This window comes from Equus asinus, chromosome 3 (genome assembly GCF_041296235.1).
Source record: "Equus asinus isolate D_3611 breed Donkey chromosome 3, EquAss-T2T_v2, whole genome shotgun sequence".
Lineage (NCBI taxonomy): Eukaryota > Metazoa > Chordata > Mammalia > Perissodactyla > Equidae > Equus > Equus asinus.
Window position 1 is genome coordinate 77057645 of NC_091792.1, and position 70269 is coordinate 77127913.

Genomic DNA, 70269 nt, shown 5'->3' on the forward strand with positions numbered 1-70269 from the left:
CCACCCTCTCCAACATCCAGTATTTGACAGACATGAGCAAGAGCTCAGCCACATTGAACTCCACTGAGAGAGGCCTGCAGCCCCTAATGAGACCCTGGTGTCAGCAGCTCCTGGCTGGATGAGTCCCAGCCAGCCACTCTCCACCTGCTGTCTCTCCTGCTCGTCGTCCTCCTGCCTCCTCCCCAGCTTGGATCCTTGTTCAAGAAGAGCAGCCTGGGCCCCTTGTCTTGGGCTGTAGACTGATCTCCCTCAGGGAAGTCCCTTTTCTGAGCATTTGAGAGTCATGAACACTTTCGGTGACCACCCCAGTTTTCACTCTTCCCACTGACTGCCAATTTGCTCCTCCCTCCCTCTAGCCCCCATTATCAGAGGATTCAGGACATCTCTCTAGAGTCCCCACATTCCTCTCTCCCCGGGCCTGTGGAGGAAGGGGCAGCCTCCAGCATGAAAGCTGTCTGCACCTACCACCCTGACCCCATGGCTCATGATGGAGAGTGTGACAGAGACCCCATGTGACAGAGAGCAGCATTCCTGGGTGCTGAACCAGCTGATCCACCCTGTCACCCCGAGAGGCCTCTACTCCCTGCTCAGGGACAGCCTTTTTGTCAGTGGTGAGTGCTCGTGCTGAGCTGGATTGACAGTGATCGTTACTTATGCCTGTTCTGCTTTATTTCCTCTCTAACACGTCAGCCCAGGTTCTGCGTGGGGGACACAGAAACCGTATATGTAAAAACTTTCAACTTACAAATGGAGACTATGTAAATGGATTTGTTGATCCCAATAAAAAAAAAAGTGAACTGTCTCACTATTAATTTTTATATAGATTGCCTGGACAAATGGTAATATCTTGGTTATAATGGGTTTACATATACCATTAAAAATTAGTTTCACTTGTTTATTTTTAGTTTTTTAAATGTCAGTATTTAAAAAAAGTTTAAATTTCATTAGATAGAGTGTGAAATTCTACTGTTGGACAGCACTGTTCAAGACGTGAAAATAAAGCCCAGAGAAAGTGGTTAGGGACAACTTTTCCAAGGAAAGGAGTCAATCTGACCCACGTGGCAAGATGCAGACAACAGTCTCATACACACATACATGCACACACACACACTTAGAAAGCAAGACCAACATCATCATAGAGTTGAACCACTACTTCTCAAGTGGCAAGAGCTTGCAGTCCTACATTGCTCTAAGTGGACGAACCTCAGGAAAGGAGCCAGGAGTCAAGAAAATTTACCAACCAGGAAGATCTAAAACCAGAGAGTAAAGGTCAGGATCTTTGGTGAAGTTCCCAGCGGTGGATTCTGTTAGAGACTCAATACGTTAGCGAGAACTTTGCAAGAAGGGTTGTTACAGAACTCACCTATCCTTTCCTATGTAAAAGTACACAAGTTTCGTAAAGAATACTAGCTCCTGCCAATCAACGAAAAGATGGTAGAACACGAATATCGCCCTTGTAAATCACTCCTGGATTAGTGAGCCAGTCAGGGAACAGATGACAGTGGATTGAGCTGGACCTCATTAGGCTGATTCTGACTTCATGACCATCCTGTGGATTGTCTCATGCCAGGAACTCTAAAACATGCTGTCCCCACCACTCTTTTGCCACCAAGGTCCACCAACCAGACCTTGCTGACAAATGCCCTGGCTGGGCCCCTTCTGACCACACCTGGAGGACTCTCCCCAAATCCTACTCCGTCACGGCGCTCTTCCACCTGCCACTGGCCAGGGAGGCATTTCCTCCAAGGCTGACACTCTGTGTGCCCAGCTCTGGGAATGACACGTCTCCCTCAAGTGAAGAAAAGGATCTGAGTTCAGAGCCTGTGGGCTGCAGCCATTAGGACAAGGCCTGGGGTTTGCTGTCAGACAGAAGAGAACCTGTGGTGGGTGTGGGTCCCAGGGTTCAAGAAGCCCCCGTGATTCCTGGATAGAATCCCAGAAGACGATGCAGGACGGAGGAGGGATGCTTGGGTGTGATTGTCCTTGGGAATGTCCATAGGGAGGCGGATTTGCCATTGGTAATGCCTTCAACAGGGTTGTTCATTCATCGATTCATCCTGTCTCAGGGAGTGCTGTCTACATCCTTCCAGCCCCTAGTCTCCCGTCTGGAGCAAACAGACAGCGTCAGAAGAACATTTACATTTCATTTGTAATGTATGCGTACAGGGCATGCAATGTGCTGGATGTTGCAAGTGTTTTGAAACATTAACTCCTTTAGCAGTCTCCATATCCTCACAAATTAGGTACGCTTATCCTTCTTGCCAACAACAGATGAAGAAACTGAGGCACCAATGAGGTAAGTACTTTGCCCTCTACCAATATCTAGGAAGTGATTGAGGTGGAATTTGAACATAAGTTGTGGCTCCATATTCTCTGCTCTTAACCATGTTCTTTGCTCCCTATGACTTCACACCATGAAGACGTTGGCTCAGTGTATCCATTTTCTTGTTACACCCGGTAGCCCCACTCTTTGATCTCTGTCTGAAAAAGATGCTATTCGCATCAAAACTGTTGCACATACACAGCCAAAATGACTTCTCCCCATATCCCATGTCCTGGAAAATACATAGAGAACATTTCAAAACATTTCTTGCCCAGGCTGGGAGTGCTTCTGGGAAATCCCACTGTTCCTGTAAGAAGCCAAGGGCAGGCTGGGAGCTGTGTCTTAGGGGAAAGGTGAGATCAGGAGATACTATGGGGTTACAAAATGGATGGGGGACCTCAGCAGGAATTGACTTCAGGATCTGGTGGTGTTTCAAGCTGGGTGCTAATTTTCTGGCTTTGGGTGTAGGGGCTGGTGCCGCATTCCAGGGAGAGGCCAGTCTCCCTGTGTTCTTGGGGAAACCAGACCCTTGAAAGCAAGGGAATGAGAATTTCCTTTCACGATGGACTTGGGAGGGGAAACATTCAGCCCAGAAGAGACAGTCATGATCCTGAGGAAACCAGAAGAAGCTGCCTCCTCGTCCGCCAAGCAGAAAGCCCTCCTTCATGGACTCACTTTATCCAGATGAGACCAAGAAGGAGGACATCATGAGATGCCCTTGCAGGTGGGAGACCTGTGACAGTGGAGCCTGTGCCTGGGAGGCTCTGAAAGGCATCATAGGGGTGACATTTGCTGTCAGCAGGGTGCCAGATGAGAGGCACGCCTGCTTGTGTCTGGGAACAGTTTGAGTGTCAGGGAGAAGGCACCGCTGGCGCAGAGGCTCACAGGAAGAAGTGGGTCTGACCAATGTCCGAAAGAGGGCAGTGTAGCTGGAAGGAGCCTGAGAAGAGAGAGGAGGGTAGATGGGGACAGGCAGGGCCAGAGGGCAGGAACTGGCAGACTGTGCTTTTCCCGTCGCTCTCTGATGACACTGCTCTAAGACATTGCACCTAGAAAATACAAATCCTTAACATCTCACAAATTCTGTGTGCCAGGAATGGGGCACATCTTAGCTGGGTGCCTCCGCCTCAAGGTCTCTGTGAAGCAGGGGCTGCGGCTATATTGCGGCTCGACTTGTGGAGGGTTTGCTCCCAAGTTCACTCACATGCATGTTGACGGGGTTTGTTTGGACTGAAAGTCTGAGTTCCTGCCTGTCTGTTGGCCAATCATTCCCTCCCTTCTCTCCTATGGAACATCTTCATAGGACAACTGAAAGCATGCACACTTGCTCCCCCAGTTCCAGAGATATAAGATGCAGAGAGAGAGAGAGATGGAAACAGAAGGAGGGAAAGACGGAGGGGACTAAAGCCAATGAGTAAGAAGGAAGGGCCAGGCTTTTTGTTCTTAACCCTGGGTTGCAGGCCATCCCATCACCTTGGCTGCATTCTATTCAGAAGGCAGCTCCTGACCACTTGTGGTTCCACAAGGACGTGCACAGCAGAAGACAGTGAGCACCAGGAGCCATAGTGGAGGCTGCCCACTACATAGGCCGACACGAGGCACTTGGGTCTGATTCTAAGTCAAACAGGAGACCTTGCAAGGTTTCATGCCAGTGAATGGAAGTATCTGAATTTCCCCTAATTTCCACCTCTTAAAGGTGCAGACCTGGAAATGAGGCCCAGAGGGGCAGTGACTTTCTCAAGGTCACAGAGCTGGAACCCAGTCCTGTTTTGAGGGGTACTCCACACTACATCCCACCCCTTCTTGTCATTCTTTCATCTCTAAGTGTGTGCATCAGACACATGCAAACCAGACCACAGGTGTTGTTGCTATTGTCTCTTCTACACCTGAGGACGTCCCGAGGGAGATATTTCTGGCCTCGTCCCCATTGTGCAGGTTGGGTGATTGAGGAGGCCCTGGGAGGCCCATTGGCATTTCCAGGACACAGAGCTTGTAGGAAAAAAAGAGGTCGGAACTCAGCTGCATGTCCTCAAGCTGGAACCCTGGTTCCATCTCAAGGTCCTGTGTTGGGATCTGTGCTGGCTATTTGTGTACAGTTCTGGAGGTGACATGGGCAAGGAGGGTGAGCAGCCAAGATCCCAGAGAGGTTTTCGGTGGGTGTGATTGAAGAAGGCGCCCAGGTAAGGGAACCTTGAGGAAGTGACCTCACTTCCTTGGAGACAGACCCCAACAGAACTTAGCACACTGGTCTCCAGGCGCCCACATTCTAGACATAGCATCCTATTGAGCCCACTTGAGTGGCGACACTGAAGACAAGAGGATGTTCTCCTGCTGTCTCCCGAGTTGTGGAGGCTCTGGCTTCAGGAAAGCCAAGAAAAAGAGCCTTTTCAGTCACTATAGACACTGGCTTGGCCCTCACCTGCACCGCCTCTGTCCAACTGGCAGGAGGAGCACTCAGGTAACACAGGGAAAGCCAACCGGGTTAGGCCACAACTGGATGCCACCCGCACAACAATTTGAGCCTCCTTGTGTGTCGGAGGGGAGTGAGAGATGGACGGCGGTGCTGAGCGGGGACCCACCCTGGGCAGGAGCCATTTGCTCGGTGTTGGAAGCCTGGCAGTGTGTCGTGTCCCCAGCCTAGGTGGTGGCTAGCAGGATGGGAGAGTGGGTGCTGGGAACCAAGCTCCTCTACCCATAGGTTAGTCCCGAGCCATCCAGGTGTCATCTCATTCCCTCCCTGGCTAGAGGTCTATGCAGATGCTGCTCGGTACCTGATCTGTGCTGGGGTTTCCTCCTGTGGCCAAGTCGAGGCAGGCCCCTCAGACCTCCCGGCCCGGCTCTCGGGCACTGTCTTTGCAGAGCTGCACGCAGGAGGTGGTGGAAGAGCTGACGGATGGCTTCGGGTACTCCATCTCCCTGGACAGGGACCAGCTGCACCGCGCCACCATCAATAACCAGGGCTGCTCTGAGGTGAGAGTGGGCACGGAGGGGTCTTCCCACCCAGGCCCCTGAGATGACCAGGGCCGGCCCAGAATCCAACCTCAAACTGCCGTTCTCCTGGGACCCTAACAGGGCTGTCCCCCATGAGTGTCCCACAGTCCCATTCCCAAAGGAATCTGGACTTCCGCTCCTCCCCACCAGCTGCATAGGAGGGTAGGAGGGCACTCTTTGCATTTTCCTAGGAAGATTAGAGAAAACGTTGATGTCGTTGTCACTTCCCAATAGGCCCTGAGTATCTTTGAATTTTGCCTTTTTTGGAAAATGAAACCTCGATAACAAGGGTCTCCAAACTCCCTTTAATGTAAAAGAAATAACCATCAGCGTGTTTGAAAGTCAAAGGGATTCTCAGAACGTGTCACTGCCCTGTACACTGTTTCCAGACCTGGGAGGGGTGAGGTGGCCACATAACATTTCCCTCCAGGTCAGGGTCTGATGAAGCCTCAGGCAGTTACAGGGGATGTCCCTCAGCCCTCACTTTGGGCGGTTCTCAGTTCTGAGCCACAGGACCTAGAGAAGCCACTTGGCATGCCTAAGCCTCTGTTCTCCTCTCTAGAGAGGGGTGTCTGTTGAGGATTCACTGGGCTGGTGCTCTGCACAGACGGAGGTCTGTTGTCCCTCAGCGAGCAAATGGCCTTGAGGGAGATCAATGTGGAATCCTTCGCAGGACCAAAGTCAGATTGTGCTTTGAGAGCCCAGAACTTTGCTGAGTTGGGACCCCTGTCTCTCCTGTCGCACACGTCTGGGAGGGGCTAGGAGTTCCTGGGTCAGCTGCAGACCCTGATAACGCTGGTGGTTGGCAGTGGTGACCCTGACTCTGTGTCCCTCCTCGTCCCACCCAGAGTGAAGATGAGTCCACTCTGTCTGTCACTGAGGCCTGCAGGATGCGTGCCCTCCGGGCAGGCATGATGCAGAGGCTCTCAGAGACTGTGCTGCCAGCCTTCCCCAGCAGAGTCCTCCGCAGTGTCATCACCTCCCTCTGCAGCTACTCAGGCTCCAGCACAGCCCACCAGGTGCTGGACCAGCTGTTTCCCAGGTGACTGCCCGCCTCCTCCTCAGCACAGTGGTGACTCTGCCCACTGCCAGCTGTGTGTCTTGCCTTGGGAATGTCACCGCATCTCTCTGAGCCTGAGTTGGCTCCTCTGAAACGTGGGGTGGGAGAGGATGAACTTGCTAGGCTTCTCCCAGGGATGAATGGGATCAGCCCTCCAGGTGCTGCCCTGGTGCCCGGCTCTGCAGAGAGGGTGGTGGGCCATGCTGTGGTTGCTGGTGGTGATTATTTCTCTGTCCCCCACGGAAAGTAGTCTTCCTCTCCCTTCACTGGCTTGTGGCTTTTTGAGTTTGGAAAAGCACCTGGAGAGCACCCTGTCAAGGAGTTTGAGATGCCATCCAGCTGGTCCTGGTGCTTGTCCTTGGTGTAGCCACTTAGGGATCTCTAGGGCCACAGAGGGGCCACAGGCCCACTCAGACACCCGGGGTGGTTCTGGTTGGAGGTCATTCAACAATGTCTATGAAGGACCTACTCTGAGCAGGACTTCTGGACACACTAAGTGTCACTCAGTGACTGAAGCAGACAGCCTCCCTGGCCCTCCCCTCTAATCTGAGAGTCAGACAGTCACACTTGACATCATTCACAGGTCCCATCTACCCTCCATCCCGGGCGATGCCCTCATCCCCTTTGGGACACATGGAGGCAGCTTGGCCCATTGCGTGCGGGATGCTGGAGGACAGGACCACCTCCCAAAGTGAGTGGTCTTTGGGTCGAGAAGGAGGGCCTCCTGTCTCTAGCAAACAGGGTGTGGGGAGAGGATGGAGGCTGTGGCCGGGTCAGGCCTGGGAGAACCCTGCATCTCACCCATCTTTTGATCCCCATGGGAGGGCTGAGTTCTGGTGGCTTCCACTCCGGCAGGACTGGACTCAAAGAGAGCTGTGCATGGGTCCCAGGCCCCTTGAGAATTGGAAGGGAGGCTGGGCTGCGTTGTCCCCAAGAGACCCACTCCCAGCAGAGTCCCAGCCCCTCCTGCCTCCCTTTCTCCACATCCACACCTTGTGAGCACCACCGCCAGGTCCATAGTAGGAGGTGTGTGAGCAAGCTGCTCCCAAGTCTGCTGGAGTCTTCATTCCAGTGGCCCACATTCATGCAGGGCTTGGGTGGGCTCTGTCCAGACCCTTGGGGAGGAGAGTATCGGTGGGAACAAGAGACTCTCACAGACTCTGTGTTCAGCCTGCTGGATGAGCAGGCCTGCCACAGCCAGGACAGCCAGCCAGGGCTCAGGGCTGGGATGGGGCCCTCCTCTGGAGGGGGAGGGTCTGGCAAAGGGGCGCAGATGCTAACAAGAGTGCCTTGGGAGGACGGTGTTTAAGGAAAGGCCAGGCCACTGACTCTCTGGCCCATCTGCCTCCACGCAGTGCTATCTATTTCCTGCTGGGAACTTGGCTGGGCCAAGGGCAGGATTGCAGGGAGCCCCTGCGGTTTCCCTCTTGGACCCTGCAGCTGGCCACTCTGCACGTCAGCTTTGGTGGCTCCCACGTGGAGGGCCATGCCTACCTTCTGCCAGGCCACCTGGAGCATCCCAAGGCCATTGAGGCCGAACGGAAAGGTGAGGGGACTGGAGTCTGGGAAGACTGTCTGTGTTGAGGTTCATGGGCTAGCGTTCCCTTAGAGGCAGTAGAGCCCTTCCTATCTTTGGAAAGGCACAGAAACTGTCAGGTGTGTGGGTGCAACTTTCTCTTTATCCTGCTCCAGAGCCAGCTCCAAAGCTCCTGCCACTTCCAGAGCCAGAGCCAGTGCCAGCCCCCGGGCTGGAGCCAGCTGCACCTCCAGTCTCACCACGTGTGGTAGAGCTGGAGCCAGCAGCCCCTGAGTCGGCCACTCCAGGACCAGAGCAAGGGCCACCATTAGAGGCAGCCCCAGAGCCCAGCTGCCCCCGGGCCGTGACCACCGAGGACCAGCTGCGGGAGGAGAAGCTGAACATCTTGGACTTCCCTCCCCAGCTGGTGGCAGAGCAGCTGACGAGGATGGCTGCGGTGAGCAGAGGAGCTCACGGGGCGGGTGGCCCCTGCCTTCCCGGTGCCATGAGCCGCCCCACACCTGCCATTCCCTGCTCGGGATTCCGATGATCTGGGTCCAAATCCCTGCTCCCTCCCTTATCAACACTGTGACCTGGGCAGCTTTCTTTCTCCCCAAGCCTTCGCTGTCCCCTAGAGAACAGGGGACAGTAGAGATGGACACTCAGAGCACCTGCTGTACAGGGTGGCTGTGCCGGTGAATGAGGTGGGAGAGAGTGGAAGGTGGGCAGAGTCTGGCCCTTTGGTGGGGGATGGGCACTCACTGAAGTGCTGCCAGGTCCTTGGGTGGATCCCCCATCTGTGCAGGTGGCCCGGACAGCCTCAGCACTTAGCAGGAAGGTGATGTGTATTGACTCCAGTGGAGACAGTCAAACAAAGCCGGGGGTTGTCCCTGCCTCAGGGGGAATGTGCATGGGAATGGGGAGTGGGACCCGAGGGGCACTGGGATGGGTGGATGATGGCCCTTCTGGTGGGCATGTGTGGGCTGCCTTCTGGAGCTTGGAGGAAGTGAGACGGGGCTGGGAGCAAATGTCCCCTCCCTTCCCCACAGTACTGTGTCCGGGGTCATCCTGGACTGGGTGCATTCAGTGGACACAGACAAAACCCAGGGACTCCCACAAGCCTCAGGCCACATGCTCTGCTTCCTGAGCTCCAGTTCTGATCTCACCCTGCTGGGCCTATGGGGGACTGTGGACGCCGAGCTGGGGTGCGGCAGGACCGGGTGACACTCCGAATCTTCTGCAGGAGCTGTTCAAGACGTTGGTGCCCGCCCACTGCCTCGGCTCCATCTGGTCCGAGTGCGACAACAGGGAACGAGAGTACCTGGCACCCACTGTCCGTGACAGTGTGATGCACGACAACACCGTGGCCAATTGCATCCTCGTCACCTGCCTTGGGGACCCCAGCATGACAGCGCGGGACAGGGCCAGGGTGGTTGAGCTGTGGATCAGGGTGGCTGAGGTAAGCCTTGGCACACTCTGTCTGGATGCGTGGGAATTGCCTCTTGTTTCTCAGCTCTCAGGATTGAAGTCTGGGGTCTTAGTCCCTGGACTGTCCCTTGACCCTCATGCCAGGGCCACGTTGACCTTGACTTGAGGTCCCAGTGGGGACAAGCTCACTTCCTCCCTTGTGTTGAGCTACAAATCCTTGTGCCTGGCAGTGTTACTCATCGGGTGGCAGGTGTGCCCTCCCTGGCTTCCCTGGGCATGTGTCTCCTCCAGGACAGGGGAAGTCCGTGAGGGGACAGAAACCAGAGGCAGCAGAGCTTCAGCTCCCCCTCACGGCTCCATCTCTTCGCTTCCCCAGGAGTGTCGAGGCCTCGGGAACTTCTGTTCCCTCCACACAATCCTTTCTGCCCTGCAGAGCCCTGACATTGCCCGTCTCCAAGACACCTGGGGACAAGTTTCCAGGTGGGTAGTGGGTGGTCTGCTCTCCAGCCAAGCACCATGAGGGTGAGGTGGCCCAGGCAGCCTGATTTGGGCCGGCATGTCCCCCAAAGTCAGCTGAGACCACCTGGGAGACAGCGAACGCCGGGCACAGGGACTGACCTGGGTGCTGGGTCTCTGAGTCTCTCAGCGCCCTTAAGCCAGCTGTTCCATCCCAGGGATTCATTTCCTTCCAGACCAGATCCTGGCTTGAGCCCAGGTGGAGATTCTCAGGTGTTTCCTTTGCAGCAACAGAAGCCTCTATGCAGCTGAAACCAACACTGTTCCAAAGAGATCTGTTTGGGACATCTGGGAATGGAGGCCCCAAGGGACAAGAGGAGAGGCCCCTCCGCAGTCCCATGGGGACCTTAGAGCTCAGAACACCCCAGTGAAATCCCTCATCCAGGCCCCAGGCAGTTTGGATCTGCTGGGTTCTCAAACAAATGGGATTTGCCTTCAAGCATCCCACAGTTTTTCTTGCTTGCTTGCTTTCTTTCTTTCCCCACCCCGCAGGGAGAGTTCTCGAACCTGGAAGAAGTGGGTCAGGAGAGAGAAACGCGTCAGCAGGGAGCTGCTAGTGCAGGTAACCTGGAGGCTGGAGATCTGGAAGGAGGCCAGAAGGAGAGGGGAGGGGAGCATCCTGAGGGGATCCTAGGAGGTGAGGCTATGGCAAGGCTTGGCCCAGGCTGGGGGTCAGAGAGCCCTGTGAGGGTGGGGCAGGCCGGGGCCACTCGGCCAGGTCCCCCAAGACACCCTGCCCTCCCCCTCCCTGTCTGTTCAGCTGGGGTCTGGACGCACCCCTGGAGTCCAGAGGTCGGGGCCTTGGTCAGATTTGGAGCCAGGGCTGGGGTGAAGGCAGCGGGGACAGGGCCTGTAGCTGGCACGGGGAGCAGCCTCTCCCAGTGGGTCCTTGAGCCAGTCACTGCCCCTCTGGGGGCCTCCGTCTCCTCCTCTGGGAAGTGGAGGGAACTGATCAGTGGTGCAGGCCTCCCAGCGAGGTGCTACCATCCAAGGGAGGACAGGAACGCAAGGAGATTTGTGCCGGCTCCTCCTCGAGAGGTGAGGGGAGAGCAGTGATGACACGCAGATGACTCTGAGTCCTCAGGAGACTCCTGGAAGCAGGTGACGTTCTCCTCACACTTTTCAGCTGAGGAAAGAGGGCCAGGGAGGCCTGGGCAGGCCCAAGGTCACACAGGGCTGAGTCCTGGAGCTGGGACTGGTCTAGAATCAGAGCACCCTGGAGGTGGGAGCAGCAGAGGCAGCAGGGGACTGGAGCCGATGGCCAGGGTCTGAGATCAGGGGCCTTGGGGGACATGCAGAGGGGAGTATGGGCGCACTGACCCTGTCCTCGGCCCCGACAGGAGGCGACCTCCGTGTTAAAGACTGCAGAGAGGGCCCGCCAGGGAGCCCAGGAGAGGCAGCGGCAGCAGGTGAGGGTGACTGTGGGGGAGGGGCCTAGGAGTCAGAGGAGAGGTCTCCCAGCTGGAGACCTCCCTCAGGAGAGGGGCCTTCCTCCTCAGGCGAATCTGCTGTGGCTGCCAAGCATGACGGGCCTGCAGTGGCAGTGAGCAGGAGGAGGCCTGGAAGGGCTGGCAGCAGGGCAGATTTGGGGTGGGGAAGGGCAGGGGCCACTGCCCCTGGGAGGGGCCAACAGCCAGCCCTGGGACTTGACTGATGGAGTTTGGTGTTCCTGGCGGGGAGCGGGGGAGGGAATTGTGTGTGTTGGGGTGTCCCGAGGATCCTAGGCTGCTCTGTGTGGGAGCGTGGGGTGGGCAGGAGGCTGGGCTGAGGGGTTTCAGGGGAAGGTTCATGGGGGCACCTGAGAGCGGGAGCTCATCGCCATGCCCATCCCGATGGCGGCACAGGGTGTCGTCCCCTCCCTGGTGACGTTCTTCCATTCCCTGGAGCTGCTGGACGCTACGATGGAGGATTATGTGGAGGTGAGTGAGCCCGGAGGTGGGTCCGGGGGCTCAGGCTCCTGAGGGTGGGGAGGAGAGAGTCCTGTCCTGAGCCCTGAGCTCTCTGCGTTTGGCAAAGGTCCTCTCAGCAGGGCCTCCAGCCTCGTGTGGGAGTTGGGGTGTCAGGCCCATCTCCCCAGTGGGTGATGCAGGCTCTGCATAAGCCACCGTCCAGGTTCCCTGGGCTGATGAGGCTCAGAGCTGCCTGACTGTGTGGCCGCAGGAGGTGGTGTCTGAGCTGGACTCAGCGTCTCCCTCTGGCCCTGCCAGTGAGGGAAGAGAAGTCGGGTCCCTCCCAGTCAGGAAGCACATCAGAGGCTGAGCTGTCCCTTCCTGCCTGAGGCCTGAGTCTCCCCACGTGTCATCAGAGAGGGTTGGGTCACAAGGTCTGTTGCCTCAGTTGCTCTGCGCCCCCTGCTCTGGAGCCCAGAGACTGGCCCAGGTCCAAGTCCGGGCTCTGGATGGGCCTGCCCACTGGCAGTAGTGCAACATTGCAAGAGGTGTGGACGGGGGCTAGTGCTGGCCCCAGGGGGCTGTTTCTGATGGACTGCGGCTGTCTGCTTTCCAGGGCAATGTGCTCAACTGTCGGAAATGGAATGAGGTAAGCGGCTGCGGCCTCCCGGTGGGGAGGGTGGGGGTTGGAAATCAGAGACCCCCCCGCAGTGGGCAGGACCCCCTCTGGCCCAATCCCCAGGGTGGAACATTTATTTGCACACTTCGATATACAGAGCTAGGGATCCTATGGCATTGGCGGGTGGGGGAAGGGCTGGCATCAAAGACTCCTTCCTGGAGGAGGAGCTATTTTGGGCCAAGTGTGAGAGCAGGCAAGCCCTGACTGGAATCGCAGGGAGGGAGGGCTCCCAAGTGGGCAAAGGCCCCAGACTGGCCCCTTGCCCCCTTCCTCACCCCCTCCACGAGCCCTGCAGGGTCCCCCACTCAGGCCCTGTGGGCATCCTGTGCTTGCTCTGTCCTAGCAATTCAAACTGATGGACGAGATCGAGCTGCTCCAGGAGGCTGCAAATCTGTACACCGTGCAGCCCGACGAGCACTTTGGGGCCTGGTTCCAGGCCGTGGAGCCCCTGAGCAAGGAGGAGAGGTGAGTCGGGTCAGGAGTTGGGGGAGGGCAGGGCAGCCTCTCTCTGCCGACCAGCTCCAGAGCCCATGGCCGTTGCTCCATGGTCAGCCCCTGATCTGACTGCATGGCGACCCCTGGGGCCCTTCGACCCCAGCTGCTGGCAGGCTCCAGGATGCACATGTGATGTGTGGCTCCTGAGAGCTCCCAGCTCCGCTCTGTCCTGTAGCTACAGCCTGTCCTGCCAGCTGGAGCCCCGATACCACTGGGTCAGAAAGATTCGACTCTTCTTCAAAGGCAAGAAGAACCGCTCAGGCCAGAGTGAGTGTCCAGACCGGCAGTGGCTGAAACCATGGGCTCAGGAAACATTCAGGCTGAGCGTGGGCCTGGGGAGGCAGACAGCTGGCCCTGGGTTCCAGCTCCACTGCTGAGCAGTCCCGTCCTGGGCGATTGCACTCACGTTTCTGGGACTGGTTTCCTCCTCTGTGAAGTGGGTGACGCTAAATATCAGCCCCTGTGTCAGGGACAGATGGGGTGCTGTTGGCTGACTGAGCACTGAGCACAGGGCTGGAGCACAGAGCGCAGTGGGGGCCAGGATGGGGTGTGCACTGTGGTTCCAGGGCAGGCCGCTCAGGAAATGCCTCTCTTTCTCCAGACACCAGACCCCCAACCAAGGGCCCAGTGGTGGTGGTCGATGACCCTCCTGAGACCAGCTGAGCTACAGCGGGGACACAGCGTTGATACTCAGGGTGCACAGGGCCACCTCCCCTGATTCTGATGAGGAGAACTTTGTGATCCGTTTCTTGGGGTCCCCTGTTGGCCACGAGGGAAGGCACCAACCCCTCTTCCCCCTCCCCCCTTTTGCCCAGCACCTATTTCCCTATTTGGCGGGGCCATATTTTGTTGTCAATGGTAAATGCTCCGTTTGAGTATTATATTAAATTGTTGCTTCTTTCTAATCCTGGGAGTGGAGGTGTGAGTCTTTCGCTCGCAGCGCTCATGGAAACCAGATCCAGAAACTCACATTCCTCCTCGAATTTAGAAATCTCCCAGAGTGAGCGGCTCAGTTTATGTGGAGAAGGGAGAAGTGCCAGTCCCCTCCCTGGCTACTGAAGGACGTGCCCAAGTGCCCCTCCCGCCGAGGACAGGATCATTGCAGTGTGGTTCACCCTGTCCAGGAGCAGAGATGGCCCCTCCGACCTCTTGGGACTAAGCGGTTGGAGGCGTTTTCTCAGGCAGAGCCACAACCACTAAGCTGGGCGTGTCTGTCAAACTAGCACGTGCCTGTCCCTAGCACACGTCCTGCCCAGGACAGTGGCTGCCTTTCGACACTCTGCCGGAAGAGGGAACATTTTCCCGGTTTCTCTTGCACACAGATTAGGACCTTGTTTTCTGATTCAGTCTCCGCAATGGCTTCAGCTCTAAGTGGGGAAAATACCGTCAAAAGCTCAAAACGTGCACATAGAGAGGACGAGGCCAGAGGAAGGTCCTGTGGACATGGACCATGGGCAGGCAGGACTCTTCCTTCTCGGGCCCACTAGGGGCTCCCTGTTCACCTCTGACCTAGACTGGATCCCCCTGGGCTTCTGGTCCCTGACTCCGAATACCATTTCCTGCTTGTTGCCTATCCAAGGGGAAAGCTGTGGGATGCAGCTTTTAGGGCCTCAGCCAGGTCTCCCTCCAGAAACCTAGTGCTCCCTGTGAGCTAGGATTTTCAGCATCTCTGCACTTCTGCATACAATTGTATCTTGGGTCAGAAATTCCCTAGATGCCCCCAGCCTTTCTCATCATCATCCTGACCAGGAATGACCCTACAGTCTCCCTGCTGCCAAGGGTGACTTCTGGGCCTGTGTGCTTCCCAGGCCCGTGGTGTCGGACAGTCCCAAATTTACACAATCTGGAGTATTTTTAGTGATTTTCCTAAAGTCGTTGCTTTGCCTGAGCCCAGCAAGTGTGCAGCCCCTCGGCTGGCTGTGTTCTTTCCACAGTCTTGTGCTGTGGTTCTGTCATGGGGATGTGTGCCTTTCCTGTTGGGAGCTTTGAAAGAGGAGGCCTAAGAAGGGTGTGAGTTGGGGGTCCCGCGGAGAATGTCAGCAACCTGATGATCTGTGGATGTGCGTGGACACAGCCTTACCAAGGGAAATGCTGAAATGCTTCCCATCTGGGTGCTAAACAGACACTGCTCTGAGCTCAACAGGAGCACCGGGTCCAGAAGCAGGAGCGAAAGCGTGACCACCCACCCTTTGCAATGTCGTCCCTTGGAAAGAGCCTGAAAGACAAGGGCAGGGTGAAGCGCTTGGCACTTCTGAGTTATCCCCTCCTTCCTGGTGGCTGCAAGTGTCACTCAGACACAGGCAGGCTTGGCTCTGCCAGGGAGGCTGTCTCAGCACAGCGGGAAGCTGAGGATCAATCCTGGTCCCCGGCAGCCCAGGTCTTTGCTGATGCGGCACAGCCACCCAGCAAAGAGACTTGCCAGAGGAAGGTGGGGAAGGCTGTCCAGTCCCTCGGAGGAGAAAGAGTTGTGGCAGGTCCCAGGGCTAGCCCAGGGCTGGGATGAAGGCATGGGTGTCCCAAGAGAGTCTCCTCCGGGACTGGGGTGCTCCTGAGAGCCGACCTGGCAGGTAGCAATATTTAGTTTGTTGTGAGAGTACAGCTGTGGACACAGGAGGCACCATTCATCCCATCTTTGGGTTTCCAAATTGGAAGTAGGTTGTGGAAGTCCACGAGGAAAGAAATTAGCAAATCTGGATGAAATGTTTCTTGTTCAAGGCACACAGAAGTTACCAAAACTGGCTTCCTAGGAGCTTAGGGGAAGAGAAAGTAACAATGTGAGTCCCTTGAAATGCCTCAGGTGAATATGGTGTTGGCAGGAAATGCTCAAAATGTTTGAGGAACTGGTAAGCTGGGTGCCATTTAAACTATTCCAGGTCTAAGGTGGGGATGGATGCTTGCATCTTGGCTTCCAGTGCAAGCGAAAACAAGGCCACTTTGGGATTCAACTCAGTCTTTCCAAAGTGGTCGATGAGACGGCGTTTGTACTCCTCACTCACGGACCTCGAGAACTTCTTGCTGTGTGGTCCATGCACAGATGCATCTTCCATTTATGGGAGCTAACAAAAAATCTGTCCAGTTGACAGCCATACCATCCAGCCTAATGCCGTCTCCCCCCACTCACAGTGCCCTGAACACCCGTCTTGCTGATTTGGACATGATTTGCCTCATCACAGTGAGAGAGCCATGCCAGGGGGTTCTAGAGCCCCGGGAACCATGTTCACACCCCCTCTATCTGCCAAAACAGGAGCATCTCTGGACGGGTAACCTGAGTCCAGAACCCTGCCTTTCTCTAGGCTTGGCTTAGGATTTGTCCCTGAATGGCATGACTCGACCATTCTCCTGAATGCTGCCCCCTGGCTTAGGTGTGTCTGGAAGAATTACCAGCATAGACTGGCCTTTCTTTCACCCTTGAGGAGACCAACGAGAACGCCCCTCGACTTGCCAACCTGCCCCTGGGTTTCGATGTCTACCAGGCCTGTCCCTGTGATGCCAAGACCTTGGAGAGCACACTGTTCTGGCTCTGTGGAGGGAATCGGACTCTCCCTAACTACAAGCGCCGGACTACAGCAAATCCGTGGCCACTGTTACAGGAACAACTTCAGCAGTGTCAGCCGAGGTCGGAACCCTTCTGGAGCTCTCCAGAAGCCCCCAGGTAAGAGGGTCTGAATGCTGGAGAGAGAGATTCTGGTCTTCCCCCATGCCTTTCTCTCAGCCAATCACAGAGAAAGGCAGAGCTCTACATAAGTCCTCCCAGGGACCTCCTCCCATGGGGAGTTTGTTAACTGGGTTGGGAAGGAAGACCACGGTGAAGGAGAAGTGCCGTTGAAACACTGAGACTCAGCCCAGACTCATGCTCAAGGCCAAGGCATCCACCCCACAGCTCCTGGGAATATTGGCTGAGGACAGCTCACAGCTCTTTCCCTCACAGGACATTCCCACAGCATAGGGAAGTGCCTAACCAGAGGATGCAGCCCTCTCCAGGGACAGCCAGGGGCCCATGTCTGGCAGATAAGAGAGTAAGAAGCCTGGTCCCCTTGTCTCAATTTGGGACAACACCAAAGGGCCATCCCAGCTCCAGAGATCCCTGAGGGTTGGCTGAGACCCAGTGGCAGCAGGCTTGGGCTTCAGCTTCTCCTGCGACCATCTCTGCTTTGCTACCTTCCCATAGGGATATCTCTCCAGAACACTTCCATACACTTTCCACATGCAATACTCCCCATCAGACTTAGAGTCTCTTGGCAGGGCCCTGATATGTGACAAGCAGCCGTCAGCAGACACGACTTCTGACCATAGCAATATGAGATTCGGGAAATTCTGCTTTGGGAGAATCACCCTTTAGACAATCTGAGAGGGTAGGTCATCGTAATCTTCAGGACAACCTTAGGTAATGCTCTGGTAAGAAATTAAATGCAATGATTAAGAAATCCATGACTCAAGATGTATTTCTCCTCAGATTTACATCAAACATTGGTCGCCGGGGTGAAGGGGACCCTGCTTCCCAAGTCTCGTTGGGCAAGGCTGATGGAGACCCTATGACCTTGTTGCTACACCATCTGAAACTCACGCCTTCTTCCATTGCCACTGAAGGACACAAAGAGCACCTGGGGCCTTACACACCCTCCTTTCTCCTTTGGCCTAAAAGTGATGCCTTGGGCAGAAGTAGCCGCACGTCCATTCGAAAACCAAGAGGGCTAGGAAACCTAGTCTTCTGTGTGCCAGAATGAAAGGAGAACTGGATGCAGTCTGCCACGCTCTTTCTCTACACCAAAGCAGACAGTCGCTCTCCCTGTCACATACAGTGTTCCCTCGCCCTGTTTCCCCAGGAGGACATCCGAAGACCCACTGAACTCAGGATCTCTAGAAGATCCTTAGGCTAACAGATCCAAGTGTTCAGTGGCCACACATGACAAACACTGCAGAACTTTCAGGGTTGGATCAGAATATCCCCTAAAGAAACTATCACCATCGATTGCAGTCAGCATCCCCCAGAAACGCTGGGGAGGGGGAGAACCTGATTTCCCTAGTTGTCACGTCATAATATTCCAAATGGTAAGTTTTCTGCCAAAAGTCCCAGAGCATACAAAGAGACAAAGAAGGATGGCTCCTACCTAGGAAAAATCTAAGAACAGATGGGGCCCCTGAGGAAGCCCTCAGGGGCGAGCACACAAAGCTTTCTCTGGTTGTTGCTGTTCACATTCCTGTGTCGAGCCTCTGTCTTCCTAAGTAGCAATATGCTGAAAACCTCTGTTTCAGGGTCAAGACAGAGTCAGAGGCCATGGATGCCGGAAATGGATTTGTCTCTTTTCTTCTGTCTTTGTCCGGGACTGTACCTACTGCCTCATCTCGATTTACAGGGAAAACCTGGGAAACCTACCCAAACAAGTGTGTTTTGGTTCCTGCAGGCAGAATACGGAAAATATTGCAGTTATTTTGGGTGAGGAAACTCAACTTCGTGGAGCCACTTTCCACCTCAAGGTGAATTTTGTTTAGAAAAAATTAAACATAGAGTTATCAATGACCTAACACGTTCATTTGGGATTTTCTGGCATGGAGGGCTGTGGCATCTGATCCGAAGGTCCGACTGTGGACCACATTTCCCAAAGGCCAAGGGGCAGAGACACGCAGCTTCTCTGTTTCCAGTAAAAAAAAGACTCCATTTCCCAGCAGGCAGCGGGCAGGAGAGGCGCAGCTCCAGGCGTTTGTGAGCAGGCAGTTGGCCAGCCTGGGCTCCGCTCCCACGGGGGCCGTCCTGTTGGCCACGCCTCCCAACACGCGGTGCTCCCGAGCTGGCACAGCCTCTGCTCACACTGCTCCTCGCGCTCCTGCTGTCACCCCTCTCAGGGCGGCTCGACTGCCCCGCCCCCTCTGTGGCCACGCCCCCTGCTCGTCACGCCCCCCCCTCGCCCCGCCTCCCCGCTCTGCCTGTCACTCAGACTTATGCTCTCTGGCCTTCCCCTGTGAGGCTGCAGGCTGCAGCCCCGGCTCCTCTGTCTCCGCGCCTCCCCGCTCGCCCCGCCTCCTCACTCGCTCCGCCCCCCGCCCCTGAGCCAATGGGGAAGCCCCAGACGTCCGCGTCAGGCGTGGCGGTGCCACCGTGTGGAGCCGGTGAAAGGGGCTGCAGGTTCAGACCGGCGTGAGGGGCGTGCCTGACGCGGAGAGCCGGCAAGCTGGGGCCTCGCGGGCGTCCGCGACGATCCGGTTCCCCTCAGCCCAGTGCGCGCGGGGCTGTCCCGTCCAGGCCTCGTCCCTCCTGGGCGGGAGCGGCCGGTCCAACGCGCGCCGCGTCGGGCGCTCGGCCGGCGGAGGACGGTCTGTGCCGCCCTGGCCCGCGAGGCCCCCGGGGTCCGTGCGTCGCTTCCGCGGGGAGCCCGGGCGGGAGCGCTTTGACGGGGCTCCGCGGAGACGAGGAGGCCCTCGGAGGACGGCGGGCAGGGCCGCAGCGGGGCGGGAGGGCCGCTCCGAGGGGAGACGCGCCCTGAGCCCGGGCACGGATCCCCGACAGCCTTCCGGGCGGCGGCGCGGCCCTGGCCCGCCGTGTCCGCTGAGGCCTGCGGGGCGCTGTCCTCGAGGGCCGGGGCGCGGGGCTCGCGGGCTGCACAGGGCTCCTCGGGGCCTCCGTCCCCTCCGTCCCCGCTCCCCAGCGATGGCGGGGCCGTCCTGGCGGCTGTCTGAGGCTCAGAGAGGCAGCCTGCTGAGCTCCCCGCTCTCAGGGGCTCGAGGGAGGGACAGCCGGCTGAGTCCGGGCGGAGGGAGCGGGAGGCCGCCTGCTTCTCTACCTGCCTCCCCGCGACTCACCTGGTTGTGTCTTGCCTGGTGTGGACGCCTCCCGTCTCCCCACAGCTCCCTGTCCTGGAACGACCTGGACGCCCTGCTTGGCTGTGGGAGGGCGGTGGGTTGGGGGACGGTCGAAGAGCCTCCTGAGTTCTTGTTCTTGTTCTCTGTTTTACTGGGATCGCCTGTCGAGGCTGAAATTCGCAAGCGTCGGAGGAAACACAGGGCAGCATTTCTTTGTAGGAGTTCAGAGCGACAGCCCCTTGCTTTTGAGGCCATGCTGAGCAGGATGGTTTGGGGAAGGATTTGGTCTATGATCATAAAGCAGTTGCAGAGGGAAGCAGAGGTATTTCCTGTCACCATTGGGTCCTGCTGCTGTTTATGCTGTTGCAACTGGCGTGTCGTGATTGGCATTAAGTTTCTGAGTAGATGAGGCGATGTTCCTCTGCTCCCTGGAGAAGGGAAGGTGTCTCGGGAGGTCGCTTAAAGGCTTTCTCTGCAGAAGGGGCCGCAGGTGGTGTTCTCTGCCTCCTGACGGTGCTGCTCAGATTCTGGGTCGGCACAGTGACCAAACTTTTGGACTTAATAACAGGTCACCATGTGAAGCACTCCTGTCCCTTCAGCGCTAGCATCTGCGTGAACAATCTGCACGGATATTTACAGGGTAACGGCTTGCTGTTGTGTTCAGCGCTGCAGCAGTTGTGAAGCCAATGAGATGATGCAGGGCTGTGTCAAGCGTAGAACCTGGCTGACAGCAAGTGAGAAAGGACCCAGGAGGGGCCATCTGACCTTCGTAGAGGCGTGACTTCCAACACGATGACTCGTCCACGGAGGAAGGTGGATCGGTGCTCTCAGGCTGTTCTGTGATGACATCCAGGTGAGCACAGCATTTTCACAAGTGCTGAGGGGACGTGTGATGGTGTGAGGGAGCCTTTTTATTGGCAGTTACTTTGGGGGCATCACTAGGGAAAATAAGTTAGAGAGAATGTAGTAACACCAAGTGCTGCCAGTACAGACTGATTCTGGAAGGAAACTCGGGAATCAAACTTCTTTCTCTGTTTTGTCTTTTCCAGTGTCTGTGCTTCATCACGGGACCTTCATTCCTCAGTAGTATTTCCGTCTTTCATGGTTTATTCTTTGTCTCCCATTTTGGGACTGTCTGTTTATCCTCCTTCAATAGTTTGTTTTTGCAGTCATTAAAAAAATCTTTTTTTCCCCAGCAATTGATGTATGGTAGGCACTAAATCTTATTCTGGATATTGAGTAATGACTAAGACACTGTTTATTCTCACAAGGCACTCATTGGCTACACATGATGGGAGATGTAAAAAAACTGTAATATCCAGAGGTGACATTGAACTCTGGTGAAGTCTATCCAAAGAAGTTGACTCTTCAGTGAGAGTCTAGTGAAAGCTTCACAGACAAGCTTGTGACTGCGCTCAGCCTTGAACAAGGTGTTGGAATTCTCCCAGGTGATCGAGAGGTGGGAGCACTCCAGGATGAGCCGGGAGAGGAGGACATTTAGGGGATAATTAGACTGGAAGGTGTGTGTATAAAATTGCAATACGACATTGTAATTGTAATGCAGATTATTCCTATCTGACCAATACTGCATAGCAGAGGGTGGGAAATGAGCCTGGTCCAAGAGAACACAGTCAGGTTAAGAAAGAGCCTTATATTTTGGCCACAGGATTGTGGTTTGATTCTGAAATTAGTGGACGGTAAGTACAGGTTTCATGTGAGGGGACAGCCGTGATCAGGTCTGCTCTGTGGAAAAGTCACCCAGGTCAATGTGAGGAACAGACTGTTGCTGCTTTCCAAGTGTAAGAGAGACTGAGGGACGGAAACAGCACGGGAACCCTGGGAGTGGAAGGAGAGGAGCGGGTCTCTGAGGGGTGAAAAATAACGTATCCCAAAATTCCGATTAATTTTTCCATTAAGTAGTGAAGTTTTACTAGAAACAATGCCAGAAATGTTATATTCATTATTTAAATCTCCCAGAAACTATGAATTTGGTATCATTATCCTATTTCATGAAGAATGTGACTGTAGTGACAGTGCTTGTGCAGGGCACATAATGGAGTCTGGAGACATGTTCAGAACTCATGGTTTCCAGGTATTTTGCATTTCGCTAGTACTCTGATTTTTAATTCACTTTATTTTTTGAACAGTTGTACAGTTACAAAAACTTGCTGTGATAGTACAGAGAGTTTCCCTCAGCTCCGTTCGCAGTTTCTACTCTTATGAACACATCCTGTCTGTTATCCTACACTACATTTAGTCCTTTCTGCCTAGCCTCCCCTGGCTGTGACAGGTTCTCGGGCTTTCCTTGTTCTTGAAGAACTTGGTAGTTTTAGGGAGTAATGGTCAGGTGTTTCGTAAAATGTTCTCCAACAGAATTTGTCTGTTTTATTCTCATGATTAGATTGGGATTATGGATTTGGGGCAAGAAGATCAGAGAGGTAAATTGCCATTTTCATCTCATCATTTCAAGGGTCCATGCTCTCCCTGTGACTTCCCCCCATTGATGTTAATGTTGGTCACCTGGCTGAGGCAGCATTTCTCAGATGTCTCCCCTGCGCAGTCACTCTGTCCCCTCTGTCCACACCGTGCCCTTTGTAGGGACTTTTGTCTGTGCAGCCCGCGCCTAAGAAGCGGAGAGTTAGCCTCGACCTCCTTTAGAGCAGAATGTCCGAGTGAATCATTGGTATTCTCCCACACAGGAGATTTGTGTCTTTTCATTTCCTTATTATTCAGTTATTTACATTGGTACAGTATTGATATTCATACATTCTCCTGATTATAATCCAACAACTTTATTTATTTTGTTGCTCAGGTTGTTCCAGCTTTGGCGATTGAGAGCTCCTTCAGTTAACCGATGTGTCCCTTTGGCGTCCCCCCAGCATTCTTGGCTTTTTTTGAGTAGCATTTCATGACTTTCTTATGTTGAATGACACTTTAGTCTCATTTTCTTACATTTCCTTCCCGAATCCTAGAATTGGTTATTTCTACAAGGAACCCTGTTTCCTTTTGTTGGACTGTGGTATTAGAATTAAGACCTGGGTACCAGGTGTGTTTGCAGCTGTCAGGGCATTAGGTTCTTTCAGCGGACATAGCAGGGAAATATATCTGTGTGTAGTAGCCTGTGTGTATTCAAACACCTATAAATATATCTATACACAGCCTTCTGTGTCTATATTCAGCTAAAGTAAGTTCACACTGATGTCTCCAACTCTATCACCACGTGGATTACTCTAGCCTCTTCTCCTTGCTTATCTGTAAACTCCTACTCCAAATAATAACCTTGTGCCCACTGTTCACTGTCCATTTACTTATCTGCTCATTTTCAGTCCACATGGATAGAAGTATCAGCATTGTTAACAATACCCCCCCGGGTCACAACTTTATCAGCTACAATACAGTGCATCTGCACAGTTTCTTTCATCTTCAGTTTTACAGACTCGACTCACTTCCCAAATTACATATTTCTGCACCTTTTCACCCACTCCCTTCATTCAGACTGTTTCATACATTTGTAATACAATTAGATTTTTTCCACAGTTTTCATTCACTTCGGGAATTTTCTTGGACACATACGTGGCTTTTTGCTTGCACACATTGTTTCACTCTCTGTGCTGTAAAATTCAGAGTTTTGATAACTATCTAAGGTTTTGTCCATATTTACAGTATTATGCAGAAGAGTTTCACTGCACTAAAAAATCCCTTGTGCTTTATCCATTCGACTCTCCTTCCTCTTCCATGAAGACCGTGCTACTACTGACATTTTATTGTCTCTATACATTTGCCATTTCTAGAATGACATAAAATTGGTGTTCTACAATAGCCTCTTCAGATCGCTTCTTTCACTTAGAAATAAGCGTTAAAATTCATTCATGTCTTTTTGTGACTTAATGCTTTGTTTCCTTTTATCACTAAATAATAATAATCCATCTTATAGCCGTACCCCGGTTCTTTCTCCACTCACCTATTGAAGAACATCTTGGTCATTTCCAGTGCTTAGAAAGTATAAATAAAGCTACTATCTATATTAGCCCACAGGTGTTTTGTAAACCTATTTCCAAATTACTTGGGTAAATACCTAAGAATGCAGTTGCTGGATTGTGTGGTAAGACTATGCTCATCTTTGTAAGAAACTGCCAAACTGTCTTCTGATATGGCTGTACCATTTTGCTTTCCAGATCGCAATGAATGAGAGTTTGCTTTGCCCCACATCCTCACGTGCAGTTGGTATTGTCAGTTTCCTGCATTTATCAGTTCTAATAGGTGTGTAGAAGTGTCTCATTGAGGTTTTATTTGAAATTCCCGAATGACCTGTGGCGGTGGTTGTCTGTCCTCAGGCTCGTTTGCCATCTGTATGTCTTCTTTGGTGAGGGATATATTCAGGTCTTTTGCCCATTTTTCAATAAGGTTGTTTATTTTTTTGTTGTGGTTGACTTTTTTTTTTGAAGATTTTATTTTTTCCTTTTTCTCCTCAAAGCCCCCCAGCACATAGTTGCATATTTCTCATTGTGGGTTCTTCTAGTTGTGGCACGTGGGACACTGCCTCAGCGTGGCTTGATGAGCAGTGCCATGTCTGCACCCAGGATTCGAACCAATGAAACACTGGGACGCCTGCAGCGGAGCACGCGAACTTAACCACTCGGCCACGGGGCCAGCCCCCTGTTGTGGTTGACTTTTAAGAATTCTTTACATATATCTTGGACATATTTTCTTTATCATATATCTGTTTTGCGAATATCGTCTGCCAGTCTGTAATTTGTCCTTTGACTCATCGATTTTGCCTTCCACAAAGCAGGAGTTTTTAATTTAATAAAGTCTAACTTGGGGCCGGCCCGCTGGCACAGTGGTGAAGTTCACGCACTCCACTTCGGCAGCCTGGGGTTCACAGGTTCGGGTCCTGGGTGTAGACCTACACACAGCTTGTCAAGCCATGCCGTGACAGCATCCCACAGGCCAAATAGAGGAAAATCGGCACAGATGTTAGCTCAGGGTCAACCTTCCTTACCAAAATAATAAATAAAGTCTAACATCAGTTTTTTTCCATAGATTACATTTTCAGTTTGTATCTTAATAACATAATTCCAGATTCGAGTCCACTTAGAGTTTGCTGCATAATCTTTTTAGAAGTTGTATTGTTTTGCATTACGTTTAGATCTCTGTTCCATTTTCTAAAAGTTTGTGAAAGTGTAAATTCTATATCTATGTTCATTTTTGTAAGAGCTTTAATGAGGTGCAATTGATAGAAAAAGAACCTGACATATCTAATATGTACTATTTGATGACTTGCCCCCCCATATCAACTGACAAATATGTATAAATTTCTCCTTTAGCCTGTGACAGGGTGGATCACATTGATTTGATTTTGGAATGCTGATACAACCTTGCATACCTGAATAAATTTCCTCTTTGTCCTGGTGTATGATTGTTTTACATTGTTGGCTTCAGTTTTCTAATATTTGTAGAAGACAGTAATTGCTCATTTCTGAGACTTGCTGTTCTCAAGTTTTCCCTACTTTTAAACTCTAGTTTTGCTTTTAGGGTACTGCTGGGCTCATAAGATGAGTTGGAAAGTGTTGTCTCTGGTTATATTTTCTGGAACAGATTGTTGGGAGCACGAGGTTTCTGGAGGGAGACCTGGCTGAGGCCCTAAAAGCTGCATCCCACAGCTTTCCCCTTGGATAGGCAACAAGCAGGAAATGGTATTCGGAGTCAGGGACCAGAAGCCCAGGGGGATCCAGTCTAGGTCAGAGGTGAACAGGGAGCCCCTAGTGGGCCCGAGAAGGAAGAGTCCTGCCTGCCCATGGTCCATGTCCACAGGACCTTCCTCTGGCCTCGTCCTCTCTATGTGCACGTTTTGAGCTTTTGACGGTATTTTCCCCACTTAGAGCTGAAGCCATTGCGGAGACTGAATCAGAAAACAAGGTCCTAATCTGTGTGCAAGAGAAACCGGGAAAATGTTCCCTCTTCCGGCAGAGTGTCGAAAGGCAGCCACTGTCCTGGGCAGGACGTGTGCTAGGGACAGGCACGTGCTAGTTTGACAGACACGCCCAGCTTAGTGGTTGTGGCTCTGCCTGAGAAAACGCCTCCAACCGCTTAGTCCCAAGAGGTCGGAGGGGCCATCTCTGCTCCTGGACAGGGTGAACCACACTGCAATGATCCTGTCCTCGGCGGGAGGGGCACTTGGGCACGTCCTTCAGTAGCCAGGGAGGGGACTGGCACTTCTCCCTTCTCCACATAAACTGAGCCGCTCACTCTGGGAGATTTCTAAATTCGAGGAGGAATGTGAGTTTCTGGATCTGGTTTCCATGAGCGCTGCGAGCGAAAGACTCACACCTCCACTCCCAGGATTAGAAAGAAGCAACAATTTAATATAATACTCAAACGGAGCATTTACCATTGACAACAAAATATGGCCCCGCCAAATAGGGAAATAGGTGCTGGGCAAAAGGGGGGAGGGGGAAGAGGGGTTGGTGCCTTCCCTCGTGGCCAACAGGGGACCCCAAGAAACGGATCACAAAGTTCTCCTCATCAGAATCAGGGGAGGTGGCCCTGTGCACCCTGAGTATCAACGCTGTGTCCCCGCTGTAGCTCAGCTGGTCTCAGGAGGGTCATCGACCACCACCACTGGGCCCTTGGTTGGGGGTCTGGTGTCTGGAGAAAGAGAGGCATTTCCTGAGCGGCCTGCCCTGGAACCACAGTGCACACCCCATCCTGGCCCCCACTGCGCTCTGTGCTCCAGCCCTGTGCTCAGTGCTCAGTCAGCCAACAGCACCCCATCTGTCCCTGACACAGGGGCTGATATTTAGCGTCACCCACTTCACAGAGGAGGAAACCAGTCCCAGAAACGTGAGTGCAATCGCCCAGGACGGGACTGCTCAGCAGTGGAGCTGGAACCCAGGGCCAGCTGTCTGCCTCCCCAGGCCCACGCTCAGCCTGAATGTTTCCTGAGCCCATGGTTTCAGCCACTGCCGGTCTGGACACTCACTCTGGCCTGAGCGGTTCTTCTTGCCTTTGAAGAAGAGTCGAATCTTTCTGACCCAGTGGTATCGGGGCTCCAGCTGGCAGGACAGGCTGTAGCTACAGGACAGAGCGGAGCTGGGAGCTCTCAGGAGCCACACATCACATGTGCATCCTGGAGCCTGCCAGCAGCTGGGGTCGAAGGGCCCCAGGGGTCGCCATGCAGTCAGATCAGGGGCTGACCATGGAGCAACGGCCATGGGCTCTGGAGCTGGTCGGCAGAGAGAGGCTGCCCTGCCCTCCCCCAACTCCTGACCCGACTCACCTCTCCTCCTTGCTCAGGGGCTCCACGGCCTGGAACCAGGCCCCAAAGTGCTCGTCGGGCTGCACGGTGTACAGATTTGCAGCCTCCTGGAGCAGCTCGATCTCGTCCATCAGTTTGAATTGCTAGGACAGAGCAAGCACAGGATGCCCACAGGGCCTGAGTGGGGGACCCTGCAGGGCTCGTGGAGGGGGTGAGGAAGGGGGCAAGGGGCCAGTCTGGGGCCTTTGCCCACTTGGGAGCCCTCCCTCCCTGCGATTCCAGTCAGGGCTTGCCTGCTCTCACACTTGGCCCAAAATAGCTCCTCCTCCAGGAAGGAGTCTTTGATGCCAGCCCTTCCCCCACCCGCCAATGCCATAGGATCCCTAGCTCTGTATATCGAAGTGTGCAAATAAATGTTCCACCCTGGGGATTGGGCCAGAGGGGGTCCTGCCCACTGCGGGGGGGTCTCTGATTTCCAACCCCCACCCTCCCCACCGGGAGGCCGCAGCCGCTTACCTCATTCCATTTCCGACAGTTGAGCACATTGCCCTGGAAAGCAGACAGCCGCAGTCCATCAGAAACAGCCCCCTGGGGCCAGCACTAGCCCCCGTCCACACCTCTTGCAATGTTGCACTACTGCCAGTGGGCAGGCCCATCCAGAGCCCGGACTTGGACCTGGGCCAGTCTCTGGGCTCCAGAGCAGGGGGCGCAGAGCAACTGAGGCAACAGACCTTGTGACCCAACCCTCTCTGATGACACGTGGGGAGACTCAGGCCTCAGGCAGGAAGGGACAGCTCAGCCTCTGATGTGCTTCCTGACTGGGAGGGACCCGACTTCTCTTCCCTCACTGGCAGGGCCAGAGGGAGACGCTGAGTCCAGCTCAGACACCACCTCCTGCGGCCACACAGTCAGGCAGCTCTGAGCCTCATCAGCCCAGGGAACCTGGACGGTGGCTTATGCAGAGCCTGCATCACCCACTGGGGAGATGGGCCTGACACCCCAACTCCCACACGAGGCTGGAGGCCCTGCTGAGAGGACCTTTGCCAAACGCAGAGAGCTCAGGGCTCAGGACAGGACTCTCTCCTCCCCACCCTCAGGAGCCTGAGCCCCCGGACCCACCTCCGGGCTCACTCACCTCCACATAATCCTCCATCGTAGCGTCCAGCAGCTCCAGGGAATGGAAGAACGTCACCAGGGAGGGGACGACACCCTGTGCCGCCATCGGGATGGGCATGGCGATGAGCTCCCGCTCTCAGGTGCCCCCATGAACCTTCCCCTGAAACCCCTCAGCCCAGCCTCCTGCCCACCCCACGCTCCCACACAGAGCAGCCTAGGATCCTCGGGACACCCCAACACACACAATTCCCTCCCCCGCTCCCCGCCAGGAACACCAAACTCCATCAGTCAAGTCCCAGGGCTGGCTGTTGGCCCCTCCCAGGGGCAGTGGCCCCTGCCCTTCCCCACCCCAAATCTGCCCTGCTGCCAGCCCTTCCAGGCCTCCTCCTGCTCACTGCCACTGCAGGCCCGTCATGCTTGGCAGCCACAGCAGATTCGCCTGAGGAGGAAGGCCCCTCTCCTGAGGGAGGTCTCCAGCTGGGAGACCTCTCCTCTGACTCCTAGGCCCCTCCCCCACAGTCACCCTCACCTGCTGCCGCTGCCTCTCCTGGGCTCCCTGGCGGGCCCTCTCTGCAGTCTTTAACACGGAGGTCGCCTCCTGTCGGGGCCGAGGACAGGGTCAGTGCGCCCATACTCCCCTCTGCATGTCCCCCAAGGCCCCTGATCTCAGACCCTGGCCATCGGCTCCAGTCCCCTGCTGCCTCTGCTGCTCCCACCTCCAGGGTGCTCTGATTCTAGACCAGTCCCAGCTCCAGGACTCAGCCCTGTGTGACCTTGGGCCTGCCCAGGCCTCCCTGGCCCTCTTTCCTCAGCTGAAAAGTGTGAGGAGAACGTCACCTGCTTCCAGGAGTCTCCTGAGGACTCAGAGTCATCTGCGTGTCATCACTGCTCTCCCCTCACCTCTCGAGGAGGAGCCGGCACAAATCTCCTTGCGTTCCTGTCCTCCCTTGGATGGTAGCACCTCGCTGGGAGGCCTGCACCACTGATCAGTTCCCTCCACTTCCCAGAGGAGGAGACGGAGGCCCCCAGAGGGGCAGTGACTGGCTCAAGGACCCACTGGGAGAGGCTGCTCCCCGTGCCAGCTACAGGCCCTGTCCCCGCTGCCTTCACCCCAGCCCTGGCTCCAAATCTGACCAAGGCCCCGACCTCTGGACTCCAGGGGTGCGTCCAGACCCCAGCTGAACAGACAGGGAGGGGGAGGGCAGGGTGTCTTGGGGGACCTGGCCGAGTGGCCCCGGCCTGCCCCACCCTCACAGGGCTCTCTGACCCCCAGCCTGGGCCAAGCCTTGCCATAGCCTCACCTCCTAGGATCCCCTCAGGATGCTCCCCTCCCCTCTCCTTCTGGCCTCCTTCCAGATCTCCAGCCTCCAGGTTACCTGCACTAGCAGCTCCCTGCTGACGCGTTTCTCTCTCCTGACCCACTTCTTCCAGGTTCGAGAACTCTCCCTGCGGGGTGGGGAAAGAAAGAAAGCAAGCAAGCAAGAAAAACTGTGGGATGCTTGAAGGCAAATCCCATTTGTTTGAGAACCCAGCAGATCCAAACTGCCTGGGGCCTGGATGAGGGATTTCACTGGGGTGTTCTGAGCTCTAAGGTCCCCATGGGACTGCGGAGGGGCCTCTCCTCTTGTCCCTTGGGGCCTCCATTCCCAGATGTCCCAAACAGATCTCTTTGGAACAGTGTTGGTTTCAGCTGCATAGAGGCTTCTGTTGCTGCAAAGGAAACACCTGAGAATCTCCACCTGGGCTCAAGCCAGGATCTGGTCTGGAAGGAAATGAATCCCTGGGATGGAACAGCTGGCTTAAGGGCGCTGAGAGACTCAGAGACCCAGCACCCAGGTCAGTCCCTGTGCCCGGCGTTCGCTGTCTCCCAGGTGGTCTCAGCTGACTTTGGGGGACATGCCGGCCCAAATCAGGCTGCCTGGGCCACCTCACCCTCATGGTGCTTGGCTGGAGAGCAGACCACCCACTACCCACCTGGAAACTTGTCCCCAGGTGTCTTGGAGACGGGCAATGTCAGGGCTCTGCAGGGCAGAAAGGATTGTGTGGAGGGAACAGAAGTTCCCGAGGCCTCGACACTCCTGGGGAAGCGAAGAGATGGAGCCGTGAGGGGGAGCTGAAGCTCTGCTGCCTCTGGTTTCTGTCCCCTCACGGACTTCCCCTGTCCTGGAGGAGACACATGCCCAGGGAAGCCAGGGAGGGCACACCTGCCACCCGATGAGTAACACTGCCAGGCACAAGGATTTGTAGCTCAACACAAGGGAGGAAGTGAGCTTGTCCCCACTGGGACCTCAAGTCAAGGTCAACGTGGCCCTGGCATGAGGGTCAAGGGACAGTCCAGGGACTAAGACCCCAGACTTCAATCCTGAGAGCTGAGAAACAAGAGGCAATTCCCACGCATCCAGACAGAGTGTGCCAAGGCTTACCTCAGCCACCCTGATCCACAGCTCAACCACCCTGGCCCTGTCCCGCGCTGTCATGCTGGGGTCCCCAAGGCAGGTGACGAGGATGCAATTGGCCACGGTGTTGTCGTGCATCACACTGTCACGGACAGTGGGTGCCAGGTACTCTCGTTCCCTGTTGTCGCACTCGGACCAGATGGAGCCGAGGCAGTGGGCGGGCACCAACGTCTTGAACAGCTCCTGCAGAAGATTCGGAGTGTCACCCGGTCCTGCCGCACCCCAGCTCGGCGTCCACAGTCCCCCATAGGCCCAGCAGGGTGAGATCAGAACTGGAGCTCAGGAAGCAGAGCATGTGGCCTGAGGCTTGTGGGAGTCCCTGGGTTTTGTCTGTGTCCACTGAATGCACCCAGTCCAGGATGACCCCGGACACAGTACTGTGGGGAAGGGAGGGGACATTTGCTCCCAGCCCCGTCTCACTTCCTCCAAGCTCCAGAAGGCAGCCCACACATGCCCACCAGAAGGGCCATCATCCACCCATCCCAGTGCCCCTCGGGTCCCACTCCCCATTCCCATGCACATTCCCCCTGAGGCAGGGACAACCCCCGGCTTTGTTTGACTGTCTCCACTGGAGTCAATACACATCACCTTCCTGCTAAGTGCTGAGGCTGTCCGGGCCACCTGCACAGATGGGGGATCCACCCAAGGACCTGGCAGCACTTCAGTGAGTGCCCATCCCCCACCAAAGGGCCAGACTCTGCCCACCTTCCACTCTCTCCCACCTCATTCACCGGCACAGCCACCCTGTACAGCAGGTGCTCTGAGTGTCCATCTCTACTGTCCCCTGTTCTCTAGGGGACAGCGAAGGCTTGGGGAGAAAGAAAGCTGCCCAGGTCACAGTGTTGATAAGGGAGGGAGCAGGGATTTGGACCCAGATCATCGGAATCCCGAGCAGGGAATGGCAGGTGTGGGGCGGCTCATGGCACCGGGAAGGCAGGGGCCACCCGCCCCGTGAGCTCCTCTGCTCACCGCAGCCATCCTCGTCAGCTGCTCTGCCACCAGCTGGGGAGGGAAGTCCAAGATGTTCAGCTTCTCCTCCCGCAGCTGGTCCTCGGTGGTCACGGCCCGGGGGCAGCTGGGCTCTGGGGCTGCCTCTAATGGTGGCCCTTGCTCTGGTCCTGGAGTGGCCGACTCAGGGGCTGCTGGCTCCAGCTCTACCACACGTGGTGAGACTGGAGGTGCAGCTGGCTCCAGCCCGGGGGCTGGCACTGGCTCTGGCTCTGGAAGTGGCAGGAGCTTTGGAGCTGGCTCTGGAGCAGGATAAAGAGAAAGTTGCACCCACACACCTGACAGTTTCTGTGCCTTTCCAAAGATAGGAAGGGCTCTACTGCCTCTAAGGGAACGCTAGCCCATGAACCTCAACACAGACAGTCTTCCCAGACTCCAGTCCCCTCACCTTTCCGTTCGGCCTCAATGGCCTTGGGATGCTCCAGGTGGCCTGGCAGAAGGTAGGCATGGCCCTCCACGTGGGAGCCACCAAAGCTGACGTGCAGAGTGGCCAGCTGCAGGGTCCAAGAGGGAAACCGCAGGGGCTCCCTGCAATCCTGCCCTTGGCCCAGCCAAGTTCCCAGCAGGAAATAGATAGCACTGCGTGGAGGCAGATGGGCCAGAGAGTCAGTGGCCTGGCCTTTCCTTAAACACCGTCCTCCCAAGGCACTCTTGTTAGCATCTGCGCCCCTTTGCCAGACCCTCCCCCTCCAGAGGAGGGCCCCATCCCAGCCCTGAGCCCTGGCTGGCTGTCCTGGCTGTGGCAGGCCTGCTCATCCAGCAGGCTGAACACAGAGTCTGTGAGAGTCTCTTGTTCCCACCGATACTCTCCTCCCCAAGGGTCTGGACAGAGCCCACCCAAGCCCTGCATGAATGTGGGCCACTGGAATGAAGACTCCAGCAGACTTGGGAGCAGCTTGCTCACACACCTCCTACTATGGACCTGGCGGTGGTGCTCACAAGGTGTGGATGTGGAGAAAGGGAGGCAGGAGGGGCTGGGACTCTGCTGGGAGTGGGTCTCTTGGGGACAACGCAGCCCAGCCTCCCTTCCAATTCTCAAGGGGCCTGGGACCCATGCACAGCTCTCTTTGAGTCCAGTCCTGCCGGAGTGGAAGCCACCAGAACTCAGCCCTCCCATGGGGATCAAAAGATGGGTGAGATGCAGGGTTCTCCCAGGCCTGACCCGGCCACAGCCTCCATCCTCTCCCCACACCCTGTTTGCTAGAGACAGGAGGCCCTCCTTCTCGACCCAAAGACCACTCACTTTGGGAGGTGGTCCTGTCCTCCAGCATCCCGCACGCAATGGGCCAAGCTGCCTCCATGTGTCCCAAAGGGGATGAGGGCATCGCCCGGGATGGAGGGTAGATGGGACCTGTGAATGATGTCAAGTGTGACTGTCTGACTCTCAGATTAGAGGGGAGGGCCAGGGAGGCTGTCTGCTTCAGTCACTGAGTGACACTTAGTGTGTCCAGAAGTCCTGCTCAGAGTAGGTCCTTCATAGACATTGTTGAATGACCTCCAACCAGAACCACCCCGGGTGTCTGAGTGGGCCTGTGGCCCCTCTGTGGCCCTAGAGATCCCTAAGTGGCTACACCAAGGACAAGCACCAGGACCAGCTGGATGGCATCTCAAACTCCTTGACAGGGTGCTCTCCAGGTGCTTTTCCAAACTCAAAAAGCCACAAGCCAGTGAAGGGAGAGGAAGACTACTTTCCGTGGGGGACAGAGAAATAATCACCACCAGCAACCACAGCATGGCCCACCACCCTCTCTGCAGAGCCGGGCACCAGGGCAGCACCTGGAGGGCTGATCCCATTCATCCCTGGGAGAAGCCTAGCAAGTTCATCCTCTCCCACCCCACGTTTCAGAGGAGCCAACTCAGGCTCAGAGAGATGCGGTGACATTCCCAAGGCAAGACACACAGCTGGCAGTGGGCAGAGTCACCACTGTGCTGAGGAGGAGGCGGGCAGTCACCTGGGAAACAGCTGGTCCAGCACCTGGTGGGCTGTGCTGGAGCCTGAGTAGCTGCAGAGGGAGGTGATGACACTGCGGAGGACTCTGCTGGGGAAGGCTGGCAGCACAGTCTCTGAGAGCCTCTGCATCATGCCTGCCCGGAGGGCACGCATCCTGCAGGCCTCAGTGACAGACAGAGTGGACTCATCTTCACTCTGGGTGGGACGAGGAGGGACACAGAGTCAGGGTCACCACTGCCAACCACCAGCGTTATCAGGGTCTGCAGCTGACCCAGGAACTCCTAGCCCCTCCCAGACGTGTGCGACAGGAGAGACAGGGGTCCCAACTCAGCAAAGTTCTGGGCTCTCAAAGCACAATCTGACTTTGGTCCTGCGAAGGATTCCACATTGATCTCCCTCAAGGCCATTTGCTCGCTGAGGGACAACAGACCTCCGTCTGTGCAGAGCACCAGCCCAGTGAATCCTCAACAGACACCCCTCTCTAGAGAGGAGAACAGAGGCTTAGGCATGCCAAGTGGCTTCTCTAGGTCCTGTGGCTCAGAACTGAGAACCGCCCAAAGTGAGGGCTGAGGGACATCCCCTGTAACTGCCTGAGGCTTCATCAGACCCTGACCTGGAGGGAAATGTTATGTGGCCACCTCACCCCTCCCAGGTCTGGAAACAGTGTACAGGGCAGTGACACGTTCTGAGAATCCCTTTGACTTTCAAACACGCTGATGGTTATTTCTTTTACATTAAAGGGAGTTTGGAGACCCTTGTTATCGAGGTTTCATTTTCCAAAAAAGGCAAAATTCAAAGATACTCAGGGCCTATTGGGAAGTGACAACGACATCAACGTTTTCTCTAATCTTCCTAGGAAAATGCAAAGAGTGCCCTCCTACCCTCCTATGCAGCTGGTGGGGAGGAGCGGAAGTCCAGATTCCTTTGGGAATGGGACTGTGGGACACTCATGGGGGACAGCCCTGTTAGGGTCCCAGGAGAACGGCAGTTTGAGGTTGGATTCTGGGCCGGCCCTGGTCATCTCAGGGGCCTGGGTGGGAAGACCCCTCCGTGCCCACTCTCACCTCAGAGCAGCCCTGGTTATTGATGGTGGCGCGGTGCAGCTGGTCCCTGTCCAGGGAGATGGAGTACCCGAAGCCATCCGTCAGCTCTTCCACCACCTCCTGCGTGCAGCTCTGCAAAGACAGTGCCCGAGAGCCGGGCCGGGAGGTCTGAGGGGCCTGCCTCGACTTGGCCACAGGAGGAAACCCCAGCACAGATCAGGTACCGAGCAGCATCTGCATAGACCTCTAGCCAGGGAGGGAATGAGATGACACCTGGATGGCTCGGGACTAACCTATGGGTAGAGGAGCTTGGTTCCCAGCACCCACTCTCCCATCCTGCTAGCCACCACCTAGGCTGGGGACACGACACACTGCCAGGCTTCCAACACCGAGCAAATGGCTCCTGCCCAGGGTGGGTCCCCGCTCAGCACCGCCGTCCATCTCTCACTCCCCTCCGACACACAAGGAGGCTCAAATTGTTGTGCGGGTGGCATCCAGTTGTGGCCTAACCCGGTTGGCTTTCCCTGTGTTACCTGAGTGCTCCTCCTGCCAGTTGGACAGAGGCGGTGCAGGTGAGGGCCAAGCCAGTGTCTATAGTGACTGAAAAGGCTCTTTTTCTTGGCTTTCCTGAAGCCAGAGCCTCCACAACTCGGGAGACAGCAGGAGAACATCCTCTTGTCTTCAGTGTCGCCACTCAAGTGGGCTCAATAGGATGCTATGTCTAGAATGTGGGCGCCTGGAGACCAGTGTGCTAAGTTCTGTTGGGGTCTGTCTCCAAGGAAGTGAGGTCACTTCCTCAAGGTTCCCTTACCTGGGCGCCTTCTTCAATCACACCCACCGAAAACCTCTCTGGGATCTTGGCTGCTCACCCTCCTTGCCCATGTCACCTCCAGAACTGTACACAAATAGCCAGCACAGATCCCAACACAGGACCTTGAGATGGAACCAGGGTTCCAGCTTGAGGACATGCAGCTGAGTTCCGACCTCTTTTTTTCCTACAAGCTCTGTGTCCTGGAAATGCCAATGGGCCTCCCAGGGCCTCCTCAATCACCCAACCTGCACAATGGGGACGAGGCCAGAAATATCTCCCTCGGGACGTCCTCAGGTGTAGAAGAGACAATAGCAACAACACCTGTGGTCTGGTTTGCATGTGTCTGATGCACACACTTAGAGATGAAAGAATGACAAGAAGGGGTGGGATGTAGTGTGGAGTACCCCTCAAAACAGGACTGGGTTCCAGCTCTGTGACCTTGAGAAAGTCACTGCCCCTCTGGGCCTCATTTCCAGGTCTGCACCTTTAAGAGGTGGAAATTAGGGGAAATTCAGATACTTCCATTCACTGGCATGAAACCTTGCAAGGTCTCCTGTTTGACTTAGAATCAGACCCAAGTGCCTCGTGTCGGCCTATGTAGTGGGCAGCCTCCACTATGGCTCCTGGTGCTCACTGTCTTCTGCTGTGCACGTCCTTGTGGAACCACAAGTGGTCAGGAGCTGCCTTCTGAATAGAATGCAGCCAAGGTGATGGGATGGCCTGCAACCCAGGGTTAAGAACAAAAAGCCTGGCCCTTCCTTCTTACTCATTGGCTTTAGTCCCCTCCGTCTTTCCCTCCTTCTGTTTCCATCTCTCTCTCTCTCTGCATCTTATATCTCTGGAACTGGGGGAGCAAGTGTGCATGCTTTCAGTTGTCCTATGAAGATGTTCCATAGGAGAGAAGGGAGGGAATGATTGGCCAACAGACAGGCAGGAACTCAGACTTTCAGTCCAAACAAACCCCGTCAACATGCATGTGAGTGAACTTGGGAGCAAACCCTCCACAAGTCGAGCCGCAATATAGCCGCAGCCCCTGCTTCACAGAGACCTTGAGGCGGAGGCACCCAGCTAAGATGTGCCCCATTCCTGGCACACAGAATTTGTGAGATGTTAAGGATTTGTATTTTCTAGGTGCAATGTCTTAGAGCAGTGTCATCAGAGAGCGACGGGAAAAGCACAGTCTGCCAGTTCCTGCCCTCTGGCCCTGCCTGTCCCCATCTACCCTCCTCTCTCTTCTCAGGCTCCTTCCAGCTACACTGCCCTCTTTCGGACATTGGTCAGACCCACTTCTTCCTGTGAGCCTCTGCGCCAGCGGTGCCTTCTCCCTGACACTCAAACTGTTCCCAGACACAAGCAGGCGTGCCTCTCATCTGGCACCCTGCTGACAGCAAATGTCACCCCTATGATGCCTTTCAGAGCCTCCCAGGCACAGGCTCCACTGTCACAGGTCTCCCACCTGCAAGGGCATCTCATGATGTCCTCCTTCTTGGTCTCATCTGGATAAAGTGAGTCCATGAAGGAGGGCTTTCTGCTTGGCGGACGAGGAGGCAGCTTCTTCTGGTTTCCTCAGGATCATGACTGTCTCTTCTGGGCTGAATGTTTCCCCTCCCAAGTCCATCGTGAAAGGAAATTCTCATTCCCTTGCTTTCAAGGGTCTGGTTTCCCCAAGAACACAGGGAGACTGGCCTCTCCCTGGAATGCGGCACCAGCCCCTACACCCAAAGCCAGAAAATTAGCACCCAGCTTGAAACACCACCAGATCCTGAAGTCAATTCCTGCTGAGGTCCCCCATCCATTTTGTAACCCCATAGTATCTCCTGATCTCACCTTTCCCCTAAGACACAGCTCCCAGCCTGCCCTTGGCTTCTTACAGGAACAGTGGGATTTCCCAGAAGCACTCCCAGCCTGGGCAAGAAATGTTTTGAAATGTTCTCTATGTATTTTCCAGGACATGGGATATGGGGAGAAGTCATTTTGGCTGTGTATGTGCAACAGTTTTGATGCGAATAGCATCTTTTTCAGACAGAGATCAAAGAGTGGGGCTACCGGGTGTAACAAGAAAATGGATACACTGAGCCAACGTCTTCATGGTGTGAAGTCATAGGGAGCAAAGAACATGGTTAAGAGCAGAGAATATGGAGCCACAACTTATGTTCAAATTCCACCTCAATCACTTCCTAGATATTGGTAGAGGGCAAAGTACTTACCTCATTGGTGCCTCAGTTTCTTCATCTGTTGTTGGCAAGAAGGATAAGCGTACCTAATTTGTGAGGATATGGAGACTGCTAAAGGAGTTAATGTTTCAAAACACTTGCAACATCCAGCACATTGCATGCCCTGTACGCATACATTACAAATGAAATGTAAATGTTCTTCTGACGCTGTCTGTTTGCTCCAGACGGGAGACTAGGGGCTGGAAGGATGTAGACAGCACTCCCTGAGACAGGATGAATCGATGAATGAACAACCCTGTTGAAGGCATTACCAATGGCAAATCCGCCTCCCTATGGACATTCCCAAGGACAATCACACCCAAGCATCCCTCCTCCGTCCTGCATCGTCTTCTGGGATTCTATCCAGGAATCACGGGGGCTTCTTGAACCCTGGGACCCACACCCACCACAGGTTCTCTTCTGTCTGACAGCAAACCCCAGGCCTTGTCCTAATGGCTGCAGCCCACAGGCTCTGAACTCAGATCCTTTTCTTCACTTGAGGGAGACGTGTCATTCCCAGAGCTGGGCACACAGAGTGTCAGCCTTGGAGGAAATGCCTCCCTGGCCAGTGGCAGGTGGAAGAGCGCCGTGACGGAGTAGGATTTGGGGAGAGTCCTCCAGGTGTGGTCAGAAGGGGCCCAGCCAGGGCATTTGTCAGCAAGGTCTGGTTGGTGGACCTTGGTGGCAAAAGAGTGGTGGGGACAGCATGTTTTAGAGTTCCTGGCATGAGACAATCCACAGGATGGTCATGAAGTCAGAATCAGCCTAATGAGGTCCAGCTCAATCCACTGTCATCTGTTCCCTGACTGGCTCACTAATCCAGGAGTGATTTACAAGGGCGATATTCGTGTTCTACCATCTTTTCGTTGATTGGCAGGAGCTAGTATTCTTTACGAAACTTGTGTACTTTTACATAGGAAAGGATAGGTGAGTTCTGTAACAACCCTTCTTGCAAAGTTCTCGCTAACGTATTGAGTCTCTAACAGAATCCACCGCTGGGAACTTCACCAAAGATCCTGACCTTTACTCTCTGGTTTTAGATCTTCCTGGTTGGTAAATTTTCTTGACTCCTGGCTCCTTTCCTGAGGTTCGTCCACTTAGAGCAATGTAGGACTGCAAGCTCTTGCCACTTGAGAAGTAGTGGTTCAACTCTATGATGATGTTGGTCTTGCTTTCTAAGTGTGTGTGTGTGCATGTATGTGTGTATGAGACTGTTGTCTGCATCTTGCCACGTGGGTCAGATTGACTCCTTTCCTTGGAAAAGTTGTCCCTAACCACTTTCTCTGGGCTTTATTTTCACGTCTTGAACAGTGCTGTCCAACAGTAGAATTTCACACTCTATCTAATGAAATTTAAACTTTTTTTAAATACTGACATTTAAAAAACTAAAAATAAACAAGTGAAACTAATTTTTAATGGTATATGTAAACCCATTATAACCAAGATATTACCATTTGTCCAGGCAATCTATATAAAAATTAATAGTGAGACAGTTCACTTTTTTTTTTATTGGGATCAACAAATCCATTTACATAGTCTCCATTTGTAAGTTGAAAGTTTTTACATATACGGTTTCTGTGTCCCCCACGCAGAACCTGGGCTGACGTGTTAGAGAGGAAATAAAGCAGAACAGGCATAAGTAACGATCACTGTCAATCCAGCTCAGCACGAGCACTCACCACTGACAAAAAGGCTGTCCCTGAGCAGGGAGTAGAGGCCTCTCGGGGTGACAGGGTGGATCAGCTGGTTCAGCACCCAGGAATGCTGCTCTCTGTCACATGGGGTCTCTGTCACACTCTCCATCATGAGCCATGGGGTCAGGGTGGTAGGTGCAGACAGCTTTCATGCTGGAGGCTGCCCCTTCCTCCACAGGCCCGGGGAGAGAGGAATGTGGGGACTCTAGAGAGATGTCCTGAATCCTCTGATAATGGGGGCTAGAGGGAGGGAGGAGCAAATTGGCAGTCAGTGGGAAGAGTGAAAACTGGGGTGGTCACCGAAAGTGTTCATGACTCTCAAATGCTCAGAAAAGGGACTTCCCTGAGGGAGATCAGTCTACAGCCCAAGACAAGGGGCCCAGGCTGCTCTTCTTGAACAAGGATCCAAGCTGGGGAGGAGGCAGGAGGACGACGAGCAGGAGAGACAGCAGGTGGAGAGTGGCTGGCTGGGACTCATCCAGCCAGGAGCTGCTGACACCAGGGTCTCATTAGGGGCTGCAGGCCTCTCTCAGTGGAGTTCAATGTGGCTGAGCTCTTGCTCATGTCTGTCAAATACTGGATGTTGGAGAGGGTGGAACTGAGTGTGAGGGCCTTCAGGTCGTGTCCCTTGGCTGCAAGAAGAGAGGGAGAGAGATGGCCATCACTGAGAGCTGAGCTGAGACCAAATCAGAGTCCTGAACTCAGTATCATCTGTTGCCTTTGCTCCCAGTGGAACCACCACCCAATGCTGTGCTCATCCAAGTCGAAGCCAGCATATCTCTCAGCTCCTCCTCCCTCACCTGCCAGTAACACCAACTGCACCTACAGATTGCTCCTCAATGCGTTCCTTCTGTTCATTCACGTCCCAGGTAGGTCTTACCTTTTCTCACCGGAACCAACACCCTAACATGCTCACTGGATGCATTGTCTAAAGGATGTTCTCTGCCTTGAACATTAGAAGCATTTTTCTGAAGTGAAGATCTCACTAGAACACTCCTGCTCTAGCATCACCCATGGCTCCCTAAGGCCTTCAGGGTTAAGTTCAAGCTTCTTGACCTGGCACTCAAAGCCCTTGCACATCTGGCTCCTGCTGACTCTTCAGCCTTATTGATCCATTCACTCTGAGTTAGGCTTTGTGCTTCAGGCAAACCAAATTCCTGTCAATTCTCCCATACACTATGCTGTTTTTGCCTACAGGGCCATTGCTCATGCAATTTCCTCTGCCAGGAACACGCTCCACACCCTATTTCCCTATATAACTCCTACTCCTTCTTAAAGACCCCAATTGGGCAAAACTTCCTCCAGAGAGCCCTTCTCACCCAAAGGTTGCCAGGTGCTTCTCCTCAAAACATCCCACCTTGTATTAGAATTTTCTGTGACTTTCACAAGACCAGGGGTTCTCTGAGGGCTGCATCAGATTGAAATATTGGTATAATCCTTGTGATCAGCATGCTTGCCCTCAAAGCAGAATTGCACACCTCGGCTTCCCAGCTGCCCAGTAATAATTGGGCAGTGGAGTTGTGGGGCTGGAGAGCTCCTCTGGGGAAGGAAGAGGGGCCCCCCCTAGGGCTGTGGTGGCTTCTGGTTGCTCAAGCAATGAGGAAGTAGGCAGGAACATGCTGCCCGGCTCAGGAGCTGTGGAAAGGGCTGTCGTCCGGGAGAGACAGAGACCCCACACAGTGGGTGAAGCCCCACAGGCTCATCTGCACTCCAGCAGTGGCTGTCCCAGGACAACCATTCACAGGTGAGCCATAAATGTGAGTGACAGAAGGAGGGATTGTGTGAGTAGAGGGATGTTCGAGCCTGTGAGTGAGATGAACCCAAGAGAGACAGTGTGCTTGAAGAAGAGAGAGACGCGACAAAGAGATAGGTAGAGGCACAGACAGAGGGGACACCTGGATGGACAGAGGAAGAGCGGACAAATGGAGGGTCACAGGGAAAGCAGGAAGAACAAAGACAAGGAAGAGAAGTTGAGACATGGGAGGAAAGAGGATGGAAGGAGAGAAGGAGAAACAGGCGAACAGGCAGGAGGACAGTTGGACAGATTGATACCTGGACAGATGCTCGGGTGGATAGATGGAAGGAAGGAAGGAAAGAATGGAGGGAGGGAGGGGGGAATGAAGGATAGAAGGAAGAGAGGAAGGAAGGAGTCTGAGAGGAGGGAGAACTGGGAAAATCACCTGCCCACGTTCAGAGGGTGCTTTAAAGGGAGGGTAAGGCTGAGAATACAGGACCCCTAACTCCCAGGCTTGTGTCCACCTGTCCCAATGCTGCCTGTTATTACTCGTAGAGATGAGCATATGGATGTAAACGAAACCTTGAGCCCTACCCTCACAATACACAAAACTCAATTCCTGGACACTTTGACCTAAAGGGGAAAGGTAAAATAATGAAACTTCTAGAAGACAACATAAGAAAACATCCTCGGGACCACAGGGTAGAAAAAACTTCTCAAAGAAGACACACACACACAGACACACTCTCCATAAAAGAAATATCGGTAAACTGGGATTCATTAAAATTTAGGCTTTCGGTTCATCATAAGACACATTACAAGAGGGAATTGGCAAGTCACAGGATGCGAAGAGATTGTCCCAGTTCCAATATTCAACAAAGGATTCACATGCAGAATACAGAAAATCTTCAGCATATTTATTAGATAAAATGCAGTGAAAGAGATACATATTAATGCTGGTTATTTTAATGAGCCACATTTATTTTACAAGGACAGTGAACAAAGCAATCTGAAAAGCAGGGGGTGAAAAATGAACAGTAGATAAACAGAATCCCAGGAGGGTTTGGAAAACGCAATAGAAGCCCCTTACATAACAGTTCATTGGCCTTAGAAAAGGAAGGTACTACTGGATTGTGTTAGGAAGTCAGATTGAAATATCTAGTGCCTTCAGTGGAAAAATAAGATAGGAAAAAATAACTATGATAGTTATTTGATTTTCCTCCAAATGACTTTATCCCTTAGAGAGCAAGGCACTTTCCTTTTCAATCATCAACACATCAAAGTTTAATTTCCCTCCATTTAGCCTTTTTCGTGGCCATAGGTTAGAAGCAGCAAAGGGGCTCAGCAGGCTGAACCAGTCTGCAGACATACTCTGTCCTGTTCCACACTGGCTCACACACGTGCAAAGTGGGCGCTTCTCACAGGGGAAAAGCCTGCAGGGCTGAGGGGCAGCCACCCCTTGGACCCTGTTTGTTAGTACCATTGGAAATTTCTCCTGAGTCCCTACTCAAAAAGGAAGTGGGTGGGGGGTAGAATAAGAAGGCCATATATTTGAAGGAAATAGGAGAAAATATTTCATTGTGAGAGTAATAAATGTTGCTTTTCAGAAGTCATGTGTATGTTGAAAGTCTATGTCTTAAGGTACCACAATGAAACAACGTACACCTCATCTTCTCCCTCTTTTATCTGAGCATAAGGTTAAAATCCATGAAATTCCTAAGATTAAAAAAACACACAAAAATCACAAGGAAAGTTTTGGAGGTCATGGATGTGTTCAGCACTTGGTTGTGGGGATGATATGACGGGTGTATGCATATGTCCAAACTAATCAATACACATATAGAAAACGTGTGCATTTTTTGTCTATTACTCATACCTCAACAGAGCTAAAAATTCAAATAAATTCCTAAGTTTACTTTTTGAGGGTGTATAAAAGTCAAAATTTCTAATAAAATTCAGATTGTTAATTTCTGAACATAAATAGCATTCCTGCTTTGATGGGTGACCCCACAACTCTCAAAAAAATCAAGAGCAGTTGCTACTGTCAATCTCAGTGGAAGTTATTTTCAACACCTCACCCCCTTCTTTACACCTCATTATTTAAAAACCAAGGAAATAGTCTTCAGCTTTTAAAATGAAGGAGTAAATGAGTCAGCTTGACATTATACTTTATTCAAGATTTAATGTTAAGTAAAGGAAATAACTGAGCATGAGCAGAATCCCTTCCATAACTCATCTTTTCTCCTATGCTGATAATAAAAATGACACTCTACTTAAACGTAGTTTGCATGATATATTCTCAAGTAAATATACTTAACTGCTGGACATTTGATTTCATTTTTTTCTTTTTTTAATCAATAATTTACACAAAAAAATCAATTTAGGAGATAAAACGCATTGCTATTTAGAATTACTTCCTGATTGTAAATTACTAGAAGTGTAAACATGAAGTCAACGCTAAGGACTTTTGAAGTCCTTTAATTCATTTGCCAAATTTCTTTTTTAGAAAATAATGTTAATATAGGACTTTAAGTTTGAGAAACCTGTTTCATGACACCCTAATCTGTTGAAGGATAATTTTGAGATTCTTATTCAATTTCTTCATATTCATCTATAAAACTTATTTGGCGTCTTTCATCTTTTTAACATTTTCATCTTTTTAACTTTCAAAGGTTTAACTTTCCAAGAGACGATTTTTTAATGACGAGCTAACTGATGAATTTGTGCACCGACTGTTTTTTTGAGACTGAATATACAAATGGACAAAGGCCAGATCATATATGACAGTATAACTCTGACCCCCAACGTGGGAAGCAAACATCCCAAGAAGCCAAGTCACAGCCCCTGCAGCATTCAGCACAGAACAGTCAGCACTTGGTCAGTAACTGCCAGTTTCCAAAACTCTCGTTCTGCTTTCAACACAGGACCGCCAGAGAAAGCCACGTATGCTCCCTAAACCATCGCATAGGATGCCTGCCTTCTACTTAGTGACCTCCAGCTTCCCCACGTCAACAACTTCCAATCAGGCCACCCCTCCCCCACTCCCCTGACCTCTGCCACCCTCTCCCCTCCCTTTCCCTTCTCTCCTCTTCTTGTGCATGCAACAATCCTCTCCTGTCGCATTACAGTCTCTGCAATATTTTTAACGTGTGATAGAACAGTTCCTCCCTCAGAGTTCTTCCTGGTCCATATTTTCCTAGCTTAGCTTATGCGTTTATTTTTTCCATGTAGGATCATTTATCTAACTCAACAGAAAAGCTCGTTAAAATTTTTATTGGCATTATATTCAATTTATAAAGTAATGGGACTGACCATTTAATGAAACTTCCTAACTTAGAACATAGACTGACTTTCCATTTGCCAACTATTTTTAATTGAAATTTATAGTGAGATCGTTGTAGATTCCACACTGCTGTAAGGAATAACTCCAAAAGTTCCAGTGTACACTTTACCCAGTTCCTTACAATGATAACATTCTGCAAAACTATAGGACGATACCACAGCCAGCTTGTTGGCATTGATACAATCCACTATCTTATTCAGATTTCTTCAGTTTTACTTGTACTAATTTGTTCCTGTGTATTTAGTTCTGTACAATTTTATCAGAAGTGCAAGTTTGTGTATCCATCACAGCTAAAATAATGACTAGTTTTTCACCACAAGGTATTCTTGTATTGCCTATTAAAAAATAAATGGATGTTACTTTTTAGAGCAGTTTTACGTTTACAGCAAAATTTAATGAAATATACAGTGTTCTCATATAGTCCCTGCCCCCACATATGCATAACCTTTCTGTTGTCAATATCTCTCGTCAGAGTAGTATACTTCTCACAATTGATGAACATACATAGGCACACCATTATCACTCAAAGTCCATAATTTACATTAAGGTTCACTCTTGGTGTCAGAGATCACTAGGGTATAACTCTGTGGCCCATTTCTGGATTCTCTACTCTGTTCCATTGATTTATGTAGCTGTCCTACAATGAAAATGACGATGCTGTGATTACACTATCTACAAGGCAATACTAAATATTGTTAAAGTGTTTACTGCCACATTATTCTTCCTGTCACGATTGTTTTAGCTACTCCCAGCTATGTGCCTTTCTATATAAATTTTAGAAAAAGGTGTCTCTGTCTACAAACTGTGGTGGAATTTTTATTAGAATAATATTAGACCTATAGATCAATTTGGGGATAATTGAGACCTGTACTCTTTATTCTATCCAGTAGCATGGTGAGGACTGCAGAATTCTCAGCACATAACAACTCCTTCCAAACCCCCACACCAGGAGGAGACTCAACCAAACTCTGGCGTGGCTTCTAGCAGCATAAGGCTGTGTAACCGGAATGACTCCAGCCCACCATTAAAATGCCTTCCTGAGAGCTCAAAGCTGACAGAAAAATTTGCTATTTATTTTAGTCAACACCCAATTATAGGCCTCTGATCCCCCTTCTTAGAGTATTTACTAAAGAGGGCTTACAACTGTCGATATGTATCTCTCACAATTCTCTAAAGGACCTAAGAGCCACTCCTTTGAAATACGATCATTAAGACAGATAGAGACTCTTTCTCTCAACTTCTGAGTGAGGATAGAATCCTAACTTTGATAACTGCAAAGTAACGAACACAGAGGGTCTAATCACAGTTACACTGACCAACCTTTGTACTTTTTTACTTCTTTGACTCCACTGAGCCCCTGAACCCTGCTCCTTCATTCCCTTTAAAATTCTAAATTCACCTGCGTACAAATCTGAGCGCAGCTCAGCTTCTGTGAGCCGTTACTGAATAAAATCTGCTTTCACCACTTTAACTAATGTCTGTTGCATTTGTCTTTGACAATAGTAAGTCTCTCAATTTATTTGCATCTTCTTTAATTACCGTAATCGGTATTTTATAATTTTCAGCATCAGATCCTGTACACATGTTCCTGAATATATGCCTGAATGTTTCATGTTCTTCGGAGTGGTTTTAAATGATACAGCATTTTCAAGTTTATCATCTGCAGGTTCATCATTAGTTGTAGAAATAAAATGGTCTTTTGTGTGTTGATCTTGTACTTGGTGAACTTTTTGTACTCATGTATTAGTTCTGATTTTTTTTTTTTGTAGATTCCCAGACTTTTTTACACAGACAACAATGAAACTAAGAATGGTTATATTTTTCCTTTCTAAACTCTATGGCTTTTATTTCCTTTACTTCTGTTATTGCCAGAAGCTTCAGTATTTTATTGAATAAGAATAGTGAAAGTGGTATTCCTTTCCTTGTTCCTTATTATGGGGAGAATCCTTTAGTCTTTCCCTGTTAAGCATGAAGTCAACTGTGCATTTTCTGTAGATGACCTTCAACAAGTGAAAGTAATTTCCATCTATTTCAAACTTGCTACAAAATTTTATGACAAACAGGAGTTCGATTTTATCAAATGTTTTCTCTACATCTCTGGCTTATTAACAAGTCTTGACCTTAAACAAATAGACAGCCAGTTATTTCTCTGGCGAAAATTGGTTTACCTGGGATTAGCAAAGAATAGCCATTTGGAGTGTGAAACCATGGCAAGCTATGCAGGAGCACCCAGCAAGAAAGAGAGGAGAAGCTCTTTTATCTCAGAGTGGGGAAAATTGGGGGGCTATTGGACACAGTCTTGAGGGCAGTGGCTTTTCATCGGCAGAGTTGTGACAGTCTCTCCTTGGCTTAGTTTCTGACTGGTCAGGAAGAGAAAGTCTTTATTCTTCCTGTTGCACTGCGCTTTTGACATAGGGCATGAGAACTCCCTCTATTAGCCTTCCAACACTATTTCAACTACGTTTCCGTTTATTAACTTTCACATGTCCCCATTTTGATTGTGATCTTTCTCTGAAAGCATTGTTGATCTGCAGTCAGATTTTTCCAGTTTCAGTAGCCTCTCATCCCTCGATGCCAGGAAGGACCTTCTCTGGGAGTCATGTCCCATGTTGGAGGAAAAACACACAGATTGGAAACCTATCGTGGCCACATTTGAGGAACACGGAGTGAGAGGAAGGAGAACTCTCTGGCACTTTTGACCTAAAGTTTGCATGTTATCAAGATCATAGGCATTGGAGATGATGTGAAGTGTCATGTCATCCTCAAAGGTTTGGCAGACAAACTTCCAACAGACCTGGTCCAGACACCTTGGAAACCTTCGCATCAGATACTGTCTGCTTCCATTTGGAGAAATCTTTATTTTTAAGTCACCAAATGATGTGCAGTTCCCCCCAGAGTTTGTGCTTTCTTCAGGTGTGTCGCATGAATCCAAGTCTTGAGTTTTGTGGCAAAAAGCTTGGCTAGCAGCGCCCGATTGAGGAAAATACTATCATCTTGGTTGAGTTTTGTTAGTTTGAAATTTTTGGTAAGTTGTTCCTTGTTTTCAAGTTGTTAAATTTATGAGAATGGAACTGTTTATATTATTTTCAATGGCTGAAGAACCTGCAGTGATCTATCCCTCTCGTGTGTCTCAGGCCTTTGAGGGTGAAGAGGCTTCCCCAAAGCTTCTTGAGGCAGAACCCTGTTTGCTGTTGGCCCCTAACAGCTTGAGTGCATCTGGGTTGGGGAGGAGACAGAGACTTCCAAGAACAAGTTGTTTCTTCTTGAAGGAATGCTGAAGATGCCCAAAGTATGGTACTTTGACATACAAATTATTTGGAGCCAAAAGCAATCGAGAGCCAGCAGATGCAGGAAAAACTCTTGATCTCCACCTTGACTGCTTTAAATGAAGGATAGACTTCCTCTTTGGAAAGGAAATTTATGTTTCTAAAGGAAATTTCCATTAGTAAAAGCATCTGCACCAGAAACAGAATGAGTCTTAGAGAATTTTTTTTTTGAGGAAGATTAGCCCTGAGCTAACATTCCCCACCAACCCTCCTCTTTTTGCTTAAAAAGATAGGCCCTGAGCTAACATCCATGCTCATCGTCCTCTACTTTATACGTGGGATGCCTGCCACAGCATGGCTCGATAAGTGTTGTGTAGGTCCGCACCTGGGATCTGAACTGGTGAACCCCAGGCCATCAAAGCAGAATGTGTGAATTTAACCCGTGTGCCACCAGGCCAGCCCCTACAGAATTTTTTTTTTTTTTTTTTTAGGAAGATTAGCCCTGAGCTAACTGCTGCCAATCCTCCTCTTTTTGCTGAGGAAGACTGGCCCTGAGCTAGCATCCACGCCCATCTTCCTCTGCTTTATATGTGGGACACCTGCCACAGCCTGGCGTGCCAAGTAGTGCCATGTCTGCACCTGGGATCAGAACCGGCAAACCCCAGGCCACCGAAGTGGAACGTGCGCACTTAACCAGTGAACCACCAGGCCAACCCCTAGAGAATTTTTTTAACTGAGAGATTTATCTGCATAACAAGGCAAGCTTTATTTATTATACATTTTCTCCCTTCATCTTCCCATAATTTTCCTTCAGCCACTTCCTGCTGCTGCTCACCCAGATGGCTTCCTGCTTCCAAGCTCCCCCATGTGCACCCAGTGTGGACTGGACTGGCAACTGGCAGCTGGTGTGGAGCTGCCTGCTCGAGGGCTGCAGAGCACCATCCTAAGTCTCACCCCCAGCATGACCTACCTGGCCAGCAATACTCAGGATCTGCCACCACTGCACAGGATTGGGGCCGCGGCACTGATGGTTCAGATTGTGGGCAGTACCCAGCCCAATTCCCACTCACTTTTGTTGACCACACGCCTGTGCTGTTTGCAGATGGTACAGATTTAAAAGAGAAGTCATATCCTGTCGTTAAAGTGGACTTGAGGGATTTTTCAACACCTGTAAAACTAAAGAGAAGCTGGGAGAATTATCAGAAGAGTTCTACAAAAATGAACTACTATTGATTGAAATGTTGAATATACATGTCCCCGCAGTTGCTAAATTGAGACGTCTTTTAGACAGTTCTCCTAGGGAAGATTTACTAGACATTCTGACATCACTTATCCAAACAAGCAACAGAAATGCTCCAAATTTTAGATACTGTGACTCTGGAGGAAACTGTCCAAGATGATGATACCACTGCTGGTGAAACAAATGCAAGAATTGAAATTGCTTTAAAAAAACAGAAAGCTTGGGGCCGGCCTGGTGGCACAGTGGTTAGGTTTGCGTGTTCTCCTTCAGTGGCCTGGAGTTTGCCGGTTCAGATCCTGGGTGCAGACCTATGCACCATTCATCAAGCCATTTTGTGGCAGGAGTCCCACCTATAATGTAGAGGAAGGTCGGCATGGATGTTAGCACAGGGCCAGTCTTCCTCAGCAAAAAGAGGAGGATTGGTGGTAGATGTTAGTCAGGGCTAATCTTCCTCAAAAAAAAAAAATTATAACAATAAAACAGAAAAAGCGAGAAAGATGATAATAAATGCATTATATGAATATGCCTCAATAGGATTTCACACATCCTAGGTACTCTATTTTCTGGCACATTGTTATGGGATATCATGCAGGTGATTTCGACATATCCTGTGTGTTTTCCATGCGTGTCCGACACCTGATTCTGGCGTGTCCGGCAGGTAGTTTCAGTGAATCAGGCACCTGGTTCCGGCGTATCCAACAGGTGGTCCCGGCATGTCTGGTAGGCGATTCCAGCACATGTGACATGTGGTTCCGGTGTATCCGGCAGGGGATTTCGACGTCTCCAGCAGGTGGTTCCAGCATGTCCAGCACCTGGTTCTGGCATGTTTTGCAGGTGGTTCCGTCATGTCGGCACCTGGTTTTGGCATGTGCGACACCTGTGTCTGGTGTATCTGGCAGGTGGTACTCACAAGACTGGCAGGTGGTTCAGATGTGTCTGGCACCTGGTTTTGGCATGTGCGACTCCTGCGTCTGGTGTATCCGGCAAGTGGTTCTCACAAGACTGACAGGTGGTTCAGCTGTGTCAAGCAGGTGGTTCTGGCATTTCAGGCACCTGGTTCTGGCCTCTGCTGTACCTGTTTCTGGTGTATCCATCACATGGTTCCAGCGTGGCTGGCACATGGTTCTGGCATATTCGGCAGGTGGCTTCAGCGTACTGGGTGCCTGGTTCTGGCGTATCTGACAGTGGGTTCCATGGTTTCTGGCAGGTGGTTCCTGCGTGTCTGGCATGTGGTTCTGGTACGCTCTGAATGTGGTTCCAGCATGTCCGTCTGGCGGCTACCATGTGTCCAGGACCTGATTCCATCGTGTGCGGTTGGTACTTTCAGAGTGTCCAGGTGTTGGTTCCAGCATGTCTGGCCGTTGGTTCCCGCATGTCCAGGGGTGATTCCGGTGTGTCCAGCAGGTTGTTCCCGCCTTTTCCAGAAATTGCTTCTGGTGTACCCAGGACCTGGTTCTGGTGTATCCGGCAGGAGATTTTGGCGTGTCCAGCAGGTTGTTCCAACGTGTTACGCTGATGGTTCCGGCCTCCGTGGCAGGTGTTTGTGGCATGTCTGGCACCTGATTCTGGCGTATACGGCAGGTGGTTTCAGAGTATCTGGTACCTGGGTGCGGCACATCCAACAGGTGGTTCCGAAGTGTCTGGCAGGTGGTTCCGAAGTATCTAGCATGTGGTTCTAGTACGTTCAGAAGATGGCTCAGGCGTGACCGTTGGGTGCTTCAGGCATGTGCGGGAGTTGGTTCTGGCGTGTCAGAGTCATGGTCCCAGCATGTCCGTCATTTGGTTCCAGGTGGTTCTGGCTTGTCTGGTGGGTGCTTCCAGTGTGTCTGGCGGGTCGTTCTGGCATGTCTGTGTGGTGGTTCCAGAGTGTGTGGCCGGTGGTTACGGCATGTCTACCAGGTTTTTCCAGCACCCAAGGTGCCTGGTTCCAGCGTATCAGGCAGGTGATTTTGGCGTGTCCAGCAGGTGGTTCAGGTCTGTCCGGGAGATGGTTCCGGCGTGTCCAACATGTGGTTCTGGAATATCTGAGAGGTGGCTCCGGTGTGTCCGGCAGGTGGTCCCATTCTCTCTGGCACGTGGTTACGGGGTATCATGCAGGTGATTTCAACGTGCCCTGTCGGTTGTCGAGGCCTGTCTGACACCTGGTTCTTGTGTGCCCGGCAGGTAGTTTCAGTGAATCAGTCACCTGGTTCTGGCATATCCAACAGGTGGTCCCGGCATGTCTGGTACGTGATTCCCGCCTGTGCAGCACATGGTTCCGGCGTATCCGGCAGGTGATTTCGACGTGAGCGGCAGGTGGTTCCAGCATGTCAGGCACCTGGTTCTGGCATGTCTTGCAGGTGACTCACTCGTGTCTGGGACTTGGTTCTGGCATTTCTTTAAGGTGGTTCATTCATGTCCAGCACCTGGTTTTGGCGTGTACAACACCTGTTTCTGGAGTTCTTGGCAGGTGGTTCTCACAAGACTGGCAGGTGCTTCAGGCGTGTCCAGCAGGTGGTTCTGGCATGTCGGGCACCTGATTCTGGTGTGCCCAGCATGTGGTTCCAGACTGTCTGTCAAGTGTTTCAAGCTGGTCTAGCAGGTGTTTCAGGTGTGTCCAGCAGCTGTTTCAGGCGTGTCCGGCACCTGGTTCTGGCCTGTGCTGGACCTGTTTCTGGTGTATCCGTCACATGGTTCCAGCGTGTCTGGCACATGGTTCTGGCATATTCGGTAGGTGGCTTCAGCATACTGGGAGCCTGGTTCCGGTGTATCTCACAGTTGGTTCCATGGTGTCTGGCAGGTGGTTCCTGTGTGTCTGGCATATGGTTCTGGTACATTCGAAAGGTGGTTCCGGCATGTTCAGCAGGTTGCAACAGTGTGTCTGGGACCTGATTCCATCCTGTCCGGTTGATGCTTTCAGAGTGTCCTGGCTTTGGTTCCGGCCTGTCTTGCAATTAGTTCCCACATGTCCGGTGGGTGATTCTGGCGTGTCTGGCAGATTTTCCAGCCTTTTCCAGAAATTGGTACTGGCGTATCCAGGACCTGGTTCCGGTGTATCTGGCAGGTGATTTTGGCGTATCCAGCCGGTTGTTCTGGCGTGTTAGGATGGTGGTTCCAGCTTGTGTGGCAGGTGTTTGTGGCGTGTCTGGCACCTGGTTCTGGCATATTTGGGAGGTGGTTTCAGTGTATCTGGTACTTGGTTCTGGGATATCCAACAGGTGGTTCCGAAGTGTGTGGCATGTGGTTCTGGTAGGTTCAGAAGATGGTTCCGGCCTGTCCGTTAGGTGCTTCCAGCATGTCTGGAAGTTGGTTCTGGTGTGTCAGACTCATGTTTCCAGTGTGTCCAGTGGGTGGTTCCAGGCAGATCTGGTGTGTCCGGTGGGTGCTTCCGGTGAGTCTGCTGGGTCATTATGGGATGTCTGTGTGGTGGTTCCAGAGTGTTCGGCGGGTGCTTTCGGCATGCCTGTCGGGTTTTTCCAGCCTCTAAGGTGCCTGGTTCAAGCATATCCAGCAGGTGAGTTCTTTCTCAGCTTCCTAAAGAGCTGGAAGCAAGACAGTTTGTGGCTTGTCTCCACTTGAGGGATGGAGGCAGTGCTTTGTGCCATCCACCTCTCGAGCAATATAGGGCATGGTTGAGAGCAAATGGGCCTTTCTGACATAGGGGCTTTCTGACACTCTCTCCACGAATGCACAAGGACAGTTGGTTAAAAGCCTCTTGTCTCTATCCTCCTAAGCTTGTGGAATCACAATCATTCGGGCCTTGGCCCCCTTGCTTAAGGGGAAGATGTAGCCATTACCCCTGAGCCGGGTTGGCAAGAGGGAAATGTGGCAGAAGCAGAAGTTCTAAAGCAGCGAGTTAAGGGCTGGGAGGAAATGGCGTTCAGCTGCCTGTGTATGAGAGGTTCCCAATATGCTATAAGAGCACTGTGGAAAGCGACTTCTTTCTCAGCTTCCTAAAGAGCTGGAAGCAAGATGGTTTGTGTCTTGTCTCCCCTTGAGGGATGGAGGCAGTGCTTTGTGCCTTCCACCTCTAGAGCAATGTAGGGCACGGCTGAGAGCAAAGGGGCCTTTCTTCCATAGGTGCTTTCTGACACTCTCTCCTCCAGTGCACAAAAGCGGTTGGTTAAAAGCCTATTGTCTCTCTCCTCCTAAGCATGTGGATGCACAATCATTCGGGCCTCAGCCTCCTTGCTTAAGGAGAAGATGTAGGCATTTTGTCTGAGCCGGGTTGGCAAGATGGAAATGCCCCAAAAGCAGAAGTTCTAAAGCAATGAGTTAAGGGCTCCAAATAAACAGCATTTCAGGTGCCTTTGTATGAGATGTTCAAGGTACACTATAAGAACAGTGTGGCAAGTGAGGTCTTTCTCAGCTTCCTAAAGAGCTGGAAGCAAGATGGATTATTGCTCATCTCCCCTTGAGGGTTGGAGGCAGTGTTTTGTGCCTTGCAATTTTAGGGCAATGTAGGACTCTGCTGAGCAAACTTGGCCTTTCTTCCATAGCTGCTTTGTGAACACTCTCTCCACCCATGCACAAGGGCGGCATGAGAGGTTGCCAGTATGCTGTAAGAGCACTGTGGAAAGCGAGTTTTTCTTAACTTCCAAAGAGTGGTTGGTTAAAATCCTATTGTCTCTCTCCTCCTAAGCATGTGGAAGGACAATCATTCGTGCCTCAGCCGAATGATTCGGGCGGGACTTGTGTGACCCACCTGCCTTAAATGCTGGAACCAACTGTTGGACACTTCAGAAGCATCATCTGGAAACGGTGGAACCACCCATCGCAGATGTGAGAATCAGGTCCAAAACGTGCCAGAAGCACCTGCAGGACACACCAGAACCATCTGACTCAAACGCCAAAATCACCTGCCGGATACACAAGAACCACTTGATGGACACTCCAGAATCACATGACGGGCATGAAAGAACCATCTCTCAGAGTGCCAGAACCATGTGCTGGAAATGCCGGAACCACATCACTGACAGACATGAACCACCTGCTGGACACGCCTGAACCACCTGCTTCACTCGCTGGAACCACCTTCTGGACAAGCCAAAATCACCTGCCGGATACACTGGAACCAGGCCCCTTAGAAGCCGGAAAAAGCCAACAGACATGCCAGAAGCACCTGCCGCACACTCTGGAACCACCATACAGACATGCCTGAATGACCCGCCATACACACCAGAAGCACCCACCAGACACGCCAGAACCACCTGGAACCACCCACCGGACACACTGGAACCATGACACTGACACGCCAGAACCACCTTGCAGACATGTCAGAAGCACCCAAAGGACATGCTGGAACCATCTTCCGAACGTACCAGAACCACATGCCAGACACACAGGAACCACCTGTCACACACTTCGCAACCACCTGTTGGATATGCCGAGACCATGTGCCAGATACACTGAAACCACCTCCCGAATACGCCAGAACCAGGTGCTGGCCATGCCACAAACACCTGCCAGACAAGCCGGAACCACCAGCCTAACACGCCAGCACAACCTGCCGGACATGCCAAAATCACCTGCTGGATAAACCGGAACCAGGTCCTGGATACGCCAGAACCAATTTCCAGAAAAGGCCAGAGCAACCTGCCAGACAGCCTGGAATCCCCCGCCAGGCATGCGGGAACCAACTGTCAAACACGCCGGAACCAACACCTGGACACACTGAACGCACCAACCACACACAAAGGAATCAGGTTCCGGACACATGGTAGCCACCAGTCGGACACGCCGGAACCACCTTCAGAACATACTGGAACCATATGCCAGACACACAGGAACTACCTGCCAGACACCACGGAACCAACGGTCAGATACGATGGAACCAGGCGCCCAGTACGCTGAAGCCACCTGCTGAACACGCCCAAACACTGTGCTGGACATGCCAGATCCATATGATGGATACACCAGAAACAGGTCCAGCACAGGCCAGAACCAGGTTCCAGAAACAGCTGAAACAGCGGCTGGACACACCTGAACCACCTGTTAGACCAGCCTGAACCACTAGATGGAGAATCCTGAACCACATGCCAGGCACACTGTAACCAGGTGCCCGACACGCGAGAACCACCTTCTGGACACGTCTGAACCACCTACAAGTCTTGTGAGAAACACCTGCCGGATACACCAGATACAGGTGTCGCACACACCGAAACCAGGTGATGGACATGACTGACCACCTGCAAGACATGCCAGAACCAGACATGCCAGATGGGGAAGAGGTGATTTTGGGGGAGAGGAGCTTTGTAGATTTCTCACTTGGGCACTTACCTGTTTTGTTCTCCATCCAGGGTTTTTCCTGGGAGCAAGTTCTTGAGAAATCTATAATGAAAAGTATGAGCTATCTACATAGGGAGAACTCAGACTTCGTTCAGCAATTTCCTGGGCGTCTGGAGACTCGATAGAATACTTTTTTCTTTTTCCATTGCCAACACCCATGCCCATTCAGGCCTATGTGAGCTTTTACAATGCTCCTCCAACTGGTCTCCAGGCCTCCAGCGTGCCTCATTTCTCTTCATCGTAGAGGACAATAGCAGATCAATGTTTCTGAGGCATGGCTCCACCAGTGCCCTCTCTGATGCGGAAACCTTCCTCTCACTGCCTACCTGATAGACTCCAACTCTCTGCCTTAGCACTCAAGGGCCCCTCCGCCTTTCATGTATCCCACAGTCCTGCCAAACCGAACAGTACCCACTACCCAAAAACACACATTGCATTCTTCTCTTTCACCTCTGCCTGATCAGATGATGGACTTGAAACAAAGCCATCATTTGCTATTTAAGTGACTTTTGCACAGGTCATTTCACCTCCCTGACCCTCAGTTTCTGCATATATAAGTGATGAATAGTAAGAGTCACCTCATATTGTTCTTATAAAGAATTAAAATTGACTTAGAGAGCATATGCAAAAACAGCTGGCTCCCTGCCTGACATGCTGCAGTCACCAATAATTATTCGGATCTAAATATTGGCTCATGCCATGCACTGCTTCTTTTCCTATTAAAACCTTATCCTTCAAAAGTCGGTGTGTACCCTTTCTTGAAGACCAGCCCAAGGTGTAAACTGAAGTTCATTTTCCTAAGCTGCTCAGTAACATTTATAACGCAAAGTCTAATGCGTTAGACCATGTTTTTTTTTTAAGCAAAAGAAGCTGACTCTGGCTAACTTCAGTTTTCTTATTAAAGAAATTGACTAGAAGGATTTACGGTAACTCACATAACTGAAGGGAATTTTTGAAAAAATCAACAAACAAAAAGCAAAAATAAGCTTTGGAAGACACAATAGAGCACAGTGTATAGTTATTATTACTGCCGTTCACCAAATATTGTCGGCTCTTCTCTGGCACACAGAAGGGATGTATCTTCTTGGCCCCTTAAAGTCAAATGTGACTTTGTGAGCCTTTGGCAAATGAAACTTGAGCAAAAATGAGGCTGTCTCTTCCAGACAAACCTTTGGCAAACAGTAGGAGTGTGTTTTTCCTGCCTGGCAGTTGTGCAAGAAGTTGGATCGAGCATCTTTTAGCTGCCATCTACTCAATCCTCCAGACTGAGCAAGGATAATACAGAGCCAGCTCCTGATGACATGGAGCATGTTCGAGAAATAAACCTTGGTTATTTTTAGCTGAGACTTAGGAGTTTGTTGTGAATACAGCACAACATGGACTATCTGACTGATGAAAACATATGTAGGGGAGGAAGACATTTCCTCTTCCCAAATGTGGGTTCGTCTGGCTGGAGAACGAATTAAATTCACATGAGACAGAAAAGCAAGAGAAAATTAAACAAAGCTTTATGAGGAACCGTGGCCCGGTGCCTTTCTTCCCGAAGGAAGAAAGGGCACCAAAGAAGTGGGGTGCACATAGTGGTTATATACCGCCAAATGGGGTGTTTCACATGTGATTGAAATGTCCCTCCCACAATAGTCACAAGATTGCCCTGTCGGCACTTGATGGACACAGCAGGTAGTGGGTCTGCTATCTCAGTGGGCATAGCAGGACTCAAGTCGATTGTCTGGAGCTGGGCGGTCACAGGTGAGCTCAGCAATCAGTTCCTAGCCTAAGGAAAGATGCTTAATCCTTAAGAAATGCCAACGTTGGGAGGGGGAGGAAAGTCAGTTACAGGAGGTTACCAGACTAGCACAATAAAATGCAGATTTAAGTCCTTGCCTTTGGTATTGATTAAGAGTTTTTAGAGAGAAGGTCATCTCCTTTCTTCTTCCTGGTACAGGGAGGGAGGCAACTTTTACAGATAGAGATTTACCTTACAAATGTAAATGTGCCCTAACAAAGGGCAAGTTCCATTCCTCCTTCCCTGTCCCAGTTTCTCAAAAGCAATCAGCCTCAAATAATCCTGATGCCAAAGAGACATATCTTGGGGTGGCCATTTCCAGGTCCCCACACATACATATTACCAATTTCCTGTGCTGTTGACCAAAATGACTTCAGTGAGCCAATATTAGAATTCCTTTTCACAAAGGTGGATAAGTGACAGATTAGAAGTCTACACTGTCCCAGGAGTGTAGACAGATACCATGTTTATATATAGCAAAAATATTTCCTCATTTTGTCCTTTACCTGTCAATAAAAAAGCATATCTATAGAAATTTGGAGGTAAAGCTCCAGACAAAACCAACATGGTGACAAGGAGGAACATTACATACTTGTAAAAGGAGCGACAGATGAGAAAATAATAATAATGGCTGGGAACTTATAGAACCTTGCATTGAAAGGGATCTCATATGGAACTCAGGAAATATTTATAGCTGAAAGCACTACATGACAAAATCTGGTGGATGGAATTAAACAATACTTAGAAGAAAGATACCTTCAACATACGTATCTAAAAAGAAAAATTAGAAACCAATGAGCTACTTGTTCAAGAAGCTAGACAAAGAGCAAGACAGTAAAGTCAGGAAGAAAGGAAATGAGAAAGAGAAATGCCAAACCTTTGTTTCTATTTATTTGCTCTTTATTTATTGCTATGGACTGAATTCTCTCTCCCCACCATTCATATATGGAAGCCCTGACCCCCCCTTGTGACCATGTCCAGACACAAGGTCTTTAGGAAGTAATTATGGTGAAAATGAAGTCATAATGGTGGAACCTAAATCAGATAGGACTGCGGCCTCATCAGAAGTGGAAGAGATCTCTCTTTCTGTTTCTTCACACGCATACACACACCCCACCATCTGAGGACTCAGTGAGAAGGGGACCTTATGCAAGCTGAGGAGAGAGCCCTCGCCAGAACCTGACCATGCTGGCATCCTGCTCTCAGGCTTCCAGCCCCCAGAATGGTGAGAAAATAAATTTCTGTTGTTTAAGTCACCCACGCTATGGCATTTTGTTATGGGAACCCAAGCTAAGATGCTTATCTTTCACAGTTTGTTCCTAGGTTCTGGTACCAATTCCAATGTGTGTGGGGTTGTGGGTCGGGGGAGTCCCCCCCACCAACAAGCAATTCTTGGGACACCAGCTGGGTGTCCTACAACTCAACTCGATTCTGACACTATGTACCCAGAGACAGCATCACACCCCACAGGTTAAGGGTTCAGTCCCCAAGACTGCCCCCACTGCAGGTGCCAACAGCAAGTCTAGGTTGTCGCCTATGCTTCTGAGCAATTGGCTGTCAGTAGGAGGTTCCCAAGACTCTCTACTCCGGTTCGACGAATTTGCTAGGGTGGCTCACAGAACTCAGAGAAACCTCTTACTTACTAGATTACCTGTTTATTAGAAAAGGATATGACTCGGGAATAGCTCGATGGAACAGACGCATAGGGCAAGACATGGGGAAAGGGCACTGAGCTTCCACGCCCTCTCCAGGTAACCACTCTCCCAGAACCTGCACGTGGTCACCAACCTGGATGCTCTTGGAAATCTGTCCTTTTGGGTTTTTATGCATAAGCCGTTTATTTATTCTCTTACCCTCGGCTGCTGTTTTTCCTTCCCCATTTATAGCCCAAAGCCAATCAAAGAAGGACATGTGCAGTGTGATGCTGTTCCTGTACATTTTTTAAGTGCATAACAATGTAAGAATTTGTTAACGGAGACATACACATGTATGTCTTGACTCTGCATAAAAATGTAATCTTTTGTTAATGGAGCCATGCACATGGATATTCTTGGAATCATAAAGAATGTAATTAATTTTAGGATATTGATACCTATGATGAGGGAGGGAGGAGAACGGGATGGAAATGTGAATTTTAGGTGTGACGGCAACATTTTGCTTCTTAAAAACAGACATATCGTTGTGGGCTGAATCATGTCCCTGAAAATTCATATGTTGAAGTCCTAACTCCAGGACCTAAAAATAGGGCTGTATTTGGAGAGAGGGCCTCTAAAGAGGTAATTAAGGTAAAGTGAGGTCACATGGGTAGGCTCCAATCCAATGTGACTGATAGTCACGTAAGAAGAGAAGATTAGAACTCAGACACAGGAAGAACTCAGAGGGAAGACCGTGTGAGGACACAGGGAGAAGCGGCCGGGGAGAGAGGCCTCAGAAGAGACTATACCGGCCAACGCCTTGATCTTGAACTTCAGCCTCCAGAACCGTGAGAAAATAAATTTCTATTGTTTAAGCCACCCTACGTGTGGTATTTTGTCATGGCAGCCCCAGCAAATGAATGCAAAATAGGGCAGAATTTAACGTCTGTTCTTTCTGGGTATTGGGGCCGGAGATAGAGGTCATACTATGTACTCTTCTGCATATTTGAAATATTTCCATAATAGTTAAGAAAATAACAAGCAGATCCCGAAAAAGAATAACCAGAGAGTAGAAATTTATGTGTGATTACCTTACAGGCCAAGGTGGGTTTCGTGTTGGGCAGGTGGTTCTCTTCCACAGGGTGTGTCAGTCACCCATGAATTCCCGTCTCTTGGCTCTGCCATTCCTGATGCCTGTATCATTGTCTGCAACCAATCTGCACAAGGAGAAAGAAGGAACACGGAGAAGACACACCTGCTTTCAAAAGTTCCAACCTGGAAATGGCACACACCACTTCCACTCCCATTGCATTGGCTGAAACATAGTCACACGCCACACCTCACTGCAAGTTGCTGGGTGACTGCCTTCCTGGGCACCCAGGACAAGGATGTGGACAAACAGCCAGTAGTCCCACCCACAATGTCATCAGGTTGACCCTGGTCTTCATGCTGCTGCTCAGTCTACAGCGTGTCTGCCAGGTCTATGGTTAGGGTTTAGATATTTTACAAAGTCGCGGGGTTGGGGGTCATGTTTTGGGACTTCAAAGAGGAGGAAGCCAATTCACAAGGAGACAGAAAACCAAATGTTTGCTGGGCCATCTCTAAACAAATGAGAGAGAACTTGTGTAAAATGGGCCCGGCTAGGTACCTTCTTCTCTACCACATCTAGAGTTCCCTACGTTGACAGCTCCTTCCTGGAACAGGCCTTCTGTCTTAAATTCTTTTAGGCAGTTAGGGGCGAGGCCAAAGTTTCTTTTATATATAAATTTTATGTGTATATATGTAATTTATAGAACTAAATAAATGAATTTAAATATAGATACAATGGATTATATATTCTATTATATATCAATATTAATATATATTATGTATATATAGATAATCTCCTTGGTTCTCCAGAGAACCCTGACAAATACAGGAGGAGTTAATATTCTTTTATCGATGGCATTTACATTTAATCATTTGAAATTCTTAGTTATGACATTGTTATGGCTTGCAAGGAAGTGTCCTTTTCAGTGTTTCATTTAGAGGCCTCAAGATACCAATTTTAAAAAGTTTCCCATTTTATTTGTTTGGTTTGATAGGCTTTTTCCAATTGAGTGCACAGATAAACCAATTTAGGAATTTCAAAGGAGCCCCATTTAGGCCAGTGAAGCCTTAAATCACCCTGAGTAATCTGAGCCCAGTGGGACAGAAATCTACATGTAGAAGGTCTGTATTCTTTAAAGACAAAACCAGCAGGAGTCCCAGAGTGGGGCTGTTCTTTGGTGGTCCTCTTAGAAAATGGATTTCTCATTTGTATGAACTTACCAAAGGATCAAAGGCCCAAAAAAGGAGTGAAAGAAACAGAAGTTTCTAACAAAGCTGACAATGGAAGGATGGCCAGAACCACTATCAAAGGACGCCTACATAAAGAGTCTGGACCTCTACCAAAAATGGGAGGTCCAGGCCCAGGAGGACTTACCACCAGGAACCAGAGCCACCAGGAGGAGACGACAGAGCACAAAAGATTCTTTGCAGGCACCTTGCTTGTGTCTGTGAAGTGGCACCAGAATTGAAGGTCAGTAGCTAGGGATCCCACTTCTGTCACCACATAAAGTCAGCAAATAAGAGGCATAAACTGCAAAAGAACCAAAAAGTTTATTTGGGGTCTCAAGAATTGCAATTCAGGAGATGTAGATTCGAGTAGAAGCTCAAATGTGCTCCTAGGAAGACAAAGGAGGCAGGGGTATATAAAAGGAAAGGACACAGGCTTACAAAGGTCTACAGTGAACAGTTAATGACTGGTTCTGGCATGGGGTGAGCTGACTTGCCAGAACATAGTTGGTCCTAGGCAGACTGCCCCTTCTTGGAATGAGGAAACACTTGAAGATGTGACCTCTGCTGTCAGGTAAAGCTCAAAAGTTCAGTTAACATCTGGTGGTGGATGTGGTGTACAAGCATAAGCCCCACTTCCTTAATGGCCTCCCAGCTCCATTTTAGAAGCCTTGAAAATGGTACTCCATTTTGTCATTGTCATCCACCACAGTCACGCACCATGTAACAATATTAACGATGTTTCGGTCACTAATGGACCACATATATGACAGTGGTCCCATACGGGTAGCACCACATAGCCTGGGTGTGTAGTAGGCTCTACCACTTAGGTTTGTGTAAGTACACTGTGTGATGTTCACACAACAGTGAAAGTGCCTAATGATGCATTTCTCAAAACATGTCCCTTTCATTAAGTGAGGTATGCCCATACTGATTTTAGTCTTGTGAATGTTGAATAATGAATTATTCATTTCAATTATTTGAGTCAGCCCCACTGGCTGAAGACGGTAAAGGCTGACTGAAGCAAAAAACTAAAATTTGTTATTCAACATTCACAAAACCAAATGAGTAAAGAACTTTAAGTTCTATATCAGGGTTCATGCAAGGCAAAAACATTTAAAGGAAAGATGGATTTGAGGACATATATGATTCTGAGTGTAAATGTCTGGGTACTAGCAAAAATTCCAGGGAGCATTTCAGACTTTCGAGGCAGTGGAATTGGTGAAACCAAAGTCAAGCTCTCCAAACAGTCAAGGGGGCCCAGGTAATATCTGGAGTACAGGTGGAACAGGCAGAAAATTCCATTAATGTAATTGTATGATATGATGAACGGACAGAGTTGGAAAATAGGATGGCAGGGTAGGGCAGAGGGACCTGGAGGGCCCAGGATGGATGGAGAGATCAGCTGGGCTGGTGGGGGGAAGGGGCCATGGGCACACCCTCTTCATGTCCCCTCCCCCACCCTCTGAAACCCTTTGTGACTCTTCAGTGCTCTGTGATGCAGGCCTGGGATTATAGGCAAGTGTGGACACTCTCAGAGCTCAGTTGCCTCAGGCAGCCTTGCGATTCAGAAAATGGAGTTCAGTCAATGGAATGTTCTCTCATTTCTGAATAGCCATATTGAGTTGTTGTTGAGCATCTGCTCAACATTCTTAGATAGTGACCACAACCTCACCATCGTGTGTGGGTTGTGGTTGCTTCTTCTGTTCCTGTGCTTCCTGGTGGGGATTCCATCTTTACCAACCTTCTGGAAAACCAAAATCTACCAAAAGGTAAGGATCCCTGGGCAAGCCACCAACAGGGATTTTTTATTGTTGTTTCCATTTCTAGTCCCACATTTTTAAATGAGTTGGTCCAGAGAGACTCCTAAGATGGCAAGTCTGAATAGAGGATAGAACATCATCCTTCTAGGGGAATAGGCCAGGCAGGACTAGGGGTTCAGCTGGGACTGTTTCCCATTTAAAACTCACAGACCATCTGGGTGTGGTGGAGGATTCCTGGATAAAATCCCATCACTGATTTCACGGCCCTGCATTAGGTTATTTAGAGAGTTTGGGATCTGTGTAGGAGAACACTGTTCCCAACACTGGATCATGAGTCACGTTCCCATGTCGGGCGTCATTCGACCAAACTGTCCTTTGTATTGGGCAGATCAGGAGAGCAGGGCTGAGCCTCTGAGCAGACACTGGAGTGTGAGCTCTGTCCCAGGATACAGGGTCCTATCTGAGGAAGCACAGATGTGACTGTGGGCCTCAGAGTCTATGCCTTCCTTGAGCAGAGGACTTCTGACTGAGAATATCAAGTGTGGACTCTAGCCAAAAATCCTCCTTCGAGTTTTTCAAAGAAGGAAAAATTGAAAGTATCTTATCACCTTTAGAAATTCAGAAAGGGAAAGAACACAAAGTGCTAGTAATAAAAATGGAGAGTGACATTAATCTTGGATGAATATCTGAGTTTCCTAGAGAGAGGAGCAAGCCAACTAAGTCCTCGCTCCTCATTCTTTTCTTTTTGTTCTCAGCGTCAGGGCAGAGCCAAGAGGAGAAGAAGAGGTGGAACATCAAGTGGTAAGGTTCCACCTTTCCCACCTGAGCTCTCCAAGGGTGACCCTTCCTGTCCTCTCCATGAGGTCCCAGGTCCATGGTCTCTGAGGATGTCAGTCGCTAGATAGAGTCCCTCTCAGAAGATAGAGGCCTCAGAGGAAAGGCTCATGGGAAGGTAGTCAGAACCCGAGACATTTCTCAGATTCCTGCTCTGCCCAGCTCTGGGCATGAAGCAGTGATGGGCCTGGACAATGGGTGTTGCCCAGTGGGTGGCCGTGGGAGACGTCAAGAGTCAGAACTTCTGTCTCCTGACCTTGTAGAAACTACGTTGACTTCCTGGATGATCAGACTCCTCGAGGTAACCATTGACCTATGTTCCTCACATGGTGGTTTTGAACATCCCATGGGATAATGTATGTGACAGTACTTTATAAATGAAGCAACAAACACATGTGAACCTTATTAATATTATCATTGACCGTTTGACCACATCTACTGATTCTTGGGGCTTTCAGAGTTAACAGCCCGTTAATATCCCAAGGGTCTCCCCTAAAGGGACTCCTGTGTAACACCTATGCTTCTGCCTTTATTACATGTAATTCACTCTTCTGGTTTCCCAGGTTGGAGAAATTACCAGAGGGAAACAGAGGAGAAAAGGAGGCTAATTTCTGTTCTGAAAAGGTGACTAGTCTTTTCTTTCCTGATCCCTCTTTGACATGTTCTCTGCAATTCCAGGGATTCAGTACAGCCTGCAGTAGTCATGGGAGGGGTTTGCCATAGGAGTGGGTATGTGAATGAAGGCCTTGGGGTGAGGGCTGCTGAGTGTATGGTGAAGTCATAGACGTGGGGCATTGTGAAGGGGCAGCAGGCTTCAGGTGGCCCCTCCCCTGACAGGCCAGCAGGTCCTCCTTTCCTTGTTCTGGTCCGGGCTACAGTTTTCTACTTCCTGTCTCCCGCAGGCCCCTAGGCCGGCCTCTCGATACCACCCGCTTTCATCAACTATTATGCCCAGACCCCTCCTGTGAGGTGTGTAATAGCACAACTGCTGAGATCAATCGGCTCCTGGAGGACCTGGAAGGTGATACCGCCTCTGTGTCCTCTCTGGCTTCCACAGCTTCTGGGACTGAGTCATCATTCACTCTGTCCTCTGCCTTCTCAGAAGTCCCTCCAGGAGACCTAACACCATCCCCTCCACCTGACCCTTCCCCACCGCCCCCCTCCGTCCTCTCACCTAACCCAATGACACCCTTAGCTGACTTTCTTTCACCCTCACCACCGGGTCACTCTATGCCACCAGAGCCTTTTCCTCCCTTGGAGTCCAAATTCCCAGCAGACCATTCCCCACCCCAACCCCTTGCCCTTCCCCCTCTGCCACCACATGACACCCAGGCAACGGGTCCTATTCTCCAACCAGAGGCCACTCTGTCTCTGAATACGATCTTCTCTCTTGACCGCACCCTTTCCCAAGATATTAACCCCTTACCAAATTTGTCCCAGATAATCAATCCCACTGATTCACTGGCTTGTCATCACACACCACCAAGGCCGTCTGTCTCACCACCGACAGACCACCCTTTAACTGTGACTCAATCTAAATCGGTTTCCATCTTATTGAAGTCTGTTCCAGAGAACTCATCTCCAGATAGCCCTGGTGGGTTGTCCACTTATGTCCCAACAGTCAGAGGCACTGACCATTCAAGCCTGTCAATTTCAGAATTATCCTGGTGGCAAGCTTCTGCCAAAGACTTGTTCTTAGCACCTTCCACCTTGGCACCATGTGATTTTAATCGAGAGTTTCTTGCCCTCCATTCTTCAGAGTCCTCTCTGGAGAGACACCCTACAGCTAACCTTATAGAGCCTGGTAACCTCTCATTTCTCAGCCCTCATGTCCTGGCACTCCTGGAGAGACAAGTCCGAAAGAGGAGGGATTTCCTGATGTGGAAGGAAAAGGAGAAGGAGAAGGGTTCTTTTCCAAAAAAGCTTAGGCCAGACTACCAACTAAATCCTTCGGGGAAAATGCTAGAGTCAAATGCTGATGAGTGTGACTCAGCATTCTCCCTTCCTTTTTGGAGCAGTGCAGGCAAACCAAAGGAGCTGCACATGCATGAGCAGCCCCCATATCCTAAAATCTGGGAGGACCATTTACAGGAAAAATGTATGCAGCTCTTCTGGGGTCTCCCATCTCTGCACAGCGAGTCCTTGCCCTCTGCTATCCGTGACTCAAGTGACTGCACCACAATCTTCCTTTTCAATACCATCTCAAATGCCTCCATGGGCCAAGAATCCCCAGTACCTCTCCAGCGCCCACCTCCATCCTTGCCTGAGATCCAGCCCCAACCCTTGCCTCAAACCCTGCCCCAATCCCAGCCCCTACCTCTCACTCAGGTCAAGTCCCAGGCCCACCTTAAATCCCCACTCCCAATCCTACCATCTGGTCCTCTACCCCAGATAAGGATCTGTGGAGTGTGTCACCATAGACCCCAGGATGAATCAGAGTCTCTCACCTCATCTGAAATTCAACAGCTGGAATGGAAAGTGTTGCAGAAGCAACAGGAAAGTTTGTGGGGTTCCCCCTCTGTAGTCCAAAGATCTCAGGAAGAATTTTGTTCTTCAGCTCCCAACTTTCCTTACCATCGGGCCTCCCAGGCCCATGCCTCCATCTCCATCCTTCCCGTAGAGTTTCCTCTCAGTGATGAGCTGAGGAAGAAACTGGAACATCACCTTCGAAAGAGGCTCATCCAACACCGGTGGGGCCTGCCCCGCAGGATCTCTGAGTGTCTGTCACTGATGATGCCTCCAAGAGATTTCTCAGAGATAGCTAAGGCAGAGAGCAATCGTGGACTCTCACGGATCTCGGTGAACAAAGATCTAAATGTTGGATTGAGCCAGTCCAAAAGCTTCCATGAGAGGGGTTCAGAACTGCTTCAGGTAGAGAAGGAGATGGGGAAGGATCAGGGGCATGGCCCAGAGAACGGCCCAAAAGCTCATCTGTTGAGTGACCCAGAGAGCTCTTCAGATAAGGATCCGGCATATGACTCTGAGAAAGACCTAAATAGTCACGTGGCAAGTCTGTCAGGGAAAAATTCAAGGGCCTTGGAGGAAAGTCTAGATCAGAAACAACTTGAAAATGTCCTGAAAGCACATTTGAGCAAGAAGTTTGAGGAAATCAGTGAGGCTCGGCTCCCTGGGACGGTGCGCAGTTCATGGCATGCCAGCAAGCAGACATTGCTGCTTTCTGACAAATCCCGCACCCAAATAACACAGAGGAGTTTGCCACCTTCAGTGGGTGGGGACTCCTCCCTGAATACCTTCCAGGAGCTTTGCTTCATTGATTCCAGTGCACAACAGATGATGGAAACCCATATTAAAAGCTTTCGTATGAGAATGGAGTGGGGCCTTCCCTGCAGGGTCCTTGAATCCATACAGGCGTTTAAATTGGAAGATGCTGCATCCCAGTCCTTGACCTATTTCTACTGTCCCCCCTCAAATAACCCAACTTTGGAAGTGGACTCCAAATCCGAGGGCTTCGAGCCCCATAGAGGAAGCTCTAAATCTGTTCTTCAAGAAAAAGCGGAAACAACAAATTCAGCCCTGGTCCTGGATCGTCTTTGCCCTGCTACTTCACCTATGGGCAGGCAAGGACAAGGGGTGCCGAGACAATCACCCTCTGGTATCAACCAAGAGATTGCAGAGGTTGTTCAGAGGAGTAAGGGTGCCAGGCAGACTCATCTGTCTGTCACGTGTGGCATCACAGGCAAAGCGAGTCAGAAATTTACTCAGCTAGGCAACAGATGCCCCCCAGAGCTGCCTGCAAGGCAAGCTGGTGCCAAACATGAGACAAAGGATGAGAGAGTGAGTCCCAGTGATAGAAGAGAAGGGCGACAGGACAAAAAGATGAAGTCGGAACCCTTTTCCGTGCACAGCACGGCCAGGGACATACTCAGCGCCAAGGAGCTCAACGCTCTGCAGTCAAAAACTGCTAATGTGTTGACAACCAGCAAGCCAGGAAGCTCCCAAAGGATACGTGAGAATCACAGTAAAATAGAAATTACTGGGACCATTGAAAGCCCTGCACCAAAAAGACAAGCTCCCCAAGACCCGAAGTCATTGGATCTTAAGGAACATCTGTTTAGGGAATTAAAGTCGAAACTAGAGAAGAGGAATCAGAGCCAGGTCCAAGGCCAACACACTGACAGGTCCCCTGCCTCAGAGAGCTTGACTTACAAGGCCTCACTGACTCATGCCCACGGTGTCTCCAGTGGGGACATGGGAGCTTCCCAGGTGCTGCATGTCCATCTGGAGGACACTGGGATCAGCAGGCAGCAGCGGCAGGAGCCTTGGGTCCCTAAGAAAGACCGAAAGAGGTACGAGGATAAGAAATTCCCACCAGCTACAATGAGAGTGAGCCCTCCGGGCAGCAACAAAGAAGAGCTTGGTGGAGGGGATGCAGGGTTGGGGACATCCCAACCTACAAGAAAGAGTTTCCCTACTCAGATCACAGCATCAGAGGAGACGCTTGGGAGCAAGTCTTCCCAGACCTCATCACAGAAGGCACAGCCGCCTCCTGAAAGTCTGTTCAGAAAAAAGATGAACCACATTTTTCAATGGCTTCGTCCTGGGACAAAAGGCAAAAACCAAGAACATCCCCAGGAAAAGGGCAGCCCCATATCATCTGCACAGAGCAGAGGCCTGGTTAAAGGGAGAGCTGCCGTTACTGGGACCACCACGGCTCAGAAGACCAGGACGGTCCCTGGGAAGTTCCCAGTGGAGAAACTGGGGCAGCGGTGTGCAGCAGAGGTCACCCGCCCTCAAGAGCCCCTTCCTTCCCTGAGGAAGTTTGTGAAAACTGACCAGAAGGCAGAAGAGCAGGCCCAGGCAGAGCCCGTCCAGGGACATCCTTCCAACTACAGGGCTCCCTCCTGTAAAGTGCCAAGCACCAAGTCCCGCCACCAAGAAGTTGTCTTTGCTGGCCAGAATTATCCTACATGTTCTAGACGGATCAGGGACCAGAACAGACACCCTCAGAAAGTCATGGCGTTTAAAGATCAGCTATTGGATCAGAAGCGTCCCTTATCTGTGCCCCGCAGGGAGCATGTGCCCCATCCAAGCTCCACCTGCAGGCGTCAAGCCGGCCCAGGGGCCTCCAGCTGTTCTCACCACTGCTAAAGGCACTATGTTTAGGGATCCGTCTCTGTGTCAACAGAAAACGCTTTTCCAGCGTTTCGAGAGTGGAAAATTTCCCACCGCAAAATAATTCCTTCTTGTGGAGAATATTAATTCTCCCCAATAAATGATTCTCTAATAATAGTGATGTCTTTTCTGTGTCCTGTGTTGGGGGCATGGGTTTCAGGTAACTCAGGGCTTGTGCTTAGGGAAAAGGAGGAGTGAGTTCAGCTCTTACTGATTGCTTCCTCTGGCTTCTAAAAGGTCACCAGTGCTCTGGAGCTCTTGTTGACAAAGAGATATCACGTGCCCCCAAAAGCCCATTTCCTCCCTGATGAAGTTTGAGGAGGTGGGCTCTGCCTCCTGCCTCTTCGCTTAGCCTTAACGAAAGTGTAGAGCAGCTCACACCTTCCGCTCACTGAATGTTTTACATCCTTCAGAGAGTAGGGAAGACAGGTGTTCTCTATCCGAAGAGGGTCAAGAATAGGTATGCAATTCATAAAACAACAATGAAGAAAAAACAGTGGCTTCATCATGATTTAGAGGTCAGTGACCAGAGGACCCCACAGGTGGGTGAACCCTGAATGGGATTTGGGGGGTGGGGGAGGGTATTGCTGCAGTGGATCCTGGGCTGGTGGGGGAGGGGCTAGGAACAGCACAGACGCGGCTTAAGAATCTGTCATGCGAGTCATATTAATGTGTTAGGGAAGAATACTTTAAACTTTACATTGAGGTTTCCCTACTGGAAAGGCACCTGGGGGAAGTGGTTCCCCTCTGTAGGTATTTCTTCAGACTGCCAAATGATATTTTGTTGCAGAGCAAAAGCATCACTCAGCTGCCAGTAGTAACAATGTTGACCAGGTAGCCACCTACCTCCCAGGATAAAATAAAGCGGAGAGTGAGGAAAAGATGACTTGGAGTAAGCGAGGAGGGAAGAAAAAATGAAGAGGGGAAAGGAGGACCTTGCTGGTAGAACAAAGCTTTATGCCTCATCATCCATATGGTGACCCTGTCCTGTTCCCCCTGCCCCCTCCTCAATCTGATCCAGGCATCACCACCTTGAGGCTGATCCAGGCACTGCACAGCACACTGATGCCTTATTCCAAAAAGGCACTGGGCTGTTCTTTGAATACTAAACAATATCTGCAGGGAGGTCATCAGGCATGGCATCCCCCTCTTTGGGGAAGGTGATCTTGCTGCCTTCCTTCCATCTATGCTTAATAGGAATATACAAGATCTTGCCCTTAGTGTGTACAGTTCACCTATCAGGATGGAAGTGCCGCCTCTGATATTCACGGCCTTGGTGGAGCCATGGCTGGTCTCCCCCAGAACACCTGCAGCTCATGAACCAGAGGTGAGTCCCAGACTGTGCACCAGGTTACAGATATATGGGGGTCTCACCATGGACTGCACACATACCCACCCTTACAATAGGGGTTTGGAGGAAAGGCAACTCCACTTAGACAGACTGGGACTCAAAAATTGGCTGAGTGTCAACTGGGGCAAAATTCAAACAGCATTATGATGGTGAGCGTTAAATACATTAAGTTGTAGACGTCTAAGTAAAATAAAGATGGCTACAAGGGTGGAAAAATAAAATACCAATTTTGTTTTCTAAAAACAACATGATTTTAAAAATGGAAGGGAGGAGAAAAAGGGAAAAATAGAATAAAATGATTGTTCTATAAGTAATAAGAGGGGGTCAAGATATAGGTGACAAACGAAATAAGACTCCGA

General features: G+C 51.1%; 2 protein-coding genes and 1 long non-coding RNA gene across 3 annotated transcripts; 2 read left to right on the top strand and 1 right to left on the bottom strand.

Moving 5' to 3' along the window:
* Positions 1 to 10976: 10976 nt before the first annotated feature.
* LOC139044971 (ral guanine nucleotide dissociation stimulator-like) lies at positions 10977 to 13800 on the top strand. The gene is made up of 6 exons (XM_070506568.1): positions 10977 to 11243; positions 11679 to 11753; positions 12340 to 12372; positions 12746 to 12867; positions 13073 to 13164; positions 13499 to 13800. Exons 2-6 carry the CDS (start codon positions 11736 to 11738, stop codon positions 13558 to 13560), a joined length of 327 nt encoding a protein of 108 aa, XP_070362669.1. The 5' UTR covers positions 10977 to 11243; positions 11679 to 11735; the 3' UTR covers positions 13561 to 13800.
* A 5148-nt stretch (positions 13801 to 18948) lies between these two features.
* LOC139044817 (uncharacterized) lies at positions 18949 to 25286 on the top strand. The gene is made up of 3 exons (XR_011502081.1): positions 18949 to 20545; positions 20742 to 21212; positions 22505 to 25286. It is a non-coding gene; the product is annotated as an uncharacterized lncRNA (long non-coding RNA).
* Positions 25287 to 26038: 752 nt separating this feature from the next.
* LOC139044972 (ral guanine nucleotide dissociation stimulator-like) lies at positions 26039 to 28862 on the bottom strand. The gene is made up of 6 exons (XM_070506569.1): positions 28596 to 28862; positions 28086 to 28160; positions 27467 to 27499; positions 26972 to 27093; positions 26675 to 26766; positions 26039 to 26340 (listed from the first exon to the last, which is right to left on the bottom strand). Exons 2-6 carry the CDS (start codon positions 28101 to 28103, stop codon positions 26279 to 26281), a joined length of 327 nt encoding a protein of 108 aa, XP_070362670.1. The 5' UTR covers positions 28104 to 28160; positions 28596 to 28862; the 3' UTR covers positions 26039 to 26278.
* Between the last annotated feature and the right edge of the window lie 41407 nt (positions 28863 to 70269).

Excerpts from the sequence above, each read along its gene's own strand:
- LOC139044971 (XM_070506568.1), top strand. Across the intron at positions 12,373-12,745 it reads ACTGTCGGAAATGGAATGAG|CAATTCAAACTGATGGACGA; the intron begins GTAAGCGGCTGC and ends GCTCTGTCCTAG. Across the intron at positions 13,165-13,498 it reads GAAGAACCGCTCAGGCCAGA|ACACCAGACCCCCAACCAAG; the intron begins GTGAGTGTCCAG and ends CTCTTTCTCCAG.
- LOC139044972 (XM_070506569.1), bottom strand. Across the intron at positions 26,767-26,971 it reads CCCCTGAGCAAGGAGGAGAG|CTACAGCCTGTCCTGCCAGC; the intron begins GTGAGTCGGGTC and ends TCTGTCCTGTAG. Across the intron at positions 26,341-26,674 it reads GAAGAACCGCTCAGGCCAGA|ACACCAGACCCCCAACCAAG; the intron begins GTGAGTGTCCAG and ends CTCTTTCTCCAG.